The sequence below is a fragment of the Sinohyriopsis cumingii genome, chromosome 8 (genome assembly GCF_028554795.1).
Source record: "Sinohyriopsis cumingii isolate HCF-2022 chromosome 8, ASM2855479v2, whole genome shotgun sequence".
Lineage (NCBI taxonomy): Eukaryota > Metazoa > Mollusca > Bivalvia > Unionida > Unionidae > Sinohyriopsis > Sinohyriopsis cumingii.
This window is the reverse complement of record NC_142968.1, coordinates 112,910,596-112,982,684: the sequence shown is the minus strand read 5'-3', so window position 1 is coordinate 112,982,684 and position 72,089 is coordinate 112,910,596. Positions and strand designations below refer to the sequence as shown.

General features: G+C 39.1%; 1 protein-coding gene across 2 annotated transcripts; it reads right to left on the bottom strand.

The window, feature by feature from the left end:
- Positions 1–24,309: 24,309 nt before the first annotated feature.
- LOC149794396 (uncharacterized) lies at positions 24,310–71,570 on the bottom strand. Of its 2 annotated transcripts, XM_089968575.1 has the most exons (7): positions 71,239–71,570; positions 35,876–35,893; positions 33,611–33,973; positions 29,252–29,360; positions 28,439–28,647; positions 28,262–28,333; positions 24,310–27,524 (listed from the first exon to the last, which is right to left on the bottom strand). In XM_089968575.1, the coding sequence occupies exons 1-7, from the start codon at positions 71,288–71,290 to the stop codon at positions 27,442–27,444; spliced, it is 906 nt and encodes a 301-aa protein (XP_089824701.1). In that variant the 5' UTR covers positions 71,291–71,570; the 3' UTR covers positions 24,310–27,441. The 2 variants fall into 2 exon arrangements, with proteins under 2 accessions (XP_089824701.1, XP_089824702.1); XM_089968576.1 differs by lacking the exon at positions 35,876–35,893 and having other exon boundaries at positions 71,239–71,565.
- Positions 71,571–72,089: the final 519 nt, after the last annotated feature.

Genomic DNA, 72,089 nt, shown 5'->3' with positions numbered 1-72,089 from the left:
ATTTAAATTTAGGCAATTCAAAGACTATCTCTTTTCGAGAAATATGGCTGGCCCTGAAAAGGGCCTTTGGGTTTTATGTTAATGTATTCATTAACATAAATGGCACCGCATTGGTCTTCTTCTTGTTCTTAGGCTACGTCTCACTGTTGGTCCGTACATCAGCACTCTTTTCAGGCATCCTTGTCTTTCAACGTAGATCCTACGTATCCACAGGCTGGTGTTGGTCCTGTGGACAACGGTCCACTTCGATCGGACATACATGAGCAAGTCTGTCCGAAACATCATGGAAGACACAAGGGTGGATGACTCAACTGTAGTCCACATCTTGAAGCGACGAGAACAGGTGAATCAATGCAGTCAACGGCGCTTATTTATAGGCGGAGGAAGGATTGAAACGGATTGAGTTCATTTACCAATCCAAACACGCGTTACAGAATTCAGTCAGCTCGCATCCAATCCGAAGAGAGCAGTCTGTGACGTCACGTAGTCTATTTAGATTCACTAGCGCTTGTGTGCAGTCAATCTATGCGACAGTGATTCAACATGACGGAAACTCAGAAAACGATCCATTGGGGTGCACCAGCAGGGGAGACTGCCCAAGGGAACTCGGACTTACTTTCAGAAGAGGTGAATTGGGATTTTGTGGATTTTCTCTCCTCGCAAGAATTTGTTCCGGAACCTTCGTTACCTTCTTCATTACCGCAAGTGGAAAATTTTAGACAGAGACAGAAAGAAGAATTGGAGAAATTTATACAACGACAAAAGGAAGCGGAACAGGCTTTTCTCCTACAGCAACAGCAACAAGAAGAAGAGGTAAGAAAAAAACAACAGCAGCAACAGCAAGAAGAAGTAGCAGCAAAGAAACAAGAGGGTGAAAATCAAACGGTTACGGTACTGTTGGACATTTTAGCGGAGTTAAGAAGTCTGAAACAAATGTATCAGACTTCTTTATCACGACCGAAGAGAATACGACCTTCCCGAGCTAAACACGTCAACCCTGTGACTAAGCCTACCGTACCACCCTTAGTGATTTCAACCCAATCATTATCATCATCATCAACATTACGCAGTCCAGAAGTAGGCCTTGGCCGTGGCAAAGGCTTAAGGCAGTTAAAATTGATTGCTTAAACTCACCCCTACACCATGAAGAAAAAAGGCCCTTTTCAGGGCCACCCACATTTCTCGAAAAGAAATACAATTTCAATTTGCCAATAACTCAAAAAAACTCACCCATGTTACCCTTTTAGTACGTGTCTGTGTATGAGTGCGTGAGTGTAGCTTCTTATTTTAAAATCACAACTCAAAGACACTTACCTTATATCATTCATTTATTCTTTTCTCCATTTTTTACAATCCAATTCACAATTTATAACACAACACTTTAATGAAAAGTTCATTAATTTCCTTTTTTCTCCTTGTTTAGTCTCTCTGTTTTTTGAATTTCTTCACCGTCACACTCTTTTCCTCTTCTTCTTCTTCCTCCTCGCTTTCTTCCCTTCTTCTTTTTTTCTCCTGTTTCTTCACCTGTCTTCTTTCTTCCTCAGAAGAATCCCTCTCTTCCTCTGAAGAATTCCTCTTTTCTTCTGACTCCTCTTGTTTCTTTTTTGGGCAATCTGGAGACCAATGTCCTTTTTCTTTACAATAATAACAGGTATCTTGACTTTTGTCTTTTTTATCCCCTGTTTTTTTTCTTTTTTGACGGTCTGGACACTCTGAAGACCAATGCCCTTTCTTCTGACAGATATAGCAAGTATCTTGACTTTTATCTCTAAAGGAAGGAGAGTAGTCCGTAGGCTGGTCTGAAGAGAATTTTCTAATGACCCCTCGCAAAGCTCTGACGAAACGTTCCATCTGGTCAGTCTCTTCCATCGTTGTGCTTGGTTTGAGAGTGAAATGAATAGTGAAAGGACAAGACACACACCCTTTTATATACGCTGGTTTGCTATGACTATAAAGTAGTTTATGGTGTTTGAACTTGAGTCATTTGACTTTTTGCTTTCAAGATGAAACGATCCCATTCATTCGAGAAGAAAGAAGAAGAAGAAAGTAAGAGGCAGAAACGTGATCTATCGCCTCGTACCAGGGCTGAAATCTTGGCACAAATTCATGCCAGTGATTTTGAAGAGGACATGAGTGAACCAGAATCAGAACCCTCTAAACCAAGTTCACCACCCTTAGTCAACCCTGAAAAGTACTATTCCATTCGAGAGACGGAAAAGCGCTCCTCTAGAAAATTTAGAACCACGGCTTACAAATACACGGTGAAGTTTAAAGATTTCAAGGCTGAAGTGCCGTTAGAGAAAGCAGAAGTGTTCATCACCGAGGTGTGGGATTCTTTGCTCACTTCACTCAAGCAGCAATGTCAACCCAAAGAAGACGATCGCTTGAGACTTTCCATACAACACGACGGTTTGAAATCCCCTGTTTGGATCGAGTTTAGCACCCCTGCAGAATTGACTGCTTCCAAAGTCATGGACAAGATTCAACACGTACAACAATCTAACGATCAGTTTGACATCACCGATGGTAAAGCCACACTGGACATGACCCACGTCTCTCCTCCTCAAGGGACAGGACGCAAAAAGATGTTATTGGTGGACGACCTTCGCAACACCAAAACGAGTCTCGTCCGAATTAACAACCCTCATGACCAGATGTGTTTAGCCCGTGCCATCGTGGTGGGACGAACCTATGCCAACAAGAACGACACGGTAGAATGGAAAAGAACCTGGGACACTATTCAACGTTCCGACCGAGCCAAACAACGAAACGAAGCAGAACTCCTGTTACAACAAGCCGGACTGCCCAAAGACACACCCTGTGGCATTCCTGAGATGCAAAAATTGCAAGATGCCCTAGCTCCACGCTACACCTTGAAAGTGCACCCTCAAGAAGTGCGCGGACCTCTGTTGTTTCGAGGCCAAGACTTTAAGGACGGAAAATACATTCACCTTTATCATCACGATGACCATTTCGATACCATTACCAGTATCACTGGATTCCTGAGATATGTTTATTATTGTGAGAAATGTGACCATGGTTATAATAATCGAGAGCAACACAAACATTGTGGATGGAAATGCTCAGGATGTTTGGCCTCTCCACCCTGTCTGAGCGAAGAACCAGTGCCTTGTTCCACTTGTCTGCGCACGTTTGTTAGCCCTAAATGTTACCAACAACATTTGAAGACGCAAGGTTCACAGCAGAAATGTGCTTGTCAACTGCTGAGATTGTGCTCTACGTGTGAACAAGTCATACGTACCAATAATACCAAGGCACACGTATGTTCAGGAAAGAAAAAATGTCACATTTGTCACCACATCGTGGACTTGGAACACCAATGTTACGTGCAAAAATACCAACCCCCACCAGAGAAAGAGGACAGTCACAAGAAGAAAGGCAATTTCATCTTTTTCGATTTCGAATGCATGCAAGAGACTGGCATTCACATTCCTAATTTCTGCGTGTCTCATCGAGCGTGCGAGAAGTGCATTCAAGAACCTATCTTCAGTCATTGCCCTCACTGCAGCAAGATTCCTGGAGGGCGTGAAAAAATCTTTCGGGGACCAAACACGTTAGCCGATTTTGCCCAATGGGTCTTAGACCCCGTCGACAAGACGTGGAGCCAAGAGGACATCGAACGTTACGGAGATTGTCATCGTCATGCCACGGTGATGGCTCACAATTTCTCCGGATACGATGGACAGTTTCTTTTGAGGTACTATACGGAACAAGGCACCGAACGTCCTAAAGTGACTTTGAACGGGGCCAAAATCATTTTCATGCAAGTGGGACAAGTACAGTTTAAAGATTCGATGAGCTATTTGGCCATGCCTTTGAGTCGAATGCCTAAAACGTTTGGAATGACAGAAATGGCTAAAGGGTACTTTCCACACTTTTTCAATACGGAAGCCAATCAACATGCCGTTCTACCCCATTTACCTGAGGCTCACTATTACGACCCCGACAACATGCGTACCGAACAACGAGAAGCTTTCTACGCTTGGTACCAGGCTCACGCCTCGGACCCTTTCGACTTTCAGGAAGAAATGCTGAAGTATTGTCGTTCCGACGTGGACATTTTACGGCGTTGCTGTGGAAAATTTCGAGAACTGTTCATGGAACACGGAGGGGTCGATCCTTTGAAAGAAGCTTGCACCATTGCCAAAGCGTGTTCCTTAGTGTATCGACAACGATTCATGCCTGAAAAGACCGTGGCTGTCATCAGTCCTCAAACGACCCACTTTGTCAAACGTCAATACTCGGTCAAAGCCCTACGTTGGTTACATTACTTGTGCGACAAGGAAGACAAGTGGATTCAGCATGCCCGCAACGGAGGGGGTGAAAAGACCATCGGAACGTATTCGGTCGATGGCTGGGACTTAGAAAACCCCAAGATCGTGTACGAGTTTAACGGTTGCTTATTTCACGGATGTCCCGTCTGTTACCCTGACCGTGGCACTAAAAATCAGTTTTTGCAACGAACCATGGAAGACTTGTACCAGGACACTTGTCAGCGACGCCTAAAGTTAGAACAGGAAGGATACCAAGTGGTGGAAATGTGGGAACACGAGTACGATCACCGTATGAAAACCGATCCCAAGTTTAAACGTGCCGTGGAAAGTTACCAGTTCGTGGACCCGCTGAATCCGAGGGATAGTTTGTACGGAGGAAGGACCAATGCCACCTGTTTGCTGTACCAAGCCGACGAAGAGAAAGGAGAAGAAATCAAATACTTGGACGTGTGTTCGCTGTATCCCTACGTGTGCAAATATTGTCGCTTTCCCGTAGGGCACCCGCAATTGCTGACGGAACACATCGACCTGAAAAACATTCGACAATACGAAGGCTTGATCAAGTGCAAAGTTTTGCCTCCCACGAACCTATACCATCCCGTCTTACCTCACCATTGTCAAGGCAAACTGATGTTTCCCTTGTGCCGTACTTGTGCCGAAACGTGCAACCAAGACCAGCCTTGTCAGCACAGCCAGGAAGAACGGGCCTTGACGGGAACCTGGGTCAGCGTGGAATTGTTCAAAGCTCTGGACATGGGATACCAACTGTTAGAAGTGTACGAAATTTGCCACTTTCCCAAGACACAACAGTATCGCAAGGGTGACCCTACTCAGAAAGGCATTTTCGCCGACTACGTGGATGCCTTTTTGAAACTGAAGCAAGAAGCTAGCGGCTATCCTTCCTGGTGTCACACTCCCCAAGACCAAATAAAATTCAAAGAGAAATATTACGAACAAGAAGGCATCACTTTAGACCACATCGAGAAAAACGAAGGCAGGCGATCGTTTGCCAAAGTGATGTTAAATTGCTTGTGGGGTAAAATGGCACAACGGCCGTGTTTACCCAAGACGGAATATTTGACAGAACCTTCCCGCTACTTCCAGATGATTCACGACAAAACCAAATACATGAAACACGTGGACGTCGTTCGAGAGAATTTGATCTTGGTCAATTACGAAGAAGATCTGGACTTTGTACAAGACGACCCTTTTGGAAATGTCATCATTGCGGCTTACGTGACAGCCCATGCTCGCTTAAAATTGTACGAAGCTTTAGAACTGTTAGAAGAACGCGTCCTGTACTTTGACACGGACAGTTGCATCTACATCCATCACCCGATTCAACATCACCCTAGCATCGAAGGAGACCGTTTAGGAGCCTGGACAGACGAGCATCCCGACGACAAGATTCTAAGTTTTGTCAGTGGCGGTCCCAAAAATTACGGCTACCAATACCGGGACAAACAAGGAGAAGTGCACACGACGTGCAAAGTGAAAGGACTGACTCTGAATTATCGTACCAGTCGAGTGGTCAACTTTGGGGTAATGAAAGAAGCCTTGCAATCGGGAGAGGATGGAAACTTTAAAGTGACCACCTATCAACCTAACAAGATTGTACGTTTACCCACTCACCACATCGTCAGTCGACCCTTGGAAAAAGTCTATCAAATTGTATACCAGAAGCGAGTTCGACTTCCCAATCATTTCACCTTACCGTATGGACACGTTGGTATAAAACATTGGTTGTAAGAGGATAGCCACCCACCAGAAAGATGACTTCGCCACAGCAAGAATCGAGTGAGAAACCCGATGAGAACTCCAAGTTCAAACCCTACCATTTTCCAGTCTTCTTACCTGACTATTGTGATTGTGCCCGTCGATTGGACACGTTTCAGAAATGGCCTACGGATAGGGAAGGATTACCTTCTTCGCATGTTTTAGCTAGAACAGGATTTGTCTACTTGGGACCTGAGTCAGGATTGGGATACGAGGTACAGTGTTTCGCTTGCGGACTGAAGTTACGAATGGATCTATGTATCTATAAAGATTCAGCTATTCTGGAGCATACTCGATGGTCTCCGAATTGCCCTTACCTTTCTATGGCCTTTCCATCCATCACACTACGGTACAATGTTGACGGTACCTTAGAGACGGTACCTTCCAGAACAGGACATAAAAAACGTAAAAAAGGAAAGATGTACAAGTTGGAGACTGCATTGAGACTAGTATAAAAAAGGGCTATGGTCAAGATCGATAGTTCATTGTGACTACCAAGACCGAGCGAACAAGATGAATACTTTGAAAAAGACATCGTTCCAGTTTGGGGATTGTAAAAAAGTTGTATCTTCCTCTAGTGTGACTAATACTGGATGGATAAGACCCATGCATTGCGACGGAAAATGTCCGGAAGGAAACTGCGATTGTCCATGTGGTTACCATTGTAATTGCGTAACGGAGTTTGCAGACGAGTGCGATTGTGAGCCTTGCGATGGGACCGATGCTGCACGTTGTGACCTGAGTGATGCCGTAAAGCATCATGGGAACTTTGTTTTCACTGCCCCTGTCATGGAAAGTGATGCTGTGCGTGTCAAACCTGAGGGATGCGAAAGCGATGCCGCTCGTCCTCTTAGACATTTTACCGGGTTTAAAGGGGAATGTTCACCTTCACGTCTACCCCCCTACGGATGTCATCCAGCCCTGAGCAAACTCCTGTTCATGTCACCCAACCCTTATCGAAACGAACCTGTGAAAGACGAATATTCGTTTCCTGTGCGTTTGTCGGAATACTGCGACTTTGAAAATCGTCTTCAATCGTTCAAAGGAAAATGGCCAAAGTATCTGGGAGGACCGACCCCCGAAGAATTAGCCAGAGCCGGATTTTTCTACTTGGGCGAAGGAGATAAAGTCAAGTGCTTCAGTTGCGGTGTGTCACTTCACCACTGGGAACCGCAAGATTCGGCCTACGTTGAACATGCTCGATGGTCACCGAATTGTCATTACTTACCCTTAGTGGGACCGAGACATTGAAGAAACTTTTTACCATAATCATCTGTTCATGGATACTTTACAAGAGAACATTCGTGCTTTGCCTGTGGAGTTGAGAGAACGCATTTATCGAGAACTGGTCAAAATACAAGTGAAACGTAAAGAACAATTGCATCCGATACGTCACCGGTGTTTGAACCACTGGTACCTGAAGGCTATACAAGGACTGATTCAATTGAAAGTGTTCCATTGGACAGACATTGATCAACGACCTCCTGGTTATAAAAAGGAATGGTTTGGTATTGACGATTCTATCTACTACATTGTAAACGTACTGCATCGAATTCCAGAGGAAGAGTTAACGAATTACCAACATCTTTCACGCAATGTCAACTTGGTGAAAGAGGAAACTTCTGAACGAATTGTAATGTGTAGATTAGTGACTCAACGATTTAAATTCGACACTGAAGTGAAACCATGTTTGTGCAAAGAGTACATTTCTTGTGTCAGACCAAAGAGGATTTAGTATGACCTATTCATGGATACTTTACAAGAGAACATTCGTGCTTTGCCTGTGGAGTTGAGAGAACGCATTTACCGAGAGCTGGTCAAAATACAAGTGAAACGTAAAGAACAATTGCATCCGATACGTCACCAGATCTTTAACCACTGGTACTTGAATGGTATAAGAGAACTGATTCGTCAGAAATTCTTTCAATGGTCAGACATTGTTCAAAACTTTGAGGTCGCTAATGATCGACATGTTCATGATTATGGTTACTTCGAGATTCACCTAGTGCAACGCATTGAGGAAGACGAGTTAAAGGATTACCAACATTTGTTACATGGAATCTGCTTAGCGGAAGAGGAAACACCTAAACGAACTCTGACGTTTCGGTTACAGTATGCAAGATTTAGATTCCCTACTGGAGAACGAAGATCTCTGGCTAGAAAGTACGTGTATTGCATCCGAAAAAAAGAGAATATAAAAAGAGGCTGTCATGCCACGGTTTATGTCACATGTCATCCAACAGATTCCGTGGAAGGAACTCAATGACCATATTCAAACCGTGGATCATTACCATCAATTATTACAAGAACTATATCCATTCAATTTTGGACGACAAGTGGTGTGTGTCTTAGTGACTTGTTTTTTGGGATTTCGTTTACCAGCCGATTCTTTGTGGACTCTTTACGATCAGTACTTACCACCTCCATGGCCTTAAATGGTCACGAAAAACTCCTTTTGTTCAAAGCCTTGCGTTTTCATCTGGATACTTCTCGACCTCAACAGGAAAAAAAGATTCGTCAACTTTTAGCGACCCAAGACGTGTATGACGATGTGTGTGTAGCTTGTGACTTACACCCTCATTGGACAGATGTTCGTGATTGGAAAAAGGGGGGTTTTGAGGTTTGGACCCAAGAAGTGGCTCAGTATGCACAAGAGTTGTTCAAGGAAAAAAGTTACTTTTCAACCCGTGTTAGTGACGGTGCCAGAAGAACCCGTCACCGAGAACAACCACTCGCTTCAGGACAGGACTGTCATGGACATGCCTGAAAGGTCATTCCGGGAGGACACTTGTGTGACAATACCTCATGTAGAAACTGTAAGAACATTACACACTGTCCCTAGGACATCTTGGTTAACCAAAACATGTTGTACAGACACTTGTTTATATTTCACTTTGATCGCTTTGCTGTGTTTTATATTCCTGTACATCACTATTTGGGTTGTATTTATTTTTGTCTTTCGTATTCATGTTTGAAAAAAAACATTCAATAAACGTGTTCTGAAAAAGTATATAAACTCTTGTCTTGTTTGTTTTTCGTGTCACAAGTGACATTTCTCATACCATGGCTACCTCTGCTGTCTCTGCTCCCTCTTCCTCCACTGTCAAAGTCATCGACGAACACTTAGATCGTGCCAGTTGGGAGGCTTTGTATCTTCGCCATCCCTTTAACATGCTCATTGCTGGACCTAGCGGTTCAGGCAAAACCGAATTCGTCAAACGTTTGATCGAACATAAACATCATTTGATCGATCGACCCCCTCAACGGATCGTGTGGTGTTACAAAGAGTGGCAATCGGCGTACAACCTCTTGCGAGAAAGTCAAGGCGATTCCATCGTGTTTGTGGAAGGCATTCCTAAAGAAGACGATGGCATCGTCTCTGACTCCCGTCTAACCCATTTGGTCATTTTCGACGACATGTTAGGAGAAGACGAAGAAGAAATTAAATTGTGGTTCACGCGCAAAGGGCATCACCGTAATGCCAGTGTCGTTTACATCACCCAAAATTTGTTTCAACAAAGTAAAGCCCATCGCACCATCAGTCTCAATGCGCATTACGTGGTCTTGTTTAAAAGCCCTCGAGATAAATCGCAAGTGCAAGTCTTAGCCAAACAGTTAGGAACGCCTTGGCTGACTCAGGCGTACGACGATGCCACTCAAACGCCACACGCCTATTTACTCGTCGATTTGAAACCTACGACCCCCGAGGATTTGCGATTTCGTACCCACTTGTTTCACCACTGGTGCCAAGACGGAGGGCCTGTCCTGTACACGTCTCCGTCCTCGACTTCATTTCACTCCTCCCATGAAAAAAATCTATAAAAACCTCAGACCCTTTTTCGTCTGTCTCACACAGTGTGAACATGACGTCCCTTCAGTCGCATCTTCCCGTCAAATTGATTCGTGCCTTGTATGGCATCAGCCGAGAAAAAGATCCACAAACACGAGCTCGTGTCTTAGAAGCTAGTCTCAAAGAAGTCTTACGATGGTTCACGGTGACGGCACGTCAATTACTCCAAGGAATCATTCAGATTCCTCATCAAACCCAACGCTTTTTCGATAGAAACAAAGTCGCTTTGGTCCAACTGGCCGATCCCCGCATCGACACTCAAACCAAAAAACAAATCATTTTGAAACCTGGAGGGAGCGGTACTCTAGGAGGGGTCATCATTCGCTCACTCTTAAGATGGGATCCTAATGCCCCCAAAGTTATCCCTAAGACAAAAGTTCAACGAAGCCCCAAGAAGAAAAAGAAAAAGACCAAGTCCCCAAGAAGAACTTCTCCAGTGGCAGGACCCTCCTCTTACCAGACACCACCACCATCACCCCGGAAAAAGAAAAGAAGCCCCCAGAAAAAGAAACAGAGAAAAAGTCCCCAGAAAAAGAAAAGTCCACAGAAGAAGAAGAAAACTAGTCGCAAGAGAGGCACTTCGGCCAGGACGCAACCTTACACTCGCAAGCCACGACCTGCCACAGCGTCTCCGGCAGCCTCACGTTTGTCCACTTCTCCGTTGATGTCACCAGGAACTGAAGAGTACTTGGAGACGTTGATTACACCAAGAACTTCTCCGTTGATGACCCCCAAAAGAACTTCCCCAGTGGCAGGACCTTCCAATTTAGCGGCAGTGGCTGCTGCTCACAAGGTACCTTCTCCCAAAATCAAAGTTCAAGAAAGATCGGGCATGTTACAAAGTTTACTGGATTTGTCCAAGCAAGAACTGGCTCGATTTAGTCCGTTACGTACCCCTGCACGACGTGTCATGCCTGTCCTCAAACTGATAAAACGTAAAGACAATCAGTGGCGACGCGTTCCAGTATAAAAAGACCTGTAACCAAGTCGGGGTATCAGTGAACTTGTAAAAGATGTCACCTCCAAAAAGCCACAAAAGAAAGAGACAAAGGCAGACGCGTCATCCGACAAAGCGCTTAGCCAAGCATCGACGTTACCCTAAAAAAAGACACAGTCGTTCCAAGAAAAAGAGGCGCCAACAAAGGGGAGGATTCCTTGGCGATTTTCGGAAAAACATTGTTACCTTTATGACAAAGCGATAGTCCCAAAAAAAAGATAAAAGGGTGTGCGTTAAGTCATCGACGTTAGTGTCTGTTCGGTGAATGTCCCGGAACCCACAAGCAAAAAAATGTCACCCTCCAGAAAACCCCAAGGAAAAAAAAGGAAAGGACTGCCACCACGTTTAGCCAAACATGGGGACATGTTATCTGTCCTGTCCAAAGCTTCTCCACCCCTACGAAAAAAACTCATTCAAACGGCCTCCAAAGAGGTCATCGATACCGTGTGCGAATGTTGTTTGAACGTTTTGAAAGGCACGATCCCTTTGTCCAAACACCAGAAACAATGCTTAGGCAAACATCGTCACGTTCTTCGGAAAATGGTTCAAAAGAAAATTCCCATTCGTCAAAAAAAGAAGATGTTGGTCCAACGTGGAGGCATTTTACCTCTCTTGTTAGGCCCCATACTGAAAGGAGTCTTGGGAACCATGTTGGGAGGACTGATGGGAGCAAGATAAAAAGGCTTCGAAAGTCCCAAGATCTCAGAATTCACCCCTGACAACCCCATGGAAGGACGAAAACTAGCTTTAGTGCCTTACAAACGATGGATGGAATACCATCGGTGGCAAGAACAACGCACCCCGCATTTACCTCCCAATCCCAATTTGAGCGAGATGTCCCAGTTACAACACGAATTGCAGTCCTTGATGGATCGTCAAGATTTGTCCGAAACAGAAAAATCGCAAAAGTATGGTCAACTCTTGCAAAGACTGCAACTCTTTCACCAGAAAGCTTTAGACGAAACAGCTTTACCCACTCTAAAAGATTTTAAGACCTTGATGAAAAGTCCAGCACCATCATTACCACCACCACCACCACCACTACTGTCATCCCCAACCGTCACCAGAGATGCTACCCCACAAAGACCTGAGGAAGAAGAGACGCGCGAAGTGTTTCAAACACCGTCAGCAGCTCCCATTTCGAGTAAGATTGCAGGATCCTTGTTGACCCCCTCCCCCACACCCCAACGAGAAGAAATGAAAGCTTGGGTTAAAAAGATGATGTCCACGCCTTCTTCGACAGAAGTGAAAAAGAAAGAAGGGAAACCAGAAGTGAAAAAAGAAAAGAAAACCAAAGCCATTCCATTGCCACCTCCACCACTACCTTTGACTTCTACTCCCGTAGCCCATCGGACACGTAAATCCGTTTCCAAACCACCCTTTCGACCCACCCAAAGTAGCATCACCGAAGAGTGGGTGACTTATTAACACACCAACACAAAATAAAAAATGGAAAAAGTCTTAGCCAGCATTTACTACGATCCCTCGCATCCTGCAGGTTACGCAGGAGTTCAAAAATTGTATCGTGCTGCCAAAACGCGACTGAAAAGTCTCCGTTTACCTCAAGTGCAACGATGGTTACAAGAACAAGCTACCTACACTTTGCACAAACCCATTCGACGCAAGTTTGCCAGAAGTCGCACCCGAGTGGAAGGCATCGATCATCAATGGCAAGCCGATTTAGCCGATGTCTCTCATTTGGCCAACTACAATCGTGGTTACAAATATTTGTTTTGTGTCATCGACGTCTTTTCCAAATTTGCCTGGGTCGTGCCCTTGACTTCCAAATCCAGCAGCGAGTTAGTGCGAGCCCTGCAACGAGTGTTGAAACAAAGCGATCGTCACCCTCTTCGATGGCAAACGGACAAAGGCACCGAATTTCTGAACCAAGCTTTCCAAAAAGAATTAAAGAAACGTGACATTCATTTTTTTACCACCGAGAATCCCGAAACCAAAGCCAGCATCGTGGAACGTTTTCAACGCACTTTGAAAGAACGCATGTGGAAATATTTTACGCATCACCACACTCTGAAGTACATCGACATCTTACCGCACCTGGTGCAAGCGTACAACCAATCTTACCATCGAAGCATCGGACGTGCCCCGCAAGACGTGACTCCCGACAACGAAGTGCTGGTGTTTGAGCGCCTGTTCGGTACGTCCCCGACGAGGGCTGTCCCCAAGAAAAGTGGAGAGTTGACCGTAGGAGATTGGGTGCGCATTGGCAAAACCAAACGCACTTTCGACAAAGGTTACTTACCTAACTGGACGACCGAACTGTTTCGCGTCACTGGACGAGTGCATGGCCGTCATCCTGCCGTCTATAAATTGGAAGACATGAACGGAGAAGTACTCAAAGGAACGTTTTATTTGCCCGAGTTACAACGTGTCACCAAAAAAGAAGACGACGTGTACGACATCGAAAGCATTCTCGAACGCAGAACCCGTAAAGTGGGCAAACGACGTGTCAAAGAAGTCAAAGTACGTTGGAAAGGATATCCACCCAGTTTCGATTCTTGGATCGACGCTTCGCAAGTCATCGACTATAAAAAGAAGAAGTGACCATCATGCCCTTTCACACATCAGACGCAGCTACGTCGACCAGTCCTTCTTCCCCTAGTTCTTCTGTGCAAGATTTACAAAAACAACCCTTGTGGGTGTGGTGTGGAGAACGTGTGCCTAAAACGCAAATCGTCTTTTTCTGCCAAATCTTCGTGGTGTATTGTGTCATCGGGGCAGCCATCGCCAATTTGAGTTTGCAACAAGGAGACAAACAATTGTGGACCATTTTATTGAGCAGTTGCATCGGTTACCTGCTTCCCAATCCCTCCCTGAAATTCTCCTCGAACGGGAACGTTGTGTCCAGTGCCAGTGCCAGTCACCACTCCAACATCCACAACCAAAACCCCATTTTGGGCGGAGACACGCCTCTGACATCCACTAACCCTTCGGACAGCCACAGAACTCTGGAATTATGAGTCACCAAAACCAATTTTACTTAACCTTACCCAGTGACAGTTCCATGGAGGTGTTTCCCAACAACACGTTGTGCTGTTACACGGCCAAATTACCTCAGGCCATCCCCTTAGATCACGAAGCCCATTGGGAAGTGGCTTTGGTAGAAATGATTCACCCAACCCAAGTCCTCAATGTCATTGACGATCAAAGTAAATTTACGGTGGAAGTTTATGACGAACCATTGCAAAAGTGGATGAATGAGAATAACAAATATCCCCATAAAACAAAAAACAAAGTCAATCCAAATTGGATGGACTATGAGTTGTTCATTCCCTCAGGCTATTATTTTAGTGGTCAACATTTGGTCAGCGCCATAGTCTCCAAGTTTAATGGCGTGTTTGGGGAAGCTTTTAAGACTTTCAAGTCCAAAGCTGTCACCCTGGAATACCACAAAACAGCTCGTCGCTTCCTGATGAAATTTCCTGATGAAAAAATCATAGGTTTCTATTTTAATGATGAATTGTTTGACATGTTGGGTGGTGACGTAAAGATGAGGAAGAAAATAGAACTAACACTAAAACAAAAAACTGTCATTTACGACAACGATACTTTTGTCAAGTATTTTCGTACCCCGGTAGAACTGAACCAAGGACTGAATTTGATCTTTGTGTATTCCGATGTGGTGGAATACAACGTGGTGGGACACACCTCCGTGCCGTTACTGCGTGTCATTCCTTTCAAAGTGGATTCTGCCACGATCGCTGACGAGGAAGGTGGAAACACTTACCACGTCCACCGCGAATTTGTCCATCCTCACTATTTGCCCGTCGGCAAGTCGTATTTGGACACGGTCAACATTACTATAAAAGGAGATTTGGGACAAGATATTCCATTCACCAAAGGAAAAGTCACGGTGAAACTCCATTTTCGAAAACGGTTCTCTCACGAATCGTAAGTAAGTCAGTCATGTATCCAGTGTACCGAGGGGTTGCTCGACAGCGAGGACACGGTTTAGGAGACATGTTAAAATCGGCCTTTCGTTCGGTGGCTCCAGTCTTGAAACCGATGGTGACACGAGGATTGCACGCCTTGAAAGATGCGGCACTGACACAAGGCAAAGAATTTCTCCAAAATGTCATCATCGACAAACAAAACCCTAAAGAAGCCTTCATGAGGGCTGGCAAAAATGTCTTGCTGCAAACGGGCAAAGACATTTTAGGCCGACGAGACACACCTATAAATGCCCTGCACGCTACCGAGTCAAGCATTCAGCAAGGACAAGGCAGAAAGAGACGACGAAGAAGAAAACACCCTTTCACCAGACTTCAAGCGAGAAAGGCCAAAAAAAGAAGAACCGTTCGAGACTTAGACGTTTTCGATTATTGAGACACAGCAACAACAAAAAATGATGCACCGAGAGTCTTGCGCCTGTTCCAAGACGGAACTGGATCTGTTTGCCATGCCCCCCACCATGATGACGATGCAAGAATCCCAATGGGTGGAATTTCATCCCGTCTCCTCATTGACAGCCTCAGCTCCCATCGAGTTTGAAATCAAAGGACAGCCCGAAGATTACATCGATCTGAATAGCAGTTACTTGTACTTGAAAGTCCAAGTTCTAGATAAGGATGATGGTCCAGTAGAAGACACTGAGATTATAGCTCCCGTCAACAATTTCATGCATTCCTTGTTCAGCTCAGTGGACTTGTACTTGAACAACAAACTGGTCAGCAGCAGCATGGATACTTACCCTTACCGTGCCTACCTGGAAAATCTCTTGACATACGGACCTGATGCCAAGACAAGTCATCTCAATGCCTGTGTGCTGTGGGCAGATGACGAAGCGGACAAGTTTAAGATAGCTGACGCAGGTGACAATGACGGCTTTGTGGCAAGACGAAACAGAATCACAGGCAAAAAGAGTTTAGAACTGATGGATCGTTTGCATTTGGACATGTGGTTGCAAGAGAAATATTTGCTGAACGGGGTCAATGTGCGCCTGAGACTGAATCGCAGCAGTGCCGCTTTCCATTTGTTGGCTGATCCTGATAAGAGTGGCATTCCTAAAAGCACAATCCTACAAGCCAGACTCTACGTACGGCGCGTGGAAGTGCTACCCAAAGTAGGTAACGACATCAGTCAGACGTTGAGCAGAACGACCGCCAAGTATCCCATACGACGTGTGGAAGTGAAAACGTTCACCATTTCTGCTGGACTGCAATCCATAACCGAAGATCATCTGTTCCAAGGACAGTTACCCAAACGTTTGATCCTTGGTATGGTCTCGAATGCAGCCTTCAACGGAGCCTTCGTTGAAAATCCTTTCAACTTTCATCACTTTTTAGTGAAGAAAATCGAAATCAGTCGCGATGGCAAGACCTTGTGTACCCGACCTTTCGAAACTGACTTTGCCCAGAAGAATTATTTAAGATCGTACTTGTCCCTGTACGAAGCCACCGGCCAGTTAGGAACCAACACCAGTCACGGCATTGAGTATGAGGATTATGCAGGAGGCTATGCTTTGTGGGCTTTCGATTTCACTCCAGACCAAGGCAGCGACGAGGGACATTTCCACCCTATAAAATCTGGCCAGATTCGTGTGGAACTTCAGTTTGCAGAACAACTGAAACAGACAGTGAACGTCATCCTGTATGCCGAATTCGATAATACCATAGAAATCAACAGTTTGAGAGAAGTCATTCTAGATTATTAGAAAGCCATGGAAGACTGTTATCCCTCTTTACCTAGTGGAGAAACTTTGGAGATGGAATGTAAGGAGACCGTGGAAGGAGAAGAATCTCAAGACAAAGACGAAGAAGATATCATGATGAAGTCGAGATGGCCAGAACAAGAAGCCCATTTAGTCTCCTGCTTTGCCAAACACTTGGTCGACAAAATGACGGAATTGATCAAGAAAAATTGTTATGGATGTCAAAACGATCATCCCAGTCAAATTCAACACGATAAATGCCTGATGTTGAGTCAAGAAGAAAAATTGGACGAGTATCTGGACGAAGCTTGGAGTCTCATCTCGAACAAAGACGTGTTGCACCAGTGGTATAAAGACTTGCGTGAACATTCTTGTCCACCATTAACCACTCAAGAGATCCATCGTATCGAAGCTCTCCTGAATCAGAGTGAGGAAACAGAACGAATAACCGTTTATTCGTCAGACATTTTCAAGCAAAAAGTCAGGATCGAATTGACGACTTATTATTACCTGTGAAGAAAACAAACACAAATCAATGGATACCTGGGAACTTTATTACCTTTTGAACCACAGTTCGTATACGTCTTCTTGGAATCCTGTCGTCTGTGCTAAAGATGAACTCCCTCATCGCAAACCTAAAGACCATCAAGCTTACGTGATCAACACGGACGACAGTCATCTCCCAGGAACCCACTGGGTAGCCGTCTACTTTCCTCAAGAAGGATGTGTGGAATATTTCGATTCGTACGGATTGCCCCCTTTGGAAGACGATATCATCGACTTTATGAGAAGAAATGCTCAAACCACCCGATTCAATAACGTGAAATTACAAGGCACAGATTCCTTGGTGTGTGGACAGTACTGTGTGTATTTTCTGCATCATCGCAGCCTGGGCTATTCCTTAGAACATTTAGTGACTCATTTCGATCCTCGTTCTTCTGCTAGAAACGATGTGAAAGTAGATCGATGGTTTTGTGACCATTATGCTTATCTTTTGTCTCAAGCTAGGAAACGTAGTGTCCATCAATGGCCTAATGATTTCCAACAGTGGAAATCACAATTTCATTCACAACGTTGTCAGCCTTGTTTAAAGTAGATTGTATTTGAAGAAAAAAATGTTTGTGATTTGAAAAAAATTGTTCGATGTTATAGTGTTGGATTATTGTTAAAAATGTTGTTGTTTAGTGTTAAGTGATTTTTGAATAAAAAATGTTGTGTTTTGAAAAAATGCCTTTGTCTTTTGTTTAGCTATAAGAATGTTAAATTGATGCTCTTTCATTTCTTACTATCCCTCTCATGACAATCACTGAACGTTGCGAATCGAAAATCGTGTGGGGGATGTTTTCCTTCACGTCCGCGCTTTCACTTTAAGAACCGGGTTGTTTCCAGTCTAACCATCCATTGTCGACTCATCCTCCTACGAAGATGTGCTCCAAACTAGCTAAGCTCAACGAAGCCTACGTGAATTTGCATAGGGTCAGACACAGTCTGATACCGAAGCCAGAAGAAATAGAGAATGTGAGAATGTTAAAAATCACTGAAGACCTGATAGAAGAGCTCTTCAGAGAAGAAGTGAACAGGGAGAAAGAAGAATGGACAGAGAAGTACAGACTTCAAAAACAGCAGCAACAGCAACAACAACAGCAGCAGCAGCAACCTGAACCTGACAGAGGCTTTGTCGATTGCCGTATCGACACCAAAGAGTTCTTCTTCTCTTTCCGAAGAAGCAGACCTATTGCCAGAAAGTCTATAATCAGAGGACATCGCATTCTTAGAAACTAAAAAAAGAATGCCATAGCAAAACAAAAAACAGCCCTTTTCAGGGCTACCCAATACTCTAGAAAAGAAATAACTATTAATTTGCCAATGTGTGTAGGTGGAGTAGTGTGTATATAAACACTGACTCTTTTATAAAAAATGTGAGGGTATGTGTTTGTGTGTTTGTGAGTTTGTGTTTGTAAGAGCTCACGTAACTTGGTATGGATAGTAGATTAAAATGATATCTTTTCTTAGTGTTTGAGGTGTATATTTGGGGTTAGATTGGATTGCTTTGCGTATGTGGATAGTCTATTGAAGTGATTAATAAAAAATTTTAGAATAGTGAGTGAGTGTTTCTTTTAGGTCCGCGCGTTGTTGATTTTGGTCACGATCTAGGTAAGATCCATTTTATGTTTTTTAGGGGATGTTTTCCATCACGTCCGCGCTTTCACTATAAATTGAAACTCGTTCGGCAGTCCAGCTACCCTTGTTGATTGATCAACACAGCCAGAAGAATGACTAGCAGAATAGTGAAACTGTTAGAACTCCAGATGCACCTGGAATATGCCAGGCGGATAGTAAACGAACTATCAGCGGAGGCTATAGTAGAAGAAGCAAGAATAAAGAAGGAAGAAGAGGAGAGAAGACAGAGGGAAGAAGAAGAAAAGAAAAGAGAAGAGAGGATGTCGTTCAATATTCCCGAGACAGAGGATTGGGGTGTTGAAGCGAATCATCCTCCCTCTGCGCTCCCCAGAAGAAAGGTGAAAGAAGACTGGGGAAGAAGATGCGTGTGCGGCGCCAGGCCAGGACGGTGCAACCATTAGATAGGTGCATCTGGAGTTTAAAAAAACAGCCCTTTTCAGGGCTACCCAATACTCTAGAAAAGAAGTAACGATAGATTTGCCAATGTGTGTAGGTAGAGTAGTGTGTATATAAACACTAACTCTTTCTTAAAAATTGTGAGGGTATGTGTTAGTGAGTTTGTGTTTGTAAGAGCTCAGGTATGTTAGTGTGAATAGTAGATTATGGGTTTCTTAGCGTATGTGAAGAGTATAGTTGGGGTTATATTATATGAAATGAAAAAAGTGGGGATGTTTTCCTTCACGTACGCGCGTTGTTGGGTCATGATCTAGGTAAGATCCATTTTATGTTTTTAGGGGGATGTTTTCCTTCACGTTCGCGCTTTAAGTATAAAACTAACAGTGTTTGCCATTGGAGCCCATTCTACGGAATAAGCAAACAAGAAGATGCCAGCAGCTTCAGCTTTGTACAACAACCTTATGGGAAGTTGGTATTGGATGGTGGATGGATTGAATGTAGCAGAAAGGCTTGAACAGGAATGGAGGCATGCAGTGACAAAAGACTTCGTCTCAAGACAAGTAACCAGCCTCCACTTAGCCATCGATATAGTAAAAGAAATGATAGAGGATGAGGAGAAGAGAATCAGAGGTTTAATTAACCCACCGTATGTGAAAGTGGGTAAGTTGAAAGAAGCGATAGTTTATGTGACAAGTGTAAGGTGTTTTTTAGAAGACATTGTGGAATGGACAGATTGGTGTTTCGCGAAGTGGGGCTTAGACAAGCTTAAGAAAGCGGAAGAAGTAATGAGGAATGTGCTGACCGAAGAGGTCAAGAAGATCAAAGAAAAGTGGTCAAAGGAAAGAAAAGAAGAAGAAAATAGAAAGAAAAAGGAAGAACTAGAGAAACTAAATGCAAACTGGATGAAAATCCAAGAGAAGTTCCGAGCCATGGGTCACCCGGACTGGTTGCCGGAAACAGAAAAGAAAAAGAAGAAAGGAATGATGGACAAAATAAGAGGATGGTGGAAGAAGTTAAGAAGTTAAAAGAAGAAAAAACCCAAAGGCCCTTTTCAGGGCCAGCCATATTTCTCGAAAAGAGATAGTCTTTGAATTGCCTAAATTTAAATTTAAATTTAAAAAAATTTTTAAAAAAAAAATCCCATGTTAAATTCCCCTTGTCCGTAGAGTGACCCACGATTTATTGCCATGTTAAATTCCCCTTGTCCGTAGAGTGACCCACGATTTTCTCCATGTTAATTCCCCTTGTCCGTAGAGTGACCCACGATTTTTCTCCATGTTAAATTTCCCTTGTCCGTAGAGTGACCCAGGGGTCCCTGTAATGCTAATTCCCATTGTCCGTAGGGTGCCCCCCTTCACTACTACTGGGGTATGATGCAGCGGACATGTGTCATCATCTTCAACCCAGTCACATTATCCTGACGCAAGGCCGACCAGTCCTAACAAGAACCTCTTAATACTGAGAGCCAAGCGAGACTGTTGCTAGTACCATTTTATAAGTCTTTGGTATGACTCAGCCAGGGTTCGAACCCGCTAGCTCCTGCATCCGAGGCGGACGCTCAAGCCATTTAGGCCACCGAAGTGGTCTTGATCATTTAGAATTACTTAGTCCATACGTATACGTATGCATGATAATAACACCCTACGGTTTGTGATGAATACTTTAAAACCACGATCACAAGCTTGTACAGTTTAATGGAAAAATATAACCAATTAACCATCAGCCCATGGATTCACCAGTCTTCCATCCATGCAACCAACTGGATGATACAGACGATTTGGGTAAATTCGTATAAGGTTGAGTGGGTGGCTCACATTTAGGTTTGTCCCTAGGTTTCTAAGAGATTTATTTATCATCAGAATCCTTCCCTGCAACCCCTCATACACAAATTTGCTATTGTACATCTTCTTTTCAACCGTCCTATATACATGGATTGAATAATACTAGTACGAGTTACCCTAAGCTCGTTGTCTTGTTTGAGGAGAGATCAGACACGGCCAGGTAGAAACGATGTATCGAAGGAATATGATCCTGTGCTGTATGCAGAGAGCTGAGAGACTCGGTAATCCTTGAATAACTACGGACAAACGGAGATATGAGACACTGAGGAACGGGAAGAGATTTAAAAAAACAAAACAACCCCGAAGTCTTTACAACATCCGTTCAATTCTCGTAATCTTCAGAGTGGTATCTCTTTTTTAATCGATGATTTATTTATCTATTACATGTAACTGATTTTGATTTAAGGGAATTCCAACTCAGTATAGGCTATATAGTGCCCTGATAAGCATAAAATATACATCTATATGTCTGCATTTCTAACACAAACACTGTTCGATACAAACATAATTTTTTTATCAAAAATCCAAACTTTCTGCACCATGTCTCTGACTTGGAGGAATCACTAAACGTATTGAGTCAGTTGGCTGCTTTTGCATTCCACTGTAGACAAGTTCATAAGAAAGTAATTAATGTCTTTTTATTTGATTTATTCCTGGAGACCTGCTGACCAGAATGGAATGTATCTTGTACTTAGGAAGAAATAAAATGAATTGGTCCGCTCTGAAATAGGTCGATTGCGCTCCTAATCCAGTCATTTAATTTAAAATTAAATTATTTCCAGAATATACCTCACGGTCTTGACATAATTGTGAGATCTTTAGTCACAGTTATTTCTTACGAAATTTAGAACAGTCCTGATGTAGGCTTGTTCATACCTAATGAACTGGTTTTAATTAGACAATAATGGAAATATAAACAACAAGCAATAAGAGTGGCAATACCTCGCAAAGTGACTGACATAAAGTATATGATTCTTTAGATTTGTTCCTGGGTTTACATTTCTTCACTCCTTTATGTAATGAACCGTCCAGGAACTATTCAAACGGTTGCTATGAAATGTGAATTTACTACGTGTTTATGCTAGACACAATTTAAGTGGATTTCATTACCATCAAAACCAACAATGATTCATCTTTTCAAAATCTGTGAACCTCTTCCCTACTTTACGAATTTAGGTACCAAAGAAAAAATAAATTTACTTGACTAAGAAACTTGATATCCATGACAGTTGATGAAAGTGTATTTTAAATACTATTAATTTCCTTAAGACAATTCGATTCCAAACAGTGAATAAAATCAAAAAAGATAAAATTAAGAAATCTGGGGAAAAGTCCATCTTTTAACCGGAATTGTATTTCAATTTGGTGATTAAGGAATGGCGTCATAATCCATCCTCAGCATATACACGGGAATACAAAGAATTCTCTGTTAAAATATGAGAGACAAACGCTCATTCATGAATTGTATGCCACATATTTTGAACTGAATGATTTAATTTAAACAAGTTTCTTTTTATGATTACGTTATATATCCCGATGTGGTAGAAAAATGCCGGAACTGGTGATGTATTGGTAAAAACAATGAAACATATTTCTTCAAATACTTGTAATCCTCTTTTCAAAAGTCTTTCTTTTTTATTTTATTTCTATTTGGCCGCGGTGGCTCTGTGATTAGCTTGCTGGACATGTGATCGGAATGGAGCGAATTACTTCATCTTGCCCAGATGATGATGGGTGGTATGCCGAAGTGTAGCCATTGTCAAGACCAATCACTCTAGTTTTCCTTGGCACGATTGAAATTTTTCCATGTGATGATTAAATACCATTTAATAATTTCTTTGTTTCAAATTGCTTTACAAAATGCTATATTTAATATGGCTTTCTTAACCACATTTTTAGGAATTTATTAGATGTGTTTTTGGTGCACATCGATACGTAATTTCCAGATGGATGTCCTCAATAGTGTTCAGCTTGAATTTGTCATTTTGCAGACTGGTACGCATACTGTCATACAGACATGCATATCCATAAGCCTTGCTCATATAGAATATCAACATAAGCCCTGAACTAGCAAAACTATGACGACAGATCATGAGTATAACAGTATACGGCTAAGGGCTAATACCATAGCATAAAACAACTCTACTTAAACACATTCTTAAAGCAAACGATTCATCCTGCATGAACATTAGTGCGCTAACAGCATACATGTAGGTGCAGTTTTCAAGCGATGTTATCAACGGTCACATTGGAGACGCCAGATCTATTTCCCGAATGACGTCATCAGCCGCCATATTTGTGGTCAACTGGCAGATTTACCGCTGAGTTTATATGGTGTTCAAGCAAATAAAGCTTTCTATTAGTATTAATATTTGTGATTTATACGTTGACTTTGCTTCTGTGTGCTTTGTTAAAAATAGTAAATTTTGGTGCTTGCATATAGGAGAAACTGCCAGGTTGCCCATCGTCCAGGTAAAATCTGCAGAATATCGTCTGCTAGTGACCTCATTGGGAAGCATCTGTTGATTGTGCAGTGTATGTGCTGGCAATGAATTCAATGAATAATAAAATAGATTACAAATATATATGAATGGAAATAATAGAAAATAGGCATTCGGTCAGTTTATGTACAGTAATGCTCATTTATTCCTACAATAACTTAAGATAACGACGATTTGTTGTCTCTTTGTTGTCTGTCATATAGGACATGTTGTCAGCATAGCGTACAATGAGGTAAATGTACGTCCGCTGTAGCTTATGATTGTCTACAAGAGACTTTACTGAAATTACTCTATGGTGTTGCCCACATCAATTCGTCAGTCTTTTTGTCTCATATTCACCAAAGTTTCGTTTCCAGTTCATAACCTTTGAAAAACTCATTGCATTAAAGTTATATTCGCTATTGTACTTAACCTGTAGCAGATTTTAGTCAATTTTAATTTTTATATATTTTTTAAAATATATTTTCACAAACATACTTCGAGTGAGTGAGCAACAATTTTTAAACATACAAATTTGCCATTGATTACGGAACAAAAATGATCATAATTACACCTTGCGGTTAAAACAGGATTTTATAGTTTATTGGTATTTGGTTTTATAAAGTCAACATGCTACCGTACCAAAAATGAAATGCGAAACTGTTATGACATTTTACAGCAAAGACATGGGAATACAAAGTTAAATCCAAAAAACAGTTTTACATTCATCTGTCGAGAAGTGTGGTCAATACATTTTCTAGGGACGTTCGATGGGTAAGGAGACCTTGTTACGTATATAACATGTACATAAATAACATCAACACCTTCTCTATATTGACACGTTTAATCATATTCATTACACACAATTGTCTCATATTTCTCACTTAAATGTCAGTCTGCACTTAAATATTGGCACATACACATCAGGCGTATTCAATTGCACTTTTCATTTCATTCCTATCTTTAAGAATGACACTAGAAACGGTAATGATGCGCGATGAATCTAAAGTTGAGCACTTTGCACTTGTATGTGATGCTTATTAGTTATGATATTGCTTAAAAAGTACATACATAAAAATACCGAACATAATAGAATATACATTGAGTCTCCGCAACAAAATCAGCAGGTTTCATTTACACGTGACACGCTGATACACTATTGGATGCTGAATCATATGAATTTGAGATTAATGCCATGAAATATGGTAAAGTGATTACAGGTTTCCTATGCATCATTCATACATAAATATTAAATGTCTCAGCGATTGAACTTAACCTGATTGCAATATGCCACAGTTTTGAGATTATCATTGTAAGACAAGTACAAACAAAAACTAATTAAGTTTACGTGACTGTCATTGCTAGATACACCTAGAAAACCTAATTATGTTTGATGTCAAAATTGAAATGAATACTATGTAATCGACATGCTCACATTGTTTTTCGGAGGAAAATATTCTTTGGTTAATATCAGTTATTTTTATATATTTCACAGAGAGTTACTGAAATAGCTCAGTGGGAGAAAAATGATATCGCCACAGTGGCGATACCTCTTTAATAGCGATAGTGGTGGTATCACTTTAATAGCGATAGTGGCGGTATCACTTTAATAGCGATAGTGGCGGTATCACTTCAATAGCAATAGTGGGGGTATCACTTCAATAGCAATAGTGGCGGTATCACTTTTGGAACTACCTTTTCCCATTTAGGAAATTCATCTGCCCGTAGGCATGTTATGTACACATGTATTTCCATATTTAGGTATATTTCAATTTTCTTCTTACCCCCCCCCCCACATCAGGATGAACATATCTTAAAATTTATCAACATTAGATCCTCTTGCATATATTTATGCAATCAACGAGGCGCCATCATAAATATGCCTAAAAAATACCTCAAGAAACATAGTCGGCTGCGAGTATTAACTTTGAACAACGAAAAGTAGACTGGGAGTTTTACCTTTTTATAAGTAACTTTGTACATGAATCATGGAAACTGTCAGTGACTGAATGTCACCCATACAGTATCTACCTACAATACTCTGCCACTAACAGTACACATTTTTAAGAAACAAACTCGTGATTTAATATAGTTATACATTTTTGTAAGCATCAGTTTTAACTCGCATCACAATTGTGTTTGAAAATGATAAACTGGGAGGTGACCAATGTTGATTGTAAACCGAAATTAAGTGACAATTGAAACTAGGTTACAGCGTCTACTACCAAACATACTACAAGCTTGATTACATATTGAAACATACAAATAAGGAATAAAAGTCTTTACAAGTAAACTCACATGCATTGCAGTTTGTTGTTTTAGGATGAAACAGTCTGAAGCCTGTGAGACAAAACATCTCGATGTTTCTACAGTAGGCCTACCCTACCCGACAGTATCAATCCGCGCATAAAATGTGTTAACAAAAATGAAAGTCTCCTCCTTTTCGTATGAAATGCGGTTGGAAATAATTAAGGAATAACATTTAATTTTTTCACGAACTAAATTTGAGTCTAGGCACAAACTAATGTGTAGAACTCAGCAACCGAATCGGGTAAAATTAAAGTCTGATTAAAAACTGACTAACTAAAACTCGAAGGAAAATCGCGGCTAAGGAATATTATATATTCAATCGATAGAATTTACCGTCAATACTCACTTAAGTTTGATCAAACTGCAATCAGCAAAGATCATGATCTGATGTAACACAATGCGCCTGCATATCAGAGTCTATGTTGTTTGTTCTATTGATTACTTTCAACAAACAGCACAGACCCAGATCTGCAGGCGCATGATGCGAAGGTAAATCTGGATCTGTACAGTTTGCAGTTGGATTCGTCTTATAAAAGATTATATACGGTACGTCATTTATTACATCTGTACAGTTTGCAGTTGGATTCGTCTTATAAAAGATTATATACGATACGTCATTCATTATATATATACAGTTTGCAGTTGGTTTCGTCTTATAAAACATTATATACGGTACGTCATTTATTACATCTGTACAGTTTGAGTACAGGTGTCCCTCTAGTTTTGTAGAAATAATCCATTATAATTTCCCATTATTCATGACATTGAAGGTTCGCCATTTATTCGTGATGGGTCCTGTATTTGTGACGTGTAACCATCTTTTCCTGTTATTGCTACGTTATCTCTGGCAAGTCTATTTGATTCAACCATGTAGTCATTTGTGTTCGAGTTTGAGTTCGAGCGATTACTAATAGCGCAAGTGCGTATAAGTAAGGTCGTTGTATTTGCAGTCGCGAATAATCGGATACGCTGTTTGATAAAATAACAAAAACGATGTAATTAATACACATATTTCCTCTCATTCATTATACATTCGATCATTTAAAAAGAGTCTGTCACGTGCCGTGAAGGTTGTATGAGGTGACTGGTTAACCATTTCAAATTACACGTTCTGTTTGTGATTAATCTGTTGACCGGGTCGTGAAATACGATAAAATATTTTATATCGTAGGCTAAGTCACACCCACAATAAAGCAAATAAAAGAAACGTACCATTAATAATATATGTGCATGTTTCATGTATAAATTAAAACATTATTTATTTCAACATTTTCTTTTTCTTAAATCCGTCGCCGACCTTTATAGGATTTCGATTGTGAAATGAATCTTGGATGGATTTGTATAAATTATGCGTGAAGATGGCTTTCTTTCTTTCTTTCTGTCTTTCTTTCTTTCTTTCTCTCTCTTCCATACACACACGCGCACGTTCATGTGAAATAATAAAATAATAAAACATAAAAATATAGAAAATACAGAAATCATGAAATAACTTATTTGTATAAGTATAAAAACTTGGTCACTAATGAATTTTACGGGTACAAAAACTGCGCTATACAATGCTTTCTAAATTGGCTTTTCATATTTAGTTGTGACAAAGAAATATCGATATTAAATAAAACAAGATTCCTAAATCAATTACATGACGTTTTACCTACATATATAACTAAGAACAAATATAAAAATTAATAGCACACTGCATGGCGATTTGTTTTCTCCCCTGCTGGTATCATCTGAAATGAAAAGATATTGCCATTAGGATACAGTTTTGAAGCACACAGGCAAGGTGGGGGTGGGTAGAAAATACTGCTGTGTTGGGATCATTCATTGTGCAATGCCCCATGGGTGATAAATTTTAATCGTGCTCATATGCGTTTTCAGGACAAGTAAATCAACCTCACGGTATAATTTGCGTTATTAGAAAAAACATAAACTAACGCACAATATATAGTTCCAAAATACTGCTAACATGCATGCGAAAGCTAAACAAAATCGCGTGCAAGATGACAAAATGGCGTCTGTAAATGTCTAATAACTACATTTAAGTACATTTCTTCTTTCGAAATGATACATTAATATCAGTGGCAAACATAAGAACAGAATCTGAAGCACCTTTTAGACTCCCTTCCATTTTTTCGCATATATATCCTTTCTTTGACACGTAACGGCTCTTACCACAATAAGTTCTAAAGTGGAAAGGTGGTGAACAAGTGAAAAATTGTTCCAAATGTTTTGCTTTAATACAAAGAAATAAAAGCGATGCTGTGCACATGCATTTATTAGTTTTATATTGAATACCTTAACAATTTACAATCTTACGTGTTTATTTCAAATGATATCGATTTTGATTAACATATAGTACACAATGCTTATTATATGAATTACATTGTATGTATATGCATTAGGTTCATTAATGAAAATGAACTCTCTCTCTCTCTCTCTCTCTCTCTCTCTCTCTCTGTCTCCGTACCTTTAAGTTCATGTGGCTTACAGTTAGTCTGAATACAAGGATCTTCGGTCGTTGTTGGTTTGTTGCTGTAACCTGTAAGAAAAAAGATAGTTTTAAAGAGACATAACATACTTAGTTTGTTTTTGTTAATCTGTGGAGAAGGTCCGAGAATTCCAGTCGCACATGATTAAGACTAACCTGGGAAAGACACCAGCGACTCGTCAAACATGTCAGGGTGTGTGGCTACAAAACACCTAAATATGGCACCGTTCAGGTCTTTGGACATAGTCAGTTCTACGATCTTCTCGGTTTTGTAGCGGCAATCATTAGGAAGCAATGTATCCTGCTGGGGCGCGTCGTTGTCAAGGAGAGTGTACACGTCCGAGTTTGGCATTTTGTACGACCACCTGTGATGAAGATAACGGGTCATGTAAATCTAGAATTCCATTAGATACGTGTTGTATAAATCTAAAATTCCATAAGATACGTGTTGTACAAGTCTAAAATTCCATAAGATACGTGTTATATAAACCTACAATTCCAAACGATACGTGTTATATATATCTAAGATACCATACGATACGTGTTAAATAAGTCTAAAATTCCATACGATACGTATTAACTTCAGATAAAGACACAAGCAAGATCAAAACCATGTCTGTTCGTGCCAGATATCTTCGCTTTAAAACAGAGTACCATCATTTATGTTAGTGATAATCTGACCGCCAAATAATGGCAGTCATGCTCAAAACTACAAAGAAAATAAATGATAAATGGAGAAAGAAAAAAAAGTGGAAAATATAATTCTCATCTTGCTTGGATTAGAAGATGTAAATATGGTATTTTCTAATCCAATTAGGGTCCGAATTATATTCTTAATAACTTTCCGGATTTCTATCTTTTTATGACGCAGTCAGTATCATTGGGGGATATTGAGTACTATAAATATCTGAAATAAAATGCAGACAGGAGAAATGAAGATACTTGGCGCCACTTCACGACTGTACCAACCTGAGTTTTGCTGATGGAAGACCTACGTTGGCATGGCAGAACAACCGAAACTGCATTCCTTCTTTTACCTCAAGAACATCCTGTGGTAGCCGTGGTGTTTCCGGGGGCGCTGCAGATGACATTAAGCGCCATATCAGACATTCGAAATATTTGAATAACATAGGATCTCAAGTGGGTAATGATTTAATATTGAATTTATTAAACGAGTTGGATATTGTTTAGCCATTGTGAACCTTGACTAGCAAAAGCTGGACATTATTAAACAAGCGTCAAACATTTAATTTTAAATCATTACCTTTTTTAAATTACGTTTATCACATAGGTTTATTTTAATGGAATTAGAGAGAAAGAAAAAGAAATTATTTCGTTCATTTTGACTCATATTCTGTCCCTTCCATTTGTTGCGCGTGAAAAATAGTCCCAAAAGATTGTCGATTTATGTGTGTGCTGTTTTATGACCAATAACATTTAAAAGAATATTTTCTTTTACAAATTGTAATTCAAAGAGCAACAGTCCTTCCAAATAAATAGGACACTGACTCTGACAATATCTTTTTTTCAACGCAGAATGTATGTGGAAGTTCAGTGTGATGTCACATAGATTGATTCATTTAGGTCAGACTATCAATGTAACGATGCTTACACCTAAGATATGTTAGTTTCACTACCGGAAGTGTTTAAGCTATTCATGGGAAAGGATGATTATAAGATAATGAAATTACATATTGACTGTAATGTATTGTGAGGATCTTTGTATTAGTTGATGTGAACAGGATACAGTGGGAATTGCATCACATAAGAATCATTAGATCGTTTTAGCTATTTTACCGAGTAAAAATGCTCTGGTTTGATAGGCCTAACGTTATTTCAGTATGGAAACTGGTTTTTGTTAACATTCTTCTACGAACAGTCTCTCTGTCTCTGTCTGTCTGTCTGTCTGTCTGTATCTCTCTCTCTCTCTCTCTCTCTGTGATTTGGATTTTTAGCGTAGCTTTAACAATTTTGCAGTCATATCGCTACGATGTCTGCAGTGTGGCAGTTAAAAGTGCTATCTAACATGATGTCTTGTATGATGTCCCGTCCAGTCACATTATCCTGACACCAGGCCGACCAGTCCTAACACTAACCTCTTAATATTGAGCGCATAGTGAGGCAGCTGTTAGTACCATTTTTATGAGTCTTTGGTATATCTGTCCTGGGTTCGAAGCCACGACGCTCTAATCACTAAGCCAGCGGAGCGATCTCTCGATGAAGAGAGGTGAGTTTATATACTTCGAGAAGTTAACATTTAACCACTCTTTTATGTAGGACGGATTACATGATTATCGCCAACACTCCCACCTACGTTCGCTATCAATTGACCAATACCATTTTTTATTTGTTGTTGTTGTTGTCGATGTTCTTTGGGGTTTAACACCATTTTTCAGTGAATTATAGGTAATACGTGGCGTAACGAGCTCTTGTGAGATAAATACGCCATATTCAGAAAGATGTGACCTTTTCCCAGTTACCTTTGAGAAGTCGATTCGAAAGATGGCCTCCAAAATATTCATTGTATTAGTAAAAAGAAAAAGTTCCATAAGGCGGGGTAAAGAAAATTTCCCATGATCGCAGCCAATCAGTAAAGAATTTCATGGGCTTATTTGGACAATCAGAATCACATAAAATATTAGGTTAACGTGATGTAATATAAAAATATTAAACTTCATACACCTTGTGCAAAGTGCACCGACTATGTGATAAATAAAAATATGATATAAGCGGATAATGTATATTTAAAGAGCGGGAAAAGAGGGGTAATAATCAACTAATGGGTCCATGGGGTCATTGTTAAATTTCTTATGATGTTGTGAGATTCTGAGTGATGAGATATTAGAGGTCACAAATGAGATTCTGGGTGATGAGATATCAGAGGTCACAAATGAGATTCTGGGTGATGAGATATCAGAGGTCACAAATGAGATTATGGGTGATGGGATATCAGAGGTCACAAATGAGATTCTGACAAAGCTTATGGCTTTACCAAAAGAAAATGTGAACTTTTAGCAAACTCGTTATGAATCAGTTTTCTCAGAATTGGAAACTCTTTCCCATTTTAAAATAAACATTCTGTTGGGCGAATGAAAAGACAAAGTAAACAAAACATGGCAATTATTGTAGCTTCTACCAAAAACGTTATAAATAGTACGATAGGTTGTCGACACGCGAATATGCTTCTTTGCTGATATCGCTGTCAGCAGTAAAAAGTTGTATCCTTTAACATGAATCAATAGGTGACACCCGGGTACAAACAGTGACGACAATTTTTAAGAAAGTGCTGATATAATTGATTTTGATGACACTTGTAATTCTATCTCACCAAGATTTGTATTTTTTTATTTTAGAGGTACAGTCATTCTGTCCTATCGTAGTAAGTAAGACCCTCTTCTATCTTGCGATTTACTCTCCAGTTTTGGATATTATCCTTACGCCGACCAATTCTTCGTCACGTCTGTATGTTAAAAACAAGAAATTAGTTCCAAACACGTGGCCCCATTACTCTGGTAATTTTCATGACTTACTGAAGTCAGTCTAATATATCTCTTGGAAGTAATTTTAAACTAAGCACAAGTCTCATTTTTTTTAAAGTGCGTTAAAATGTGATTTTGCAAAGCGTACAATTGTCAATGCTCAATGAAGCTCTTCCGTTGTAAAATTTTCGCTTTTGAATTTATATTAGGAATAACAAACGACTTTTTTGTTGCTCTTTTTTATTTGCAAAGGTCAGTCTGATATATACACCAGACAGAACTGAAAGTGCTATCCCTGGATTCTTATAGAAGAATGCTTGATAATATTAGGCAGAATTCATATTAATCAAATCTTGCACGCAGTCCGTAATCCCATAACACCTATGGGGACTATATACAGATATTATGAACGTCGGAGAGAGCAAAAGGTGTAATGTGAAGCTGTTTGCATTTGCAACATGCACAATGGACAGAATGTTGGCATACCTCCACATTACTTTCATGTACTGTGGCTAAAATTACTTTCGATATTGTACTTGTGGACATGATCTAAACACATGACTAACCAAAATTACTGCTTCCTTGTCCTAGAAAAATCACACTGAATTTGTCTAAAATATACTATCTTTAGCAGTTAGTTTGATTGGAAAAAATGAGTTTAAACTGACTAGACGATTTCAGCTTCTGAGAAAAGTGCATTGACTAAATTACCAAATAAATAAAATGTAAAAATATAATAGGCTCTTTTTTAAAAATACAATTTACCTCTGAAGTCCAGGAAGTGAAAATGACTAAGTGGAGCTAATAATTTTTCTTAGATGCACATCTGAAGTAAGGCCAAGCTGTATACTCTATAACCCGTACTACACCAATGAATCATACACCAAAAACAAAGGGAATTAAAAGTTCTTTTAACAGCATCTACCACAGAAATGTCCTTCTAAATAGCCATTATAACCAGTGAGGAAAACCAGGCAAATTTATATTCTTTAAATATTTAACCCTATGCAAAATACGAAACTGCAGAGCACTACATAAATAAAAGTGATAGGTTTTGAAAAACACCGAAACTTATGAAATTTTGAGTTTTTAATAAAGAATGTGACTGGAACCACACTATTAGTTTTTACAGAATATTATTTCATGTACAATAATGAATAGTATGCAACTGGAACCACAACGGTATTATTTGTGTAGAATATTCTTTGTATTTTGTGTTTGTAATGGACCGACGGTCCAAACTTACTCACGATGTAATTTTGGTTTTTGAAAATGTAATCTTGAGGTTTTGCTCTGAAGACATTGCCATCTATTCGGTCAAAAATACTGATTATATTGCCTGAGTCTTAATAACAAACGTATCTTTTCTCAGAACAGATAATTACCAATTACTTCTGAACGATATGATGGACATATTTCTCTTCACTTTTTGGTACCAACATATACTTTATTTGCTTTTCAAAATTGAAGCGTAGCTACCTGCAGTTACGAGTATTACAGCTTTTGTGTTTGCATTAGTTATACGAAATGGCATGAACTATTCTAAATGATTTGTGTGCTCAAGGTTCATAGTAACTATGTTGTTTGTAAGACAGAGCAAAATGTCCCTATAAGGCGATAGTTCAATTTTTGATTTAGATTTCAGTCCAAATTTGCAAGTCTAATTGTTTTCAATATGATAATAATACACGAATTAAAACGTGACGGTGGTCATATTCTGTGATACAACACAAGCTGGATGTTTGTTTGTTAACTATGCATTACTTGGCATCTAGGAGGGTATGCTTAAACGGATAAAAAGAAGTGCAGTAAGAGATGGACATATTTTCAGATAGATCAGAAGAATTACCTGTTACGTCAAGGACAGTTCCATTTTGGACATCTCCTTTACTTGTGACCACCTCACAGACGTACGTTCCTGCATCATCGCATCTAAATTTATAAATGATTAAGGTGAAAACTACCCCATGTCCAACTTGGCGAATGGAAGGACGAACTCGGTCTTTGAAACTGACGTCAATATTTTCAGCCCAGTCAGTACTGAGGCTATTTGAAGGCGAGTTTAGAAAGGTTATAAATTCTCCTGTTGGAGAAAACTTCCTTTTCCATCGAAGTACGTACCAGGAGACGGAACCATCGTAAGAACAGTCAATATGTGCTTCTTGACCTAGAGTCACGTGATCTTGGCCGTTGTTACTAACCTTGAGTTCTCCTGAAAAAATGGAAGTAAAAGCTTGTATGAGCTAAAGCTTAAAATTAAACCATCCATTACTTGTTTATAACCTATGCCAAATATGAAGCCATCTTAACATAGAAGGACAAAGAAACATTGGGGATATTATCTTATTTGTAACCCAAACGTGAAATAAGATTTCGTTTCTGAGGACAGCTTTAAACTAATGTAATGCAAATTTCCTAGTCTTAATCCCGTAAAAAGAAATACGTTTGTTATGAAAGCTGCGTAGACAGAAGCCGACGAAAACTAACAAAAACTGAAAACTAAGAAAACTTTAGTATTTTATTACCAACACGGACCTCTTTGTTAATATGTTGCAAACTAGTATATAAATAAATCCATCAAGCTGACACTATTTAGATTGTATGAATCAGATCCAAAGGTCGCGATAATTGAACCATTTTATTGTAATGCTCCTGCAAATATAAACACATAAAAAATTATTTCAACATACAAACAATGAATAAGGGACTTTATTTACAGTACAAATAAGGATGAATTTCCTTGTATTAAGAATAAAAAGGAATTTACTGTAAAGTATGAATGCGTGAGAAATTACAAGAGGATTGTCCTAGGGTATGAATACGGGGACTCTACCTTCAGTATGAATACGTGGAACTATTGTTCAGTATGAATAAGGGAATTTACTGTAAGTATGAATAAGGAGAATTAGCTGTACAGTATGAATATGAGAAAATTTGTTTACGGTATGGACACCGGGAATGTACTGTTCAATACAAGGGGAATTTACATTACAGTATGAATACGAGGAAATTTATTTACAGCATGGACACAGGGAATTTACTGTAAGTATGAATAAGGAGAATTTGCTGTACAGTATGAATACGAGGAAATTTGTTTACAGTATGGACACCAGGAATTTACTGTTCAATTCAAGGGGAATTTACATTACAGCATGAATAAGGTGTAATTTATTGCACGGTATGAATACGAGTAAATTAACTCACAGTATGAATACGGGAAATTTATTATGTAGTATGAATACGAGTAAATAACTGTACAGTATTAATGCTGCGAAATTTACTGTTTAGTATCAATACGAGAAAATAACTGTACAGTATTAATATAGTGGAATTTACTAAATATGAATACAGTAAATTTATTGTACAGTATGAATACCCTGAAATTTACTTACAGTATGAATGCGGGGACTTTTCTTACAGAACGAATGCGGTGAATTGACTCTTCAATATGAATACGGAGGAATTTACTGCACAGTATGAACACAGAGAAATTGACTTACATGGGTATGTATTGTGCAGTATGAATAAGGGGAAATTTTCGATCAGTATGGAAACAGGGCATTTACATCTGGCTCAGATACTTGAATAATTGCACATTTACACATTAAACAAGTACTGAGCGATTTGTAATTGAAGTATTGAGTTTAATACACCGATGCTGAAATTAGCTTTCAGTCGAGGAACCTTATGCTTTATTTCTTTTCTGCGTGTAAGAAATTGCTTCAGATATGTTGCTACATATCAAAGCAAGCTATGTTCATTAGAATTAAAAACTGCTATCATGCCACACATCGGAAGCACAAATGTATATTTTAAATCGAAATAAATAATGTTAATATTTTGTTTATTTTTTTTACTCTGGTGGGTTCCCATTGTTTACGGATCGTTCTGTATTTTAGTTAAGCGAATTCACCAACAAAAATACTTTAAAAGAAGATAAACTTTTCTAAATATGCGTGGGCAAGAAGAACTGCAAGATAAAAATGTAAAAAGTAAAGATGCTAAATTACTCTAGAAGTTATATGAAATAACTTTTTAATGTAAAACAAAGTTCACACGCACACGCACATTACTGTTAGAAGAGCCAAACAAATCTGTTTTCAGATGTACTCACCAAAGGCACATTTGCAACCTGGTTATGAAAATAAAATATTTATAGATTTAGATGATTTCTGATGGCATCCATCATCAAGCATGTTGCTCATAAAGCAACAACCGTTATTAATACTGACATAACCGTTGTTAATACTGACGTAACCGTTGTTAATACTGACGCAACGGTTGTTAATACTGACGTAACCGTTGTTAATACTTACGTAACCGTTGTTGATAAAACAGCCAGCTTATTGCTAAAACCACTGTTAATACGGCAACATTCGTTTTTAATACCACAACAACTGTATTATTTATGTCCCCCGCTAACGTGTATCCTAAATTATTTTTTCTTTTAATGCCCTCGTTTCATTCTCAGGAAGGAATGAGTCCATCTCTTCCCATCCATTTCACTAATTCCGACTGTTGCAAAAGGACGATGCCAATGTTTATGAGTTTGAAAGTCTACTAACAGAATACGTTTATTTTTTTCTTTCTGTGATAAATTAGTATACATATTACATATATAATAATGTTCAGATGGGAGAGGGATGGGTGGCCGAGTGGTCAAAATTGCTCGCCTTTACCAATCACTGCCATCTCACCTATGTCCGCGTGTATTAGAGTCTTCGGTTCGGCCAATGTGTGCATGTGAGAAAGCTTTCTCCACCATTTATACAGGCCGCTATGTAAAGCTTATCGTGCGCTGAAACATGGAGCGGAAAACCAAACAACAACGCCATGCTATGCTATTTGAGGACACACAGTACTAATTATACGGAAGAACTGTGAACCAGTCTAGAAATGGGTGAACAAATAATAGAGTATTTACGGGTTTGGTGGTCTATAATTGGTTAATAATGAAATTTAAAATTTTAGTAAAAATATCTTTTGAGAGGTTATCCTATATGTAATTTCAAAAAAAAATACAGACAAATTTCTACTGATCTACTGATGCAATTTTAGTATTTTTACAGGCTTGACTCAGGAGTAATGAAAGTAGCACCTGATTCATTTGGTGCAGAATCAATAACATGTGTTTCATGCACATGTAAATAAACAACATGCCGCGGCTCATATGGTGTTCTCCACAGATAAGCTTGCACCAAGGTTAGATGTGCATGGAGAATTATAGGTCTCATCATCAGCACCCAGAAATGTTAAGTTATTGAATTTTGAATATGATAGTGTTTCCATATGTTTACTATTGGAGTTGAATTAATACCGTGGGTCCTTGACAACAAAACACTGGCGGAATAAAAAACATAACTTCGTCCGTTCTGTTCTGATATTTTATTTTTTGTTATCAAATGCTTTGTTGTGGTGTGCTGCACAGGGATTCGTTACAAAGAAAATTTGGAGTACCCGTCCATGAATCAAGGGATGGAGGTTCTAACCTGTAACAATATAACACAAGGCAAGACACCAGTCCGCACCCCTCGGTAGTTCCAACACTGCTAGTTTAGCCTAATTGCGTCTGCTAATTTCCAGCTTAAGCCAGTCGTAATCAAGAATAGTTCAATTTTCAAAACAGCTGGACACACTTCGTTCAGTTTAGGACATAATGGAGAAAATGCAATAATTGTTCGCCGATTTTGACGTCTGGACAAATGCCGTCTAGATGTAGAGTTTTGCATTCGGATAGTCTTGGATTTCACCATTGACCGAAAGGTTAAAGGTTAGAACCCCCATCCCTTGATTCATGGACGGATACTCCAAATATTTTTTATAACGAATCCCTGTGGTGTGGTGTGGTGTGATAGGGTCGGGTATGCTAAAATGGTAGGGTCATGTTGGGGGCATATATCATAGAAATATCGTGTCCTAATACACAAATCAAAGCTCCATGGATAACACTGAATGTCCACGCTTGGTCACCTCTCTGAATGTCCACGCTTGGTCACCTCTCAAATGCTCTGTGAAAGCATTACAAAATATGTGCTTTCAGAAATTTATTTATAGACATGTAGACTAAGTAAGTTCAGGTAAGTACATGTTTTTTTTTTTTTTAAAATAGTAAATGTATGTAAAATGCAGGAGTATATATCTTATCGATAGATCTAGATTTCCGTGTGAACTGGTGTGATTAACTGAGTAGCTTCGGGTGTTTGGTAAAAGCGATACAAGTAATTGCTTTAAAGAGGATGGGGGTTTACTAACGTGTACTAAAGTACATTGGTAGTGCATGAGCCATGAGAATGCTTTAAACGAACACACACACACACACACACACACACACACACACTTATATTCCTCCCTTGAATTGATTGCCAGGCAGTATATATCGAGTCCACTGTAGTTAATGCGTAAAGAACCTATAATCGCCCTCTGTAAGTGCGTCATTATCGAACATATTTACCCTTTGAACGAAATCCTCGAACACACTTTTCTCAAAGAAAATCTCACGATATGTATTTGTGGTAATTAAGACATGCTCGCCATATAAACGGCGGCATGCATCAAAATAATCTTAAAAAATATGTGACAAACTGCCCGAAGCTAATTTAGAGCATAACAATCTGCCAATACCTGACGCGTTTACATATTACGATTGCAATTTAACTCATTGATTTCTAACCCCCAGGTCGCGACCCAAATCAGGGTCGCGAGGACGTTCTGGAGGGTCGTAAAGGGTCGCAGGATTTTTTTTAAAACATGGAAACTGTGGAAACAGGGTCATAACATTCAGAAAATATATAATGTCGCGGCCAAAATAAGTTTTGAACCACTGATATAATTGATAAGTTAAAATATAAATATTTATTTCTTATTTGACAAAACTCGTTTTAAACATTAAAGAGTTTTATCTTTTTTACTGCATGAGAAATCTGAGCTTGACATTGACTACAAGATAGAAATGACACACGTAATAGATGATAGAAACTGTAGGCACGTGTGCAGAAGAAGGATGTACCACATATCAATGCTAAATAAAAGTGTTCATAAATGTATTGTAGCAAAATCACAGGGTATAAACTTGCAAGAACTTAAAGCATTTGAACTGAACAGACCCTTGTCTGTAAATACGCTCGCAGAGAGTTACTGTGTTTTATCAGACACCGACGTTCAATACAGTTTCTTGCATCCCTTTCTCAGTTATATGGATCTGCCCGTAGGCTAGTGCCATGTAATATATATATATATATATATATATATATATATATATATATATATATATATATATATATATATATATATATATAAAAATATTTGCTACGATCAATTACAAAATACACAAGTTATTGGTATTAAATATAATAAAAATCGCTTCAAGCTACTTTACTGGCAATCAAATCGGACGAGTCAAAATGTTAAAATACCGATACAGTAAGTTGGATATTACGCCCAGAATTTACAAACAATTATTTCCACCACACAGAACAATAGCAATTGAGAAATCTGCCATACACTGCAGGTATTGCGAAATCAACCTAAAATGCTTTACTGTGAGTGAAACCACAGAAAAAAGCGATACAGATAAATGGCACTACAAAAAACATAACACAGTTATTTGTTTTACATCATTGGTACGATTGAGTCGAACAAAGTCATATAGCGTCTTTACGTAACTGGTATGACTGAGTCGAGCCAAGTCACATACAGGTATCACGTCTTTATGTAACTGGTAGCTAGTGTGACTGAGTCGTAGAAAGCGAGATTGATGCGACATGTCTTTACCAAAAATGGTAACTGGTATGACCGAGTCGTAGAAAGTGACATTGAGGTGGCATGTCTTTACGTAAATAGTAATTGGTATGACTGACTCGAATAAAGTCAGATATAAGTATCATATCTTTACGTAACTGGTAGCTGGTATGACTGAGTCGTGCAAAGTCAAATAGAAGCATCATATACCTTACGTAACTGGTATAACCGAGTCAAACAAGGTCACATACAGGTATCATGTTTTTACGTAACTGGTAACTGGTATGACTGGGTAGTGCAAAGTCACAGAAGTAACATGTCTTTATGTAACTGGTAACTGGAATGAAGGAGTTGTCCAAAGTCAGAGGTATCATCTTTACGTAACTGGTAGCTGGTATGTAATAGTCGTAGAGACTCAAACAAAGATGAGACAATGTTTTAAATAACTAGTATTTGGTATGACTGAGTCGTACAAAGTGACACTGAGGTATAATGCCTTTATGTAACTGGTACGACTGAGTCCAACAAAGTCTCATACAGGTAGCGTGTCTTTACGTAAATGATAAGACTGAGTCGAACAAGGTCACGTACAGGTATAATGTTCTTACGTAACTGATCTGACTGAGTCGAACAATGTCACGTACAGGTATAATGTTCTTACGTAACTGATCTGAGTCGAACAAAAGTCGGATAGAGGTATAATGTCTTTACGTAAATGACAAGACTGAGTCGAACAAAGTCACGTACAGGTATAATGTTCTTACGTAACTGATCTGACTGAGTCGAACAAAAGTCGCATAGAGGTATCATGTCTTTATGTAAATGACAAGAATGAGTCGAACAAAGTCACGTACAGGTATAATGTTCTTACGTACCTGATCTGAGTCGAACAAAAATCGCATAGAGGTATCATGTCTTTACTTAAATGATAAGACTGAGTCGAACAATGTCACGTACAGGTATAATGTTCTTACGTAACTGATCTGAGTCAAACAAAAGTCGCATAGAGGTATCATGTCTTGAAACTCTGTCAGCGATGAAAACTGACTTGACATATTATAGCTATAAGAATGCGATATCTTGTTAAGGCCTTACATTTATGAATAAAAATATACATCACTATGCAATTCAAAATGAAGGAGCCATTCTTTAAAGTTTTGAGAGACTATTAACTATAGATATAATGCATCTTATTATCTGTCGGCAAAATTGTATATGATGTATTAAAGAATTCCACTTGCTTCTTGCTGGTTCTGTGGAAAAATTCACCGCATATGATTCAACACAAAAGTGAATGAAGTACTCATTTGTATGCTCCTTCCCACTTCGAGCAAGGCTGCCAATAAAGAACGTCCTAAGCCTGCCAATCAAGTACGGTTTCAGCCTGTCAATCAAAAGTACGGCCAATGCAAGGGCGCATCTACTCTATTCCTCTTACCTAGTAATAATACTTTCAAATATGTATTTATGAATGCTAGTTTTCTTATTCAAACTATTAGATTTTAATATATAAGAAATTTGGAATAGAGTTAGACGATTCCTTTTCTCCCTCCTCATTCATATTCTCATATTCGTAGATCAGGTTAATCTAGAGGTTTAATAGATCAGAAAGAAAAGAGGCTGGAAAAGGAGAACAGTGAATTCAGACAGGACAATACACTATGTAAAACGTCTAAAGGACAGCTTGAATAGGGACCCAACATCACAGGCCACTCTATGTAAAAGGTCTAAAGGACAGTTTGAATTAGGACCCAACAGGACAAAACTCTATATAAAACGTCTGAAGGACAGCTCGAATTGGGACCAAACAAGACAAGACACTATGCAAAACGTCTAAAGGACAGCTTAAATTGGGACCCAGCAGGACAAGACACTATGTAAACGTCTATACGACAGCTTGAATTGGAACCCAACAGGACATGACACTATGTAAAACGTCTAAAGGACAGCTTAAATTAGGACCCAGCAGGACAAGACACTATGTAAACGTCTATAAGACATCTTGAATTGGGACCCAGCAGGACAATGCACTATATAAAACATCTAAAGGACAGCTTGCATTGGGAACCAACAGGACAAGACACTATGTACACGTATATAGGACAGATTGAATTGGGACCCAACATGACAAGACAATATGTAGAACGTCTAAAGGACTGCTTGAATTGGGACAAAACAGGACACCGGCGCTTTATGTGAAATGTCAAAGGACATCTTGATTTGGGACCCAACAGGACAAGACACTCTATGTAGAATGTCTAAAGGAGAGCTTGAATTGGGACCAAACAACAGAAGACACTCCATGTTAAACGTCTAATGACAGCTTGAATTGGAACCCAACAGGACAGCACAGCGGCGCTTTATGTAAAATGTCGAAAGGACAGCTTGAATTGAGTCCGAACAGGACAAGACACTATGTAAAACGTCTAAAGGACAGCATGAATTGGGGCCTAACATACAAGACACGCTATGTAAAACGTCTAAAGGACATCTTGAATTGGGACCCAACAGGACAAGACACTATGTAAAACGTCTAAAGGACAGCTTGAAATGGGGCCCAATATGATATTGACATTCTATGTAAAACGTCTAAAGAACAGCTTGAATTGGGGCCCAACCTCACAAGATACTATTTAAAACGTCTCAAGGAGAGCTTGAATTGGGACCCAACCGGACAAGACACTATGTAAAACGTCTACAGGACAGCTTGAATTGGGACCCGACAGGACAAGACACTATGTAAAACGTTTAAAGGACGGCTTGAATTGGGACCCAACAGATTAAGACACTATGTAAACGTCTAAAGGACAACTTGAATTGGAACCCGACAGGACAAGACACTATGTAAAACGTCTAAAGGACAGCTTGAATTGGGACCCAACAGGACAAGACACTACGTAATACGTCTAAAGGTCAGCTTGAATTGGGACCCAACAGATTAAGACACTATGTAAACGTCTAAAGGACAGCTTAAATTGGGACCCGACAGGACAAGACACTATGTGAAACGTCTAAAGAACAGCTTGCTTTGTTACCCAACAGGACAAGATACTATGTAATACGTCTAAAGGTCAGCTTGAATTGGGACCCAACATATTAAGACACTATGTAAACGTCTAAAGGACAGCTTGAATTGAGACCCGACAGGACAAGACACTATGTAAAACGTCTAAAGGACAACTTGAATTGGGACCCAACAGGACAAGACACTATGAAAAACGTCTAAAGGACAGCTTAAATTGAGACCCATCAGGACAAGACACGTCTAAATGACAGCTTGAAGTGGGACCCAACAGGTCAAGACACGTCTGAAAAACAGCTTCAATTGGGACCCAACAGGACAAGACGAGTCTGAAGGACAGCTTGAATTGGAACCCAACAGGACAAGACACGTCTAAAGGACAACTTGAATTGGGACCCAACAGGACAAGACACGTCTAAAGGACAACTTGAATTGAGACCCAAAAGGACAAGACACGTCTAAAGGACAACTTGAATTGGATACTCTCTAGATACATGTGACATTTATTGCCCGAATTACTGGAATTATAACCAGAATGAGACTTTGGCAGGAAAACAAACTACTACCAATGTCTTTCAACGTATATTCGAATTTTATCCAAGATAATTAACGATTATATATTGACTGTGCATCAGCAGTTCTGGAAAATTGTACGTCGCAAAAATGCTTTTTCTGCCAAGCTAACCAATGTTTTGTGATGTAAAGCACATGATTCAAAGTAGAAATGGTATGAATGTGCGACTGATGAACAAATGAAACGGCAAACAAAAGACCAAAATAATGGAAATATGAGCGAATGAACGTAATAGTAGGCAAAGGAATACTATTTATTCGTTTGTCTCCTTGAGCAAGCAGTTAGGCTTAAGGAAAAGCGTGTGACTTTATAAAGTACTTTTTAAACTCCTAAACCAGGTATGTTTTACTTTTCTCCCCAAACGGTTTATCAAACGTATAATTCTTTTTATACAAAATAACACCGAAAACATGTAAAATCCGCAATTCCCGGAGCATGTTTAGTAGGCTATCTAGTGACAACTGACTGGTTACTATTTTACTCAACATTCTGATGTTGCAGAAATGTACTTACTCTCTCAAAGAAAATAAACGATGATACTTCTATCACCACTTTGCAAAAGGCGATAAATTTTCCAACGTACAGTATGTCGGTAGATGTATAAGCCCATTGTCATGAATAGTTGCAATAATCAAGTTAACAATCACACAAAATTGGATCCTAAGGAGGCACAGACACCTCGCGAGAATTTGCATATTCAGTCATTTTAGTGGAGAATTTTCATATTAAAGTCTAGCGGAAGCATCGTTTTCTAAAAATATTTTAGAACTTCAGAAATTCAAGCTCTTGTAATATTAAACTTCAAATTTTCGACCCTTATGCAGTGCATTTCTCACTGAGACATTTACCCTTATTCAGTGAGATTCTCATTTGGACATTTACCCTTATATGATGAGATTCTCATTGGGACATTTACCCGTATACAGTGAGAATTTCATTCAGACATTTATCCTTATACAGTGAGATTCTCATTGGGAAATTTACCCGTTTACAGTGAGATTTTCATTGAGACATTTATCCTTATACAGTGAGATTCTCATTGCGATATTTACCCTTATATGTTGAAATTCTCATTGGGACATTTATCCTTATACAGTGAGATTCTCATTGGGATATTTATCCTTATATGTTGAAATTCTCACTGGGACATTTATCCTTATACAGTGAGATTCTCATGGGGACATTTACCCTTATATGATGAGATTCTCATTGGGACATTTACCCGTATACAGTGAGATTCTCATTGGGATATTTACCCTTATATGTTGAAATTCTTATTGGAACATTTACCCGTATACAGTGAGATTCTCATTTGGACATTTACCCTTATATGATGAGATTCTCACTGGGACATTTACCCTGACACAGTGAGATTTTCATTGAGACGTTTATCCTTCTACAGTGAGATTCTCGTTGAGACATTTTGTATTGTACAGTTAATAAATTGCCCAAATAAATATGAGGCTTTTCCAATCAAATCGCCACTGTAAGTTGGTCTTACGTGTATTTTGCCGTTACAGCATGAAAAAGAAAAGTCTTTGTTATCCTTCAAAGTAGGAGTAACACTTACTGTCTTCACCTGAACTTTCATTTGGTATTTTAATGTTTTATATTCAGATGTCATTAAAATAGTTGGACATTTGACTGACGCAAGAGAAGTGTCGAGCTAAGTATACCTTAAAGGTAATGAGTTCTTTAGCCAACTGGTCCACTATGATGCTTTAATAGTATTAAAGTTAGTCAGGTGAACTGGAAACCGCAAGTCTATTTGAAACTTACATAATTATCAATTTAGTGAAGAATCTGTGTCTGTCCCCTTCTCTGACGCCTCCATCCCGACAAAAATTACAAATAAGTTAGTACAGTATTGTTTGATATAGAGCGAGGCCATGGCTCTTTTTATTTTGTTATTTTTGGAGAGAGGCAAGGTATGTATGCATGCATGCATGCATGTATGTATGTATGTATGTATGTATGTATGTATGTATGTGTGTGTGTGTGTGTGTGTGTGTGTGTGTGTGTGTGTGTGCGTGCGTGCGTGCGTGCGTGCGTGCGTGCATGTATGTATGTATGTATGCATCTATGTATGTATGATAAAGACCTTTTATAAATCACATAACTGTTACCTCTCCTGTTGCGTTCTTCATTTTTGACAAGACCAAGGTGTAAGGGACATGCAAATATTTATAAAGATGACATAAAAAAAACTCCCCCAAAACCCAGGCTGGCTATACTGTGAATAGTACAGGTAAATAAGGACATACGTTCTGCAATTACTGACGGAGAAACCACGCATTGCAAATACTAGTAAATAATATGTATGCCGCATTATTAATTAACCAAAGAGGCATTTTCAGAATAGCATACGTGTCGCTATGATTCCATGGTATGCACGCCTACGTTTGGTTTATAAATTAATAGCTTGTCTCAAGGAGCTACCATCTTTTACTTTATTGTCGAGGGTGTGGCCAGTGGCGGAATAAATTAAAACGCAGAGAGAAAATCCACTGTAAAGAGTGTGAAAATGCAACACACTTCTCACGGTTCATTCTCCCGCTTTTTTCTGAAACCATGGAGATAACTATTAAGTGAGATGTATGCAAACGATTATCGCAGTGCATGGAATAGCGAACAGCTGTCAAAAAGAGTCTATTTTCTGATACTGAACATTTATGGAAAAAATACGCGCAAAAAATACTAAGGATAATTATATTTGCTCAAAGACTATATTAACATTAGGGGTGGTGGTACACAATCCAACTTTTCATGACTCCCAACAATGATTCGAATCAAAAGTCATATATGTTATTATCCGCCCCACGCCCGGACTGGTGTTGTGAGTTGAAGACGACACTAAATGGGTGTGGTAGTTGGTTTGGTGGCTGACTGATCTAGAAAAGAACACCATGCTGTTGAGCTCATAGATTATGATTCGTAAACATGGAGAATCTATATCGAAGTTTTTTACTTGTAGATGCTTTTTCCCTTAGTGGGTCGGTTTTAAATTTTAAATATTGAATCTATCAGCGTCTCAAATTCGTCATATCCCACTGTCAAAGTGTACACTAGTGATTAAGTTCGACATCTTTGGCTTCTCCATGACATTTTTGACAGTGAATAAATCAAGCGTGCTCAAATACGGTTTATTAAGTACATTTCAATACTTGGCTGATAATCTTTAAGTGAACCTATTTTGCACGAACTCGGACCGCGAGTCCGCCACGCTGACCACTGAAAGATGACGCACACTGTTCAAAGAAAAGGTAGCTGGTGTAATTCAAACTTTACGTATACCAGCCGCATGCTTTCTTGTCCATTTGTTTAAAATGTAATGCAGATTTTAAAAAATTCGTATGATTGTAACATGATTGTAACATGATTGCAACATGATTGCAGATAAGTACAACAGGATCTAATTTTAGAATTTTCACATATTTGAAGGAGAGCTGTGCTAGGAAGGGAGTTGCAGGTCGATAGTTCTGGGTTAGGATATAAAACTGCAAACAGGGTAAGATGCTTAATTTCCTGGTTACCAGTAGCATTTATTTCAGATTATTGAAATACACGTGTATTTTAGATTTTAAAATTTGAATTTCTTCATTTGTCCAGGATTTCTCAACTCATATCTCTACCAAAGATAATCAATTGAAACAATATATGCAGTTTGAAAATATAAAATAGAAATCGTGCGAGGGTAAGATGATCAAGTATTTTCTGTATTCAAACGTTTGGCCAAACACTTAATATTTGTTATGTGTCGTGACAAATATGTACACTTAAAAAAAACCAATGAAACGCTAATTGCGAAAGAAAATATTGCTGAATGCCGCAAAGTGTGGTCTTATTGCAAAAAGGCCTCATACTTGTTAGGATTTCCTTTAACGTTTCAATTATTATTATTTGTGTGAACACCCCAAGACCTCTAACTACTGAGAAACTAGCAAACTGGTGAGGTAATCCCATCCATTCTTGTTGACAATTTAAAAAGGTTTTTATATCTGCCTGCCTTCAGATATACATTTGTAAGTATACTTAACAAAATAACTCAAATAGGATTTCGAGTACATAAATACAAATATTTCTGACCTGGGTTCTTCATTGTTCTGATAGGACACACTTGTTCAGATCTCACTTTACCGCATTTCCAATCGTCCCGTCCCCAGATCTGAACTTTTTAAATTTTAAAACGGGTTTATACTCACTTTTTCGAGCATTACACCATATAATTAGTTTCTTCGCCCATCATGAAAAGTATTAGTGATCCTTTGCTATTAAGGACTTGTCCTTATCTATCCATCTCTCTCTCTCTCTCTCTCTCTCTCTCTCTCTCTCTCTCTCTATATATATATATATATATATATATATATATATATATATAGAGAGAGAGAGAGAGAGAGAGAGAGAGAGAGAGAGAGAGAGAAAGAGAGAGAGAGAGAGAGCACGGTTAAGGGGGTAGAGAGATAATATTTCCTGATATACATTTTCAGCATGCTTTCTTGCCATCTTCGGCAAGCATCTTGTGGCACTTAAAAATTGGTAAGAAGTAGAATATCCGATTCTGGTAAAATGGTCTACAAACTATGTTCATGCATAGCTTGCCAATCATAGGGAACATTTCATTAGCGCCAGGCCTAGGTGGCGGTGGGAGTTATTAGTTTCCATAATGTTGCATCTTGAACGTAAACGGTTTTATTTGACGTCATTTGTGGTAATTACTGTAAAACGCGTTGAATTGCTTAGCTTGTTAACAAAGTAACTGATACAGGACGGTGTGGCGGTAGGAGGGTGAATGAGGCGGCGAAGGGGAAAGAGTGGAGTGGAGATGGGGTTAACAAACTAAAGTTTAATGCGGAAATTGTTAAGTTCATATTTGAAAACGTGTGGTCGGAACGTGTGTGTGAAGAAAGCAAAAGAAGATTGGATTGGACAAATGTGCTCAGAAATAGACAGCAGTCTGATAAAGAATAACAGCAAAAAGGCATTCCAAATTGTGAAAGACCTCATCAGACAGAAACAACCAAGAGTCAGTACCATTCAAGACAAAAATGGAAAATGCCTCACAGAAGCGAGTGACATTGCAGAAAGTTGGATTGAGTATTGCAAAGAACTCTACAAACATCAGTCCACAGGAGACCCAGAGGTGCTTGAAGTTCCAAACTCCTCAAATGATGATGACTTCCCCATTCTCAAAGAAGAGGTGGAGTCAGCAATAAGAGCACTGAAGAATGGGAAGGCTGCTGGAGTAGACAACATCCCAGCTGAACTTATCAAGAATGGTTGGGGGGGATCAATGAAAGAGCTACTAACAAAAATCTGCAACAAGATCTGGCAGACAGGTGAATGGCCAACACAATGGACCCAGTCACTGATTATAACACTCCCCCAAAAAGGCAATCTCCAGCTGTGCCAAAGTTACAGAACTATCAGTTTGATCAGCCATGCTAGTAAGGTAATGCTGAATATCATCTTGAACAGAGTGAAACCACAAGCAGAAGAAATAACCGCTGAAGAACAGGCTGGGTTCCGGAGTGGAAGATGCACAACGGAACAAATATTCAATCTCAGGGTTCTGTGTGAAAGGTACTCGCAACACCAACACGACATATATCATGTGTTCATAGATTTCAAAAAGGCCTTTGACAGAGTATGGCATGAGGCATTGTGAGCCACAGCGAAAAAGTATAACATGGGTCAAAAGTTAACAATACCATCAAGCAGCTGTACGCCAAGGCTACAAGTGCAGTAATTGCCCAAGGTTCTGTGGGGGACTGGTTCCAGACAAAAGTGAGAGTGCGTCAAGGCTGTCTCCTGTCACCCACGCTTTTCAACATCTACTTAGAGCGCACCCTGAGCGAAGCCCTGGAAAACCACTGTGGGACAGTCAGCATTGGAGGGCGTAACATCACCAACCTCCGCTTTGCAGACGACATTGATGGGCTGGCAGGCAGTGAAGACGAGCTTGCCACCTTAGTGAAGAACCTGGATGAAACATCTTCCGGATTTGACATGGAGATAAGCGCTGAGAAGACAAAGCTGATGACAAATAGTGGCAAACAAATCTCAGCCAAGATTAAAGTCAGAGGACATGAACTGGAACCAGTGAGCCAGTTCAAATATCTTGGTTCCATAATTATCGAAGAGAGATCAAGAGCAGAAAAGTTGTCAAGAGCAGCACAAACAATGGCAGCTATGTCAAAGCTAAGACCCATCTGGAGAGACAAGAAGATCTGTCTGAAAACTAAAATCAGACTATTGCGAGCTCTAGTCATCTCAATCTTTTTGTACTCATGTGAGGCCAGCAACCTGACAGCAGAATTACAACGAAGAATCCAGTCACTTGAAATGAGATGCTACAGAACCATCCTTGGCATCTCTTACATGGACCACATCACAAATGAAGAAGTGCGTAACACCATCAGGCGCGAAGAAGGCGAATATGAGGACCTTCTCACCACCATCAAAAAGAGAAAGCTGAAATGGTATGACCATATGTCACTAGAGCCAACAGTCTATCCACAACAGTCCTGCAGGGCAGCGTCCAGGGTGGCAGAAGGAGAGGTAGACAGACAGCATCACAGAATGGACCAGGAAAAGTTTTGCGGAGACACGGGCATTGGCACATGATCGAGACAAGGGGAGGGAACTGGTCAGATGTTCAGGAGCACAGTGCCTCGACGACCACACTAGGTCATGAGACTGATGATGATGATGATGATGATGATGATGGTCGGAAAGTACGTTCCTGCGTATCTATTCCGGAAATCTGTGCGCCTACCTGTAATATATGCCCCTGATTCGTCTTTTATCCATGCATTTTGTCTTATATCTGTACACCGTGCGCCTGATTTCCTTTACAGTGCGTTCAATGTTTGCGACCTCGTGCCATTTTTGTTCTTACCGTGTTACGGACCTATCCAACCAGCCCAAGCATCCCCCTCCCGAAATACAGACGCATAGACTCAATACCGTGGTAACGGAACACAAAGATGGAGATTGTTTGCTAATTCATTGATGGCCTTGAACATAATAACTCCTGTTAAATTTGTTATTTACAAGAAGATGATTATGTACATACTTCGATTAGTAAATAGTTGTATAAGAATGACTGTATTATTGAAATTGTTCAGGACTTTAGGGGGTACATATTACTACACAGTGCAATGCCATACCGTGTATGTATACATCATCGTTAAAAACAATTATGTAGTGTTCTCAAAAGTAATTGTATAATAGCATGTGTCTTCAATAAAGTAATAATGTCTATTCAAGATAACCCTGACAGAACAACAGCCGTTCGTATTTCGTGACGCATAGGTATTCAATAGCTTTGTAACGTTAACCATAGATGTATCAGCTTTAAATACAATTTTATTGTATACATGCGTTTAAAGCCATTTATCAGCACACGAAAGGCTATACAAAATGAGAAGCTTTTTAGTGGAGGAAGACCCCGGGAGAACCACCAATCCACGGAGTGCTGTTGGCAAGCTTTTTCACGTACCCAAGTTGGCTAGACTGTCTGATATTTTCAGACTTTGTATATATAGAAACTTTATATATATATATATATATATATATATATATATATATATATATATATATATATATATATATATATATATATATATATATATGTAAGATAAATGTGTGAAAATAAAATGATACACAAATAAATATTGTTGACACTGGTGGTTTACACATTTCTCTCTCCCTCTCTCTCTCTCTCTCTCTAATGAGATATTATACAAACACACATGCACAATATGTCTCTATGTCTGTCTGTCTCTGTGTGTGTATATAAATGAATGCAGTGTAACTGCACATCGTAAAAAGCTGACTGCAAAGAATCGACTAAAAGTTAGCCTGTAAACAATGAGTGTTAGACAAGAACACACGGTGGCTGTGTAAATAAGAGATGATTTCATATCTCCATTAATAGAGAGCTGGAAATATTGTGATATCTGCCAAAGAGCATATTAATACAAAGTAGATTTCAATTATATTTTTCTCATTGATGACACCTTCAATCGAGACTAATATCTCATCCATGCTATTAAAAAGGTATTATTGCAGTTTCTTGTGCTTCATTTGTTTTTGCATATTGGTAAGAGAATGTTATTTATTTTATCCAGGGGATTCAACCATCTGCTTGGGATGGGTATTATGAGTTAGTACGGAAATATGTACGCTCACAAATAACAGGAGATATGTAACATAACTCAATATTTATTTTCCTAACATCCCTAGTCTATACAATCGAATTAATCCAGATTTAACTCTAGTAATATGCAACTGGTAGAAACAAAATCACAATAAATTAAAATTTTATCAAAGAATAAAAAATCGCTGACATAAAGACGCGTGACTCTGGCGCCAAACCGAAGATAATGCATTTCAAGGTCAACTGTCAAGTGATAAAGGATGTGTAAATTGGTACAAACCAATTTCTCAAAGCTGAGCGATAATGAATTAGTCGAATAATATTTATTCAAGAGACAAATGTATCAATAACATCCATTTTTGTACGTTTTGTCTCAAATATGACCGAAGAACACTGGAGTAAACCCACATAAAATTAGGGTAATAAGGCGAACGAGTGGATATTATCTCTATGCAAATATTGATTTGTATTTGCAAACAAGACTTACAAAGAGAAACGTACTCTAATGATGTTTGGAGTGGGCCAGGAACTGTTCAATGGTTTGATGAATGCCGGACAGGTGTTTCATACCACTTCCTTTTGTCTAGCGTAGACGTGTTCTGAATTCGTCTGCTGGGTATGTTAACACTTTTATTCCGAATGGCTCATCCACATTCTTTTTGTATTAGTAATCCAGTCAATTTACAAAATCAAATATTTATTTCAGAGGTGGGGTTATCCGGATGATTAACTGATTTGACCCCCCCCCCCCTTCAATTTATTTCCTTCCTTTCCTTAAAGGATTGACAATAATCTAATCTAACCAACTTTCTCAATGCTCTCATTGTTAGAAAGACGCGCTTTTATAAGTATCAGAAACATGACAAACTGCCCATGACAATTCAGCTGAAAACTAATTACCGTTGGAATAATACTTAAGAGCATAAAACATTTCACCTTTTCCGGTTAGAGGTTTCGGCTTAAACAAATTTTCAAATTCAGACAAATGTTTGATTTATAGTATGTATTATACACATATTATAAAAGCACGATTAGAAAAAATTATTCTCTGCTGCATTCATGATAGATGTAAATGTTACATATTTTTGACTCATCGTGGAAACTATGAATTTGTCTCAACCATTCATTTGAACTCCAGGTCACAGTAAATTTAGTATATATTCTCTGCATTTGTTTATCAGTTCTGAACTTTCTTTTGTGTTCAGATTATAATAAATCATATCTTATTATAAAGTACCTTCAAAGACCAACTCACAGTTAAGTTCTTATCATATCTTACTTGTATTTTTTTGAGAGGCTGGACTATAAACAAAGCACAGTGCACTGGCTCACAGATTTCACTACCGGATCATCATCAGTGCCTCATTACTCACTGTGTACTGTCGCCGATGTACACACAGACAACCACACCATAATGCTAAATTTTAAAGAATAAACAATTACCGTGAAATCAATATCAACAATGCTTGAATCCAAGCCTTGTGTAACCACCAAAAGATGAGAGGAAACAAAACACAAAAAAATCGAAAATAGACTGCGACTACATTTGTACTTAACCGGAAGCAATAATTGTGAGCTGATTCCATTTATGGAACATATGGAATCAGATCACAATTATTTGTTCCGGTACGAATGTAGTCCTCGTCTATTTTTAGATCATTTGTTTTCACTGTCTCTTTTTGGTGGTGATACAATAGTTAGATTTAGGCATTCTTAGTATAGATTTAGAGGTAATTGTATATTCTTTAGCATATGAGCTTATGGCGTGGTTGTCTGTGTGTATTCCGGCGACAGTGTACAGTGAGAAATCGGCTTTGGGGATGATCCAGAAATGAAAAAGGTGTTCCACTGCAGTTTGTTTGTTTACAGTCCAGCCTCTCAAAGAAATGCCGGTGAACCTATGAGAAGAACTTCACCGTGAAGTCATCTGTGAAGGTATTTTAGATTAACACATGATTTGTATTGATTATCACACAGTGGAAAGGTCAGTAATGAAAAATAAATGTAGAGAATAAAAAGTAAAAGAATTCTGTTCTGAGTCCATATGTCATACACATGTGAGATTACTATGTTCGTACAAGTGTCCCTTGCTATAAAGTCTTCATCGTCATTAATCACAAAAGAGCTAAGGTAATCGTAGATGGGAAGATCTTTTTATAGCTTTCGTCATCAAAGGGTATACTATACATGTACATACGCATAATAATGAGCAGAGAAAACAAAACATTAATTTTATTTACACCCCTGACCTTTATATTTTGTTACTAATAAAATAGCAGAATAAAAACTGTAAATATTACCTTTCAGAAATACTCTGTTTGCAACAATGATAGTATTAACCAAATCTGACATGAAACCCGAATACCTCCAGGGACAGGACATTTTTTGTCCATCCGTTCGTATAAGATTGTCAGAGATTTCTCCAAATCTGATTATAAACATTTATTTGTTATTTGGGTTTTTGTGAAGCATTAAAAAGTTCGAATAATATATGCTGACACTATCTCGGATCATTTTAGACATGTCAGTAACAAATTATATGACGCAAGACACCCAATGCAACCGTATGTTGCTTTTCTTATGCTAATATAAGAAAATAAAGACAGGCATTGAGTCCTGCATTCTAAACTGGAGAGAGATAAGGAAACAGTGAGAAAAATACAGAGAACGATGGACAGACAGACAGACTGGGGGTTATATACCGCCCCCCCCCCCCCAAGACAAAAATAATACAACAAGCAAACAAACAATTAAATATAAAAAAACACCGAACAAATCTGGCGGGATATTAGGATATTAAAGATCCAAGGTTTCCCAATACGAGAGAGAGGGTTACCCTTTTTTTCACTCAGTCTGAATTTAATATTTGTCAAGAGAACATTATCCGTTTGGTTACTAGTATCTGCTTGGTTTTGTAAACAACCTGATACATTCAGTGATTGATAGGTAATCAATCTCTTGTCTTGGCATCCGTCCGTCTACGAGAGACGATGGCATAGCTCCAAAGTACGCTTTTGCTTATCCTTCTTTTTAGCTCTCTTTTCAGCTTGCTTTATTCTTCTCTTTTCCTCTGCGTTTTGAACTCCCTGCCTGACAGCTAGACGCCAGCTGGAACGGTTGTTTGCACAGCTCTCCCAGTCGTTGACATTGATGTTTGCTGTCTTCATATCCTTCTTGCAAACATCTTTGTAGCGCAGATGTGGTCGTCCAGTTGGTCGTGCACCTTCTGCTAACTCCCCATATAACAGGTCCTTGGGAATGCGACCTGGGTCCATTCTCTTGACATGGCCGAGCCAGCGAAGGCGCCTCTCGCTGAGTATGGAGAACATGCTGTTCATGTTGGCGCGTTCTAGCACCTCTGTGTTGGGTACTTTGTCCTGCCACTGGATGTGCAGAATGCGCCGCAGACATCTCAGGTGGAAGCTGTTGAGTTTCCTCTCGTGTCTTGCATAGGTGGTCCATGTTTCGCTGCTGTAGAGAAGTGAGCTGAGCACGCACGCTTGGTAGACACGCAGTTTGGTCTTCTCTGTGAGGTTGGGGTTGTTCCAGACCCTCTGGTTAAGTCTGGCCATCACTGCTGCTGCCTTGGCAATCCTGCCGCCCACCTCAGAATCAATGGAGAGTGAGCTGGAGATGTTAGACCCGAGGTATGTGAAGTTCTCGACAACTTCCAAATTGTACCCATCGATGGAGACAGAGGGAGGGGAGTCTGTGTCCTGTGCCATGACATTTGTTTTCTTCAAACTGATGGTCAGTCCAAATTCCTTACATGCATGGGAGAGGCAGCATACCAGCTGCTGGAGTCCATCTTCCGTGTGTGATGTCAAGGCTGCATCGTCGGCAAAGAGCAATTCACGGATGAGTACCTCTGTGACTTTAGTCTTAGCACGGAGACGGGCGATGTTGAACAGCTTGCCGTCAGCCCTGGTATGGATGTACACTCCCTCACTGCAGTCCTTGAATGCGTACTGGAGAAGCATGGAGAAGAAGATGGCAAAGAGCGTCGGTGCAAGGACACAGCCTTGTTTGACTCCGCTAACGACTGGGAATGCTTCAGATGTTGCGCCATTGAAGCACACTGTGCTGTGCATGTTCTCGTGGAACGACATAATGACAGCAAGCAGACGTGGGGGGCAGCCGATCTTCTGCAGGAGTCTGAAGAGTCCACTCCGACTAACCATGTCAAACGCCTTCGTCAGGTCTATGAAGGCAATGTAGAGGGGCATCCGCTGCTCGCGACACTTCTCCTGCAGCTGACGTAGTGAGAAGATCATGTCTACAGTTGACCTGCCGGCTCGAAATCCACACTGGGATTCTGGGTAGACGCGAGAGGCTAGGATCTGCAAGCGTGCCAAGGCAACACGGGCGAAGGCTTTCCGACGATGCTGAGGAGGGAGATGCCCCGATAGTTGTTGCAGTCGCTACGGTCTCCTTTGTTTTTGTACAAAGTGACGATGTTGGCATCACGCATGTCCTGTGGGATGTATCCCTGTTCCCAGCAAAGGCAGAGGAGTGTGTGTAGGGGCTGGAGCAGTGCTGGTTTTCCGCTCTTGAGGACTTCAGGCGGAATGCCGTCGCTTCCAGGAGCCTTCCCACAGGCAAGGCAATCGATGGCTTTTCCGAGCTCTTCCAGGGTGGGCTGTGTGTCTAGCTCCTCCATGACAGGCAGGTCTGGAATGGCGTCCAAGGCAGTTCCAGTGACATTGTTTTGGGTTGCATATAGCTCAAGATAGTGCTCAACCCATCGCTGCAGTTGTTTCCCCTGGTCTGTGATGACTTCGCCCGTCTTGGACTTGAGGGGGGCGGTCTTGTAGCTGGGGGGGCCTGTCGCTTTTTTGATACCCTCATACATTCCTCTTGTATCCCCGGTGTCAGCAGCTGTCTGTATACTGTTGCAAAGGTTCAGCCAGTAGGTGTTGGCACAGCGGCGGGCGGTCTTCTGGGCGTTATTCCTTGCAATCCTGAGGGCTTGTAGTGTTCTGGGGCTAGGTGCAGCCTTGTATGCCAGAAGGGCTTTCCTCTTTGCCTCAGTCACGGGCTCCATCTCCTCCCAGTTTGCCTCATACCAGTCGACATTCTTTCGCTCCCTCTTCCCGTAAGCTGTGATGGCTGATTTGTACACAGAGTCACGGATATGGGACCACTTGGAATCAATGGTGTCATCAGGTGTCACTTTGGTGAGGGCTTCCTTCAGTTTGCTGATGAACTGCTGTGTTTTCTCTGGGTTGCTTGCACAGTAGGTGTTGATACGTGGGTGACCCTTCTTCTTGGCGTGGTGCAGCTTCTTGGGTAATATTCGCACCTTGCTGGCCACCAGGGAATGGTCCGTGTCACAATCGGCACTGTGGTAGCTGCGGGTAAGGAGGACACTGGCCAGTTCTGCACGCCTGGTGATGACGAGGTCTAGCTGGTGCCAGTGGCGTGAACGTGGGTGTCTCCACGACACCTGGTGGATCTCCTTGCATTTGAAGAAAGTGTCTGTCACACATAGGCTGTGGGAGCAGCACATCTACAGCAGTCGCTGACCATTCTCGTTGATCTTGCCCCTTCCGTAAAAACCGAGACAGGTGGACCAGGTCTCATGGTCAGCTCCCACTCTAGCATTGAAGTCTCCTAGTAAGTAAAGGCTTTCATTGTTGGGGATACTGGATATTGCCTGATCCAGAGCCTCATAAAACTTGTCTTTCTCCTCGTAGGTGGAGTAGAGGGTTGGGGCGTACACACTGAAGATGTTGACCGGGCCTAAGGATGTTGACAGCCGGAGGGAAAGGATTCTCTCAGTACCTGATGATGGTAATCATAACACTCGATAGCCTGGTACTATGACCTCCCATGGTGCTCCAGAGCTCAGGCAAGCGCCCTTGAGTGACTGATACCAGTGGTGAAATTAAAGACGGCGGAAGTAATACAAAAATGCATTGGCAATAAAGCAATATCATTAAATCAGTTATTTCCAGCTGTGTCGCCAACGACTTTTGTTTGCATTTTGTGTATGTAGGCCAAAACATGTCTAGAGGTAAAATCCCCATTGTCCCTATATGCGGGCGTCCATGTTTGTATGTCTTAAGTCACTGATTGATTTGAAACAAAAATTGTTAGATTGATGTAGCTATTGATTGAACTATATTATAATGAAAATAGTAACATGTTAGATAGCTATATTATAATGAAAAGAGTAATACTTTAGATTTAGTTAAGATATAATGAAAACAGGAACACGCTAGACTTAGCTGTGTTATAATGAAAAAGTAACACGTTAGATTTATCTGGTCGTTGTTGAACACTGACGATCTATGGATTGTTTGTTTAACTACAGAACTAATCTTAGAACTTAATAAAATTTTCCTTTAATTTAGTCAGGAATGGATGATATTTTGACTATGAAAATATCTTATCTTGCAGACAGATCAAGAGTGGGAAGAATGCATCAATAGAGTTACAACTTTATGAAACAGGAATGAATTCAAGCTCCTCGTAATGCACATTTATACTATACTATCAGATAAGTTACAAAATAAATATATCAAATGAAGTAACTCATTATTCACCGACTTCAGGAATTTTTAAAGAAATGTTCAGGTTTTAACCTTCAGTTTACTTTTAATTTGAAACGTAAAACTACTTAAATGTACAGGAATGTTAGGGCTGTCCATGACTTGATATAATTTCTGCTTAAAGTCTGACAATATAAGAATTTCATTATACTACTCATTCAGCTCTGAGAATTTTCAGAGACGTGCAACGCGTGTCTAAAACTCAATTCAATGAGTTGGATATTGCTTGCTTTTAAGGTAGGTAGTTATACATTACTGCATTTGTATGGGAAAATATGAAAGAGTTTTTCGGATGGAAATACTGCACGACCTTGGGAGTGCAGTATATTCATCCGAGAAAAAAAAAACGAGTTCATATTTTCCAGTACAAATGCAGTAACCTTTTTATTACATGCTCATTCTTTTATTCTACCTAAGGCTTAATTAAATGAACAAAAATACACTACAAGAAAAAAAGTAACTGAATGTATGCCATATTCAAACTAAATATACAAACACAAATTCAACATTACACAACAACAACATTATTAATGCGCACATAAATTTGAATTGAAATGGCGCTTTTGGTCTACTTAAAATTGAAATTTGAAGTCATATTGTGAATTAATACACATTGCAACAACTTTTTCATTTGATCTGGAATGAATGGGATTTTGGTTTTTTTTTTTTTTTGTTTCTAGGAAATTTTGTAATTATGCACTGGTTTTATATATACCATTTCTACATGAAGTACATCGGATTTCAGCGGCGACGGAGCAGCGTACTGACATCTGCAAATGTGTTTCTGTTCTGTTAATGAATGTCAAAGTCATAATGTGAGGAAGATATGAAGTATTTCAATTGCAATTATCAAAAGGACGCTATGGAATATCACGTTTATTTCATTTTGAGCGCAGTAAGGAGGATGTAATTGCACTTGCAATATAGCCGAAATTACAATACAGTTTTGAAATGTGCAATCAAGCTTGAGAACCCATGACATGGCTCATGTATTTCGGATTTGCCGAACTAAGAAAATACATTTTGAGGAAGCTCAGGATGTAAAACAGTAAGTATAATTTTTGCCATTCTTATTACCAGCTAAAGAAGACAGTTTATGACCTGTCACTTGCATGTTGTTTGGTAGAACCCACTAATTTTATGAAATCTTGCGTCTATCACCCGCCTAAATTCGAAACATTGTATCAAAAGTTAATGCGGAAAGTGGCAAAGCATTTGCTATGTGGCAGTCCACGAAACGTCTGCTTTAGTTAATTCAGAAACAAATTTAATCCAACAAAAAGTAAAGGGCCTACTACTTGAATGTACATTATTTGTTTGCAAATGAAAGGTGCTGGCGTCTGCGTCCATTGTTTGTTTACCATAGAAAGTGGTTCCTTTATGAGTGCAATATGAATTGTAAGCGCGAGTGAAATATCGTAAAATACTGCACGATTCTGACAATGCACGTTAACGGAGAAAAAGCGAGCATATAATAAATTGCCTTTATGGATCTACTGCTAAATATATATTAAAAAAAGATGATGGCCTCCAATGCATCATTCCTGCCAAATAAAGCATGGTATCATCATAGTGATACTGTGATTGAATTTTCTAGTTTAAGGTTCTCGAACTCAGATTACGCCAGTCAGTTGCACAATATTGTAGGTGCGACAATTTATCTACATAAACACACATATCATGCAAAAAGAATATATAAATGTACGTATACAGTTCCCCAAAAAGAATTACCCCCCACCCCAACAATGTTGCTGCAAAATGTATATATATATATATGGTTTCTTTTCTTTTTGGGCTATATCTTATAAGAAACTAAACAGGTATTGGACGTTTTCTAACACTATTATTCTCTTAAATTAATATATATATATATATATATATATATATATATATATATATATATATATATATATATATATATATATATATATATATATATATATAATTCTTGCCAGGAATTCTCAACAACTTGCATTGCATAATTAGGAACCTATTCTATTACCAACATGATCCCACCCACCCTACCCCGTTATCTGTTGCAATTACGCATTCTAAACTACTGGTGTGCTCAAAGACAGGACAATGGATTTATTATAAAATGATAAACTTAGTACAAAATAAAAGTAAAGTACAATCGTCAAACTTCTTTTTAAATAAGGTATCATTGGCACACACGCGCACGCAAAAAGCAGAACCATACAATTTTGCAATCTCCCACGGTACTACCTCCTTCCACCTACTCACACACAATGGTTACAAATTATATTACTGCAAAGTGACGGTTTAAATAAACAGTCGGTATTTCTTAAAGTTACACCTTTTGACTAACGCAGCCAAAAGGCAGTGACGAGAACACTGGATATACTTGATTTAATGGTGTTTCTTAGTCGCAATGTATTTTGTATTACTTTCGCCATCTTGAATTTCTCCAACAATATCGGTCATTCAACTGTATGTGCCTGACTTCGTGTACAGAGCAACATGGGAGGTCAGAGTGCCAGGCTACCCAACACAACGGAACATATCAATATACATATGTTTACCTATAACACATTGTTTCATACTCGACAAGTCATATTTCAAATGCAACACATGATGTGTACCCTTTACTAGCGACCTATTAGTTACGAACTTAGTCTTTAAATCTACCTACAAGGAAAACATATACTATTAAAGAGAGATCACTATGAAATGACTACACAAAGGTATTCCAATTAACACTTCATTAGTGGGAACAGTGATAAAAAAATAACCAACATACATAGACGCTAAATGTGCATAGTTCGTAATGTAAGCTTTTTGGGTGGATCGGTTATCTTATCTTTTTTTGACAAGTATAAATTGCATCAGTCAAAAGTCCAGACGGCATTATATGGACGTAGCATGGTTGTAACTTGTGTACAGATTTTATTCAGGCTACTTAAATTTGACAGGACATTTCTATACCATCGTCGCCTCACGGGACTTAAGTACACACACATTCTTATCGATACATTTGTATCTTGTCTAGACAAAAATAAAAGACGCTACAGTTTAAACTAATTACGCTCTAATCCCACGTATGATAGACATATCAGCAGGTTCTTGTGATTGTGTAACTTTATAGCTCTCACTCTCCACCCCCTCATTTTATGGTTTGCTTCTGTGTAATAATGTGTTAATTGCTTAATCAGACATCGTCCGGCATAATAACGCGAAGTGACATGTCGTTGGTTTACGACGAACATATCAGCAGTATTCTATCAGTCTTTACCGCCTTATTTCCTTTGTTGCGTCTTCTATGGCATGTGAGATCAAGACGATCTAGCATGCATATTTGCACAAAGAATTAAAAAACGACGCCCCCCCCCCAAAAAAAAAAAATAATTTACATGCAAAAAGAGACTGATGAAATCGTTAGTCATAACGTAGACTACAGCTGCGCGATAATTATACCAGCCAGTAATTATGATAATAGTTGGGCAATTAGCCTGTCTAGTTCTCTACCTACTCGTACAACACATCACAATTTAACTCAGAAACGAAATTAAGTGTGCTGAATATTTATATATTTTGTAATCTTTAAAATACCTGTGCCTAAAACTCAGAACTTGTCGCTTTTCCCACGGATTCAAGTGACTAAGAGTACACACATTTCCCAAGGATATTAAAATAATGTGTTGTAGGTAGCCCGCTTCTAAAGTGATGTCCGTCTGCATCTACCTGGAGTAATAAGGGTTCAAGACCGGGTATGGGATACAAAAGAAAGATTTATGCAGCCTTGTTATTTTATCCCTGCCTATTGGGGTGAACACATTCTGAATAGGCACATGATCAATTAGCTATGTGCTTGATTGTTTTGGTAACCAGTCGTGGCCTATCACCTGTATGTAAGAAACCACCCGGTTTGAAATTCTGTCTTGGAATAACATGCTTAAGTCATATGAGAAGTGCTGAAGGCGATACTCGAACTTGCGACCTTTAGGTTATCAGTGAAAAGCTTCATCCACTAGACATTTCCGGACCAGTTAATCTTTACGATTTACTGTCAAAGTTACCTTTTTGTCTGCTTATATGCTGGGTGAAATATTGGCGCAATATATATATATATATATATATATATATATATATATATATATATATATATATATATATATATATATATATACACAAAGGCCACTCCCTCCTACCCCCCCCCCAGTTCAGTTTAGATGAACTGAAGCAGTTGTGTCAATTGTATAATTGTTTGGAGTGAATGCATTCTTTCTCTTTTATTTACTTATCCATGCAATAGAACTTCAGTGGTGACCGGGCGGGGAAGGGCTGCTTGACGCTTGGGATGGTGTGTGGTAATGGCGAGAGTGCGCGTCTAAAGGAGTCATGGAACATCTCCCTTCCATCATGAAATTAAGAAGGAATAAAACAAAAAAAAAAAGGAATAAAAAGTAGCCTACAAAAGGAAAATGAGTGACTGCCTGACTGCTCTGAATAATTTTAGTCAAGAAATGTGGGTAGCTAAAGGACTGTTTTCTTTGCAGAGACCATACATCAGTTGCTGGTTATATGTCTGCAATAAGTCATACAAATAGTCCGTGCTGCTTTGTGTGTAAACTCGTTCTCCAGTTTAGATGAACTGAAGCAGTTGTGCCAAAAGGGGATATTCAATTGTAAAACAGTGGCTAATAATGGATACATGGACCTTTTGCTTGGAAAAAGATCAAATACCTAAAAACTACTCACCTGTACGTTAAACATTTGTAGCAATGCTATTTTTTTTTTGTGGGATTCGTCAGTGAAGCGGTATGTCCCGTTCTTATATTTTATAACGCAGTAACTTAACGTCCCACGTGGCACTTGCCATATTTTCATACAAATGGATTACTTTGTTTTGCTGGCAAAACATAAAGAAAAATGACACAAATTAAATCATTAGGTAATGGTGGTAGAATATCGTCACGCAGAGTCATTGTGCCTATTGTACAGTGTACATCCAAACCTGTCGTTGCGGTTATACTGCTTACATCTACACGAAGCTATTAGATGAAAGATATATTTCCTCATTCCTCAAAAATTCTCTCTAAATTAAGTCAAGCTGATATCCAAGGACAGTTATATTTTAAATGCGATTTCCAGAATCCCGTTAATCAAGGAACAACGTCATTATTCTGTCGGCTTACAGAAACTTTCACGTTCTTCATGTCCTTTGCCCCGTGCCTAAGGCCTCTCCATCCTACCCCCACCCCCAACGAAACAAACAACAAAACAACAAGCAACACGCAAAAGAAAACAAAAAAAAAATCAAACAAAAATTAACGAATTCAACGTCAACTGGAATGGTTTCAACGTCCCTAAACATCCCTTCATGCTTCCATTATTTACTTCTTGTTTGTACATTCCTTTTTGATTAGAATATGTACGAATCCAGATTTTCTCTTGGTTCTTGTGCTGATATTTTGTTTTTGTGAATTGTTTATTTCCCTAATGAAGAGCATGTTTGGCGATAAACGTTGGGAAACTGTCCGTTATAAATTTCTGTTTGTAATTTGCACTGCTCGTGCAGAGCTTATATATTTTTAAACTGATGATGTTGAAAAGCATGTTTTTGATAATGCGGGCGTTTGACATTGGCCTCAATTTTTTGAAGCTAGTGTATTGATATTGTACTAAACAGTGCCGCCTAATTTTGATCTACATACAGAGTACTGGCTCATTTAGAATATCCCCCCCCCCCAGAAGCCCAGGCAAAATGGTACCAAAGATGCATATTCAGAATAAAGTGTCTTACCGATATATTCGTCTCTATGGAAGAGACTCCATTTCAAGCCTGCGACCAAACAACTCGAAAATATGACATCGCTACCAAGTGCGTCTGGGGTCTACCATATGCTGATTAAGGCCCAAGTGAGGACAGGGGCCATTTTCGCCCGGGGCTCAATCCCTAAGGGGCCTAGACAAAAAGTGGTATTTAAATAAACAATTTTGAACACAATAAATATACTTGGTTGTGCACTTGGTCGTCTTTTAAATCTTTATATAGTAAATTATATGGACTTGTTTTGGCATTCCACATTTTAATATAATGAGGGCCCAGGGACCTCAATCCCTCGCAGTGGCCAGGGCCTCTCTGAACCTCTGTAGGGGCATATAATGATCTCCCATTTTAAAAGGATAAATAACTTGACATTTATTAGATATACATAATCAAGCGTAAAAAATGTTGAATCTCACGGTCAATTATTACGGCGCAGAAATACGGATTAAGTGAATTAATTATAGATGTTGGCAGCTGGTAGCGTATGTGGGGGATAAGATAATATATATAATTAATTTAAAATTGAATTCAAATCATTCAGAGTCTTATCAAAACCGATGAAATGCTAATTATACCTTAACCTTATGTTTATTGTTTTGTTAATCAGACTTACACGTCATCTCTCCCTGTATATTTTCCTCTATCTCTATCCCTGTTACACCACGCATATTAATATATGTTTTGGCACTAAAAGCCATTGTTATAAAATTGGACCCGAGCTGGAAATAAAGTTCCGTTCCAATATAACCAGTTTCCATCTTATATTACAGAAATCTCATTTGAATCAGAAAACTATTTTTTTAAAACCAGATGAAGGGCGGGCACCATGCACACGGTCCATCGGATAGCTAACGTGCAAACCTGAATACAAAGATCAGAAAACGTTAAAGCCAGGGTGGTATAAAACAGAGATCCCAAGAGATCAAATGCATATACAATTAACCCCAAGGGCGATGCAAGTTGCTAAGGGAAAACATCCATAATTAATGGAATAGGAATGATAATGTTGTTTAACTAGATGAACTGGTCTGTTAATGGAGTGATCACCTCTCTGACATCCAATCCGGAACAATAAAACAGCAACAAAGTTGAATGACAGTTGAAAGATCAGTGATCTTTAAACATTAGATCAAATTAATTAGGCATGCTTAGTTTACTTGCCCCATTCAATGGAAAGAAATAGCAAGATAGCAATGGCTATCAATGGATTCTTGAAAACATGTCCGCTGTCCTAAAGCTTGCACACTAGAGTTGTTGACTGTCATATAGTCATGGATGAGTGGTTGCTTTCCATGAACGGTGGTTCTGTAACACACTTGTTTTTATTCATCGTTAAGCAAGATAGACAGGCAAGAAAATAGAGGGACAGACATATACGTTTTGTTTTGGAGTTTTACGACACTGCAACACTTTAAAGGTTATATATTGCCGAGTTATTTGGAGCAGATAGATAGATAGCAAGACAGGCAGACAAACATATATATATATATATATATATATATATATATATATATATATATATATATATATATATATATATATATATATATGGATAGACAGATATATAGATAACAAATTATCACAATCCAACAATTTTCGTCGGGGTGATTTAACAACTACCAGGGAGCGTTAATATTTTTGTCTACCGAGGCAAGAGTTTTGTAGTACGTCGTAAGCAAGATGACTTAAAATCGTAGACAAAAGCACAGACAGATAAACAGTGTACTGCAATTTATTGCTTCTGACAACTTGTTCGGTGAATAAGTATGTAAACTTCCCGGATTCATTCTAATTTTAGTTTAACTCCAACGGAGACGGAGCGAATTAATTTGTTCTTAGTTGACTTTTTGTATGAAAAAATAATTCATTTTGTGTTATGTTCCCCATGATAAATTATAGCCAGCAGAGAACAACACAGCACACTGACACCCTCTCACGCCCCCCGTTGTTCATGCAAACGACAAGAGAAATGCTGCCAGTTGTAATGAGAATACCTGATCCCTGCAAGATCCGGAATTTTAAACGAAGCACACAAATTTTTCATGTGCTGAGAAACAGTATCCTAAATGTACAATAGCGACTACAATTAAAGAAACCCCCAACACACCACTTCAATGTCAGAAATAATAAAGATGACGTTGATAATCCTGTTTGTTGTTGCCAATTCAAGCCCAGTGGTTCTGTCATCGCTAACCTTATCGTACTGTCATCTTAGTTTGTACTGGAAGCAAGATAGGATCTCTCAGAGACAGCTATAACGCTTCTATCAGAGACAGCTATAGTACATGTGCTGTGGATGTCTGCAGACCTATTTAGATTTGTTCCAGACATTGGATCTATCCTGCAGGTAGGGGTCATCTATGAGTGATAAATCATGTGTGTACACACGAGGGTCGTCAAAAGAATAACACCAGTAAGAGACGGCGTGTCCTTGCGTTGTTTTAAGTTATCAACATTCTTACCAATGCCTCGGCCACCTCCACAAGCCACCCCCTTCCCTCGCCCCAGAAAAGGATTAAAATTATAATATGATAAAACCTAAAATTCGTCGACAAACCCATACTAATAACGTCTAAATAAAAATTCCTAAGTTTCGCGCCTGTTTAACATTATGATATGAATTGTATTAACTGCGCATGCACAGACAAAAACGCCTGCTCGGCGAGGACAGAAAAGAAGGGTCATTAGCATTCTTATACTCAGTCTTGTCCTTGACAAAGAGTTTTCAATTTGCAGTTTGTCTTGTTGAAACTAATGAATTCCCTTCAAAATCCACGTACTTTGTGTCAACCCTGGTCAATATTGTTTGGGCAGGATTCCAACACGTACCCTTCTGGTTGTGAGTCAAACACACTAAACACTGAGTCACAGCGACAGCACACTAGCTAAAATTAAACTGGACATCGTGGTAGTTTATGTGGTAGTTTCATTTACACGTATATAGATCAACACCTGCAGCGACGGCAAACTAGTTAAAATTCAAGTGGACATTGTTGTAGTTTAGTTTACGCATAAATAAATCGACACCCATGTACCAAACCGGATGGGTAATAGTGTGAACTGCATTTTTATTTCTTGACACAAATATAATCAAGCAGATTAGACAAATATGTATTTCGTTCCTAACAGGAATCAAATGGCCCGCGAATACCGGCACCATTCGCCAAGCTTTCGTGTTCTATTGTCCCTGTTCACTCGGCAATGCAACTGATTCACGTCCCAGGACGCATCATTGAGACCATATTTGTCACACTAAACACCATGTAAATATTTGAGACTTCAGACGCTCATGATAGTAATACATGTGGAATATAAACGCGTGTCGTTATTCGGTTCTCTCAAAGTCGAACACTGCACTTCCCAGACAGGTGCGCTTTAAATGTGGCGTGTTAGTGAGAGCAAACATACTCTAACGTGACTTACACAGGTGAGTTTATTTGAGAATTTACACGTTATGAGGGTGTATTTATAATTCTTAGCGTCATAAAGAAATGAATGTTCAATAAAATTGATTGAAGGGGCCACCATATGCACTGAATGGTACCCAGCAACAGGGACTTACATAAATCACGTTCCAATTTCCTCTTGATTTTGTACGGAAAAACAACACCTTTGGGGGTAACACGAACATATAAAAGCCTTTATAAACTTAGGAAACATGGGGAGGAGGGGACACCTCAACGGTAACCACCTGACATAGCTGGGAGCTAACGAGGGGCTTACATATAAAAAGGATTAAAAAGAAAAAAAAGTAGCTTGTTGCCCGAGAGCACAAAATGAAGCCTGGCCCTGACCACACGTTGGCGTGACTTTTGAACGAGGAGTATAGAATCTGTCAATAATATTTACCAACCGTTGTCGGTCTGTCATTTTTCAACTAATTATTTAGTGACTTGTATGTATATAAACTGAACAACTGCATCTAAAATCACGCAGGTAGACTCTAAGTCTCCACGTGACATTTTGTCCCGAGAGCACGTTATCTTCTTCGCATTGATCGTGCAAAAGACGCGAGGTAAATGTCACCACACGTGTGCCTCGTCGTCTGTTCGATGCATTTTCAATTTGAAGTTTTGAATTTATCATGCGCTCCACACAAGATGGGGTATGCTGCCGAAACACTCAGAAGCTGTCAGTGGGCTCTCCCCTGCCCCCACTCCCCATTTTAAATTTCTACCCTCGTGTCCAATTTCTTGTCTTAGTATGTATAAATATTATTCTTTTCCTGCCGTTATTTGGGTAAATATATTAAATCTTTGGAGATTAGTTCTCCAAGATGAAAAGAAAATAGAAGCTAATGGCATGACAGACAAATATAAAGAACACGTAGCATGAGATTTGAAAAGTAATTTAAATGACAAAAATGTGAATACATACTTTTGCACAAATTAGCGACTGGTCAATTAAATTTTATATTTTGGATGCATTATTTTATGATATTATCGAGATTAATGCTTCTTAAATACATCAACCATGTAAACTGGTAATGGTGTCATGAATAATGAGGGCTGTTTAACACTCAGACGAAACCGTGATATAATGAGGCTTGTATAACACTCATATGAATCCGTGATATAAGTGAGGGCTGTATAACAATCAGACTAAGCCGTGATATAATCGGGGTTGTATAACAATCAGATTTTAAGAGTGCAATAGATTATGAGGGCTGTATAGCACGCACATGAGGCCGTGACACACGATAATGAAAGTAAAAGAAAATACTCACTATTCAAACAGGACAATATTTATATCGCATGCCGATATCATTGTAAAATTATGCATTTGACCTCACAAATATTACTTAAAATATTGTCATTAGCAAAGTTAAAGAAGAAAGGAAATTATTGACTTGTACCATCATTTACTTAGCTGTTTTACAAAGGCACGGTAACGTTTACAAACTGAATCGTGTACAAATCCAAAACACGACCCTACCGATGACATTTGCACAAAGGAATCAATAAAGCGATTGTAACCGTCATATAATGATAAAGTGAATAATAACTCAGGTACAAGTTTCGTGGGATGAGATAGTTGTCGATTCTACTAAATCTACGTTCCCCAGCTGCAACAATTCACAGTGCCCTCTTCATGTTAATACCCTCTATCTGTCTGTTTGTTTGCCACTTTCTTTATGCGTTTAAAAAAGTGCTGTTAAACCTTACTACAATAATTTATTTTTGCCGTGTTGTAAAGTTTTCTTTCCATTCGACATTCACTTTCAACCCATCGTTTACGAAATGTTCTTATTTGAAATACCTTTTGAAAATTTTGCCATAACATTGAATAAAAGAATTATGTTTGCTCAAATAACACCTTAAGCAGAGAAAAAAAAAAATATTAAAAAAAGAAAGGAAAAGAAATGAAATGAAAATGAAAGAACACGCAGGAATACGATATACCAACGATATTTTACACCGTTGTATTTTTTTGTCGTCAGAGTAGTAAGATATTGCCGAAGTCACAACCTGGCATGAGCCATTAACACAAAACACTTTAACCGTAAACATACGCCTATTTCAGTCCGTTTTATTTAGAGACTGAAATCGACAATAAAATTAGTGTAAACATATACAATTAAAAAAAATTTAAAAAATAAGAACAAGAGAAGACGTAAGCATTTGAGATTTTACCAATTGAGCAATTAAACCCCTACGAACATCGACCTTCCTACCTGAATGGATTTTTAATTATTTATGAACTAATCATCTATCATTACGTTTCATGAACAAAAAAAAAACAAACTTATACACGTAAACAGAGTATTGTGTCATTGAGTATGTGCACCCAGTAAACAATCTTATGTTCGTCTTTTGTCATTTGCCAATAGAGGCATCAAATCAAGTTTACTTAACCCAATCGTCAAGGAACTTATGACGGTGAATTACACATGTTGATATATTTAAGGAAACAAATATTTTAAGTAAATGTGATTACTATACTCAATGCAAATATGTTTCAAAAAGGTATACGTAATACAGGTATGCTGCCTAGAAGGTTATTTTTGTAGTCACATTTTGAAAAAAAACTGTCTTAAACCCGGCAGGAAGTAGCATACTCCAGGGAGCATTTTAAATCCAGGCATTCCTGATTTGCTGGTTATTAGGAGAAGAATTCTGCACGTATCACTAACTTTTTACCATAAAATTATCCGTCTTATTTGCACAAAAGGGTCGACTGTTTCCAGTTTAACCGGTCTTTACGTCTAGGAAAGAAATACCACAAAGATCAAGTGCTTATTCAAATGATGGTATAACCAAGTTCTCTTACTGAAAACCTGGTACCCAGTGATGCGAATACTTTATCAATTCTACCCATATTATAACCCATATGGAGTGTACCCCTATATAAAACTTCTCCTCTGTATTTCACCCGTCGTCTAACTTAATATCATAATCTTCTTATATTGGAAGAAATAATTCCATTTTCTCCCTTGTTCGGAGATTAATTCATTCAACTACATTCAAGGGTTACTCGATATTGATCTCCGGCGCCATCTATATGCTATTTAATGTGCTACGTGTATTAAAGCGTTTATTTTAGATGAATAATCGGATAAAAACATTCTTTTAAATACTTTTTTCTTTTTATGAACAATGAAGACCGCAGAAAGTAATGGTATGTCCCTGAGGGTTAGTTGTGATATGAACATGATAACTGATGTATAAAACGTGTACGCGTTTAATCGGTGGAAATTTTATTTGTACTATTCAAAATGTGGATATGCTAAAGCGAATTAATGATATTTTAAATACCCTAAGTATTGCTGATTCAATTTCAATAAATCAATAAGTTTCAGATATTTGTTATCGCAGTCGATAAATGCATGAGCATCAGTACAACAGATTAAAAAATAATGTTGCCCAATAATGATTCACAAATTTTGGCACAAGTTATCATTGCCATCTGCAGTGTGCTTGACTGTTTCCATGTAATTATGCATGGCGCCATAATTTTGTTATACTAAATCTACACACTGCACTGTATGCTATTACAATAATTTTAACATATGACATAAAACAAGAAAAGGCATTGGCATAAAGTATCTCAGGGCAAATTGTGTGTGTGTGTGTGTGTGTGTGTGTGTGTGAGAGAGAGAGAGAGAGAGAGAGAGAGGCTTTTCTTAATAACTTTATTCACTGCACTATTTAGATGTAATTTTTCACGCAGAAGCAGACAAGAAGTTATTAGAAAAGTCCTTTGGAATTGTAGGGTATGAGTTGTACGTGTACCTTCTTATCTCACAATAGTATGATACAACTTATGCAAACTTAATTTGCTATGTACATAAATATTAAACTTTATACAAGTAAATGGCCGTTGAAGTGCCCAATATAAACCAATGGTTTTTCTCAGTATCCTGTCTTAATACTGCACAGTTTATTGAAAAGATGTTGATTGCCTTACAATGTACTGAACTGATTGAGTAAAAGAGGTGTACTTCTTCAATGTAAACAGTATAATACAGGCGTTTTCTTGAAATCAAAGAACGAAGTAAGTTTAGTTTATACAAATAAAAATTTCAGAACACCAGATTTGCTGATGGGCTTTTCAATGGCAACTGTGGTATGCCGACAAAATATGCTAACCAAATCGATAAAACTGACATGCACACATGAAATAGAATTAATAACTTACCGAAGACCGTTGAGAAACAGATGAACAGAAGAACGCACAGCCTGAACTCCATAGCGGTGCACAGTTTGTTGCTTGTATATGAAACGCTGTTACATCTATTATCCAAATTGTATATCCCGGACCGTTGGAGTTAGGTCGATTGCCGACTGTCACGCGTTACTAAATACACGCGACTTAATCAGTTAACTTGCTCGGGAAGGGGTGTGGCTAGTGCTGTCTTTCAACACCGGAATCAATGAGACAGAGTTTAGTGGGGCAACATTAACTTTACGTTACTAATAGAGAGACCATGTTTTTGAATGAGGCAAAACAGTTGCAAAATTCTAATAGTATCCCTTTGTCTAGATGACAGCTATGTTAACCAACACCCAGGTAATCAGATGATGTTTATGAGGATGGTAGACGTTATGTTGGAAAAGTTACTTGCAAACTAGGCAAGAGATTGGCTGATTTTCTGTGATTGGTATTGAATTAACACATAGAGAACTGTTTAGAGTGGAAGCAATCACAATAATTTGCCTGGTCCAGAGGCATGTCAGGCAGCCAATCCATGCTGGTCTGGAAAAGATTCGAACATCAGTCCACTGCATAACCAGTCTTGCTCGGAATGGACAGCGTCATTACTCGTTATTGTAAGGTCGTATTAAAAAAATGTCAATGTTTGAAGATTGACATATATCAAAGTAAGAATGTGTGTGTGTGTGTGTGTGTGTGTGTGTGAGAGAGAGAGAGAGAGAGAGAGAGAGAGAGAGAGAGAGAAATAGGTGGAATTTCCATTGGCAACTATTCTTATCTTAAATAAAAACAATTTCATGGGAATCACATATTCATTATTGTCTGTTAAATTTAAT

Coding starts and splice junctions, on each gene's coding strand:
- LOC149794396 (XM_089968575.1), bottom strand. CDS start 71,290: ATGGAGTTCAGGCTGTGCGTTCTTCTGTTCATCTGTTTCTCAACGGTC. Junction 28,648..29,251: donor CTTCCATCAGCAAAACTCAG/GTTGGTACAGTC, acceptor TCTTCATCACAG/GTGGTCGTACAAAATGCCAA. Junction 27,525..28,261: donor TAAGCCACATGAACTTAAAG/GTACGGAGACAG, acceptor TTTTCATTTCAG/ATGATACCAGCAGGGGAGAA.